Source organism: Aotus nancymaae, unplaced genomic scaffold (assembly GCF_030222135.1).
Source record: "Aotus nancymaae isolate 86718 unplaced genomic scaffold, 86718_ANA_hifiasm-v0.15.2.pri h1tg000067l, whole genome shotgun sequence".
Lineage (NCBI taxonomy): Eukaryota > Metazoa > Chordata > Mammalia > Primates > Aotidae > Aotus > Aotus nancymaae.
Window position 1 is genome coordinate 15,096,467 of NW_026988482.1, and position 72,089 is coordinate 15,168,555.

At 45.9% G+C, this 72,089-nt stretch overlaps 1 long non-coding RNA gene across 2 annotated transcripts; it reads right to left on the reverse strand.

Moving 5' to 3' along the window:
• Nucleotides 1-11,849: 11,849 nt before the first annotated feature.
• On the reverse strand, nt 11,850-59,523 carry LOC105714861 (uncharacterized). Of its 2 annotated transcripts, none has more exons than XR_001106911.2 (3): nt 59,425-59,523; nt 13,849-13,981; nt 11,850-12,501 (listed from the first exon to the last, which is right to left on the reverse strand). It is a non-coding gene; the product is annotated as an uncharacterized LOC105714861 (long non-coding RNA). The 2 variants fall into 2 exon arrangements; XR_001106910.3 differs by lacking the exon at nt 59,425-59,523 and adding an exon at nt 15,317-15,371.
• Between the last annotated feature and the right edge of the window lie 12,566 nt (nt 59,524-72,089).

The following is a 72,089-nucleotide window of genomic DNA, read 5'->3' on the forward strand; positions in this document are numbered from 1 at the left end:
TCTCACTCTGTCACCCAGGCTGAAGTGCAGTGGCATGATCTTGGCTTACTACAACCTCCACCTTCTGTGTTCAAGCAGTCCTGTCTCCTCAGTCTCCCAAGTAGCTGGGATTATGGGTGCATGCCACCATGCCTGGCTAATTTTTGTATTTTTAGTAGAGACAGGGTTTCATCATTTTGGCCATGCCTGGTCTCAAACTCCTGAGCACAAGTGATCCACCTGCCTTGGCCTCCCAAAGTGTTGGGATTACAACATGAGCCACCACGCCCAGCCATCACTTCCTCTTGAGGGTGAATTGTCCCAGTCACACTGTAAGAAGAGCTATAGCATGGGAGGTATAGCATGTAACCATCATTGGCAAATATAATCTGCAACAGGTTTCCAGCAGAAAACAGAAGTCACATCTGAATTAGGATATTTCAAGGAGGGATTAATAAAAGCACTAGTTATGAAGATATAAGCAGGGTAGAGAGAAACAAGAGATACAGTATCTGATATGGTTTGGATTTCTGTCTCTGCCCAAATCTCATGTCAAATTGTAATCCCCAGTGTTGGAGGTGGCACCTGGTAGGAGGTGCTTGGATCATGGGGGCACATTTTCCTCTTGCTGCCCTCATGATAGTGAATGAGTTCTCATGACATCTGGTTGTTTGAAAGCACATCCCTGCCCCATTCCTCCTGATCCAGCCATGTAGGATGTACCTGCTTCCCCTTGGTTTTCTGCCATGATTGTAAGTTTCCTGAGGCCTCCCGAGCCATGCTTCCTATACAGTCTGTGGAACTGTGAGTCAAACTTCTTTTTTTTTAATACAAATATAAACGATCCAGTCTCAGTTCTTTATAGCAATGCAGGAATGGACTGATACAGTATCCCAAGGCTGCTGATAACATAGAAATTGTTACCTCCATTTGGAAGGAACAAGAGGTTACAGGAACTCTGAGGGAGAGAAGCATTCAGGGACAGCTAGCTTGAGAGGAGCACTTAGAGGGGACTACCCAGCAAGGAGGCAGCCAGGGAATAAAGGCCCTGAACTCACCCCCAACCCCAGCCCCCTGCCAGGGCTCCTCACTGGCTAAACCCAACAGGAGGCCCAAAGCCTAAAGCCCACACTGATGAGACTCTGGGGAAGACAGCAGAGTAGAGAGTAGAAAGGACATCTAGAGAAGTAGACAGAAGATACACAGCATAAGAAATATCTACAATCTAATGCCAACAGATGATAGAGTGTATCTGTGCAAGAGGGAGATTTTAAGCTAGTCCCGGAAGAATATATCACGACATGGGAGAGAAATTCACATCAGCAGTAGTCCTCTGTATATCTGGAGCCCACTCTTTACCTTGGGGCTTACGAGTAGACTCCACAGTAGAATCCTTGGCTGTAGGAAAGGAAGCCGTCCACATGAGCAATGCAGACAGAGACTATAGTCTTTGGGCACTGACAGGAGTTGTTCCTGATGGGTGGTCCATGGTGATGGTCCAATAGGAAAGGTGGTTGCTGTGGCTCCTGGACACCAGCGATGGAGCAATGGAATGGAGACTTGCTGGGAGGGATCCTGGGGAGCTTGTGGGCACCACTCCGGCTGCTAGTGCCAGCCAGTGCCCAGGAGAGCAAAGGCTGCATGATCCCTGGGGGCTGATTCTTCTTCTGTCTGAGTGGTCCCTCCAGGCCTGGCTCTCTCATCCTGAACCCCACAAGCCTCTCTCCCCCATCATATTCCCTCCAACTCTCCTTTCCCCCAGTCTGGATAATTCTTTATCTCATCTTGGGTAAGAAGGCCCAATTTCCAATCTATTCTTCCAAATCCATTATTTATTGTATGCAATGTAAACGCAAAGTCCAAGTTCTTGTAAGTCCACATCCTTGACTTCTGCAACTCAAAAGCCCAGACCTGGTATATTCATCCTCTGCATTCTGCATAGGTGTGCCTTCCTGGAGGTATATTGTGTGGAATTTGGCCCTAGCAGTTTTGGGGGTCGGAGTAGATCACAAAGCATGTGGTGGGGTCGGTGGAGGGGTGTCCCAGAGGAAAAGCATCATCTTATCTCCACTCAAACAATTATAAGAACACACAAGATCACTTAAGGAGTGACCAAGAAAGATTTCATCTGATGCTTTAAAAAATCAATAGGCTTTCCACAGAAAGATGAGAGAAGCATTCTGAACAGACAGAAGATAATGAGCATGAAAATCAAAGCATATTCAAGAGAAGGCGTAGTTTAATTTGCAAGGTGTATAGGAGTATTTGCATGTAGAGGAAAATAATTCTAGAAGAGGTCAGGTCATGAAGGACCTAGACAGAGAGGTTTTGTTACACATTTAAGAAGCCATAGAAGGCTGTGCACTGAAGGTTTCTGGGAGGGTATTCAGGTCTGAGCAGCACTTTAGAAACATGAATGCAGTGTACAGAACACAGAGACTATGGTTACAGTGAGGGGCATTTATTGAGGCCTAAACGAGGAGCCTCCTGCTGCTGCCTTCTCTCACTGTCTGTCCCGCAAGTCCGCATGTGTGTTTGGAGTCCCTCCCTGATTCCAGACCTATGTCTCCATCTCCCTGGAAGGTGTGTCCATTCTCAGGGCTCACAAGCTCTTAACCCAATGCACCCAAAGTGAAACTCTCCAAACCCTCTCCCCCGCTGCCCCATGCTCCCCATAGACATCTCATCTCATGGACTTTCCCTCGCCCACTTCCGCCTTCACAACCTCATGGCCTCCTTCATCTCTCCACGCTCATCATAGCCAGATCCTTTAGAGACTCCCTTGTATTTTTTCTTTTTCTACTAGACCCATCTCCTTTTAAAGTCCTCTCTGGAAACCCCCAAGGTCAAGGCATCAGCACATTTTCCTCTGACATTTGCCACACAGCCCAGTAATTGGTCAGCCTACTGCTAAACTCTCTCTGCTTCCCCCCATTCTCCATAGTTCAACCACAATCTTTTCTAAACACAAAATCTCATGATGCTATTTCTCCCTTTAAAGACTTTTCTGACCATTTCATGGTCTGTAGTATCAAGAAAAAACTCTTTCATTTGGCGTTTAATGCTTTCATAAGCTGACACCAGCCACTCACTCTTCCAGTTTTGTTCACTGCTACTCCCCGGTAACATTGTGGCAGAAATTGAGGGACTCTTGGCTCTCAGCATTCAGCTGCCATACCCTTCCTGGAAGCAGCCACTGATGGGATTAGGCCCCAGTTTGTTAAACTAGAGAGAAAGGGCCTTAAGACAGAAGGAAATCCTGGATGTGTGTGTCTGTTCAGGACAGAGGTAAGGGAACGGGAGAATGAGAATCTATCAGTTAATTCTTCAAAAATTCTATCTGGCACCCGGTCAAATAAAGAGACATATGCTACTTAAGAAATGTTTGAATTGTTATATGTTGAAAGACTGAAAAAGGGCCTTCAAAAGAAACAACAGATTTGGATAATGTCTTCCTCTCCAAGGGGCTGCCCTGGTGAGCGCTCAGGCTGGGGCTTTTACAGGTTCCTCTATGATGCAAAGTGGAGATTCCCAATTCTTCCTCTTGCGAGAGGCAAAGCTTCAAGGAGAGCATGGGAGGACAGCTGGGCTGACGAGCCTTAATAAACACCGGAACCCATGGGCCAGTGGAATTGGCGGATTATAACTAATTAAGCTGTTTTTTCTTCTCTGACCCTCTGGCTCTGTTAAAATAGATGATCGAAGTGAAATAAATTTTGGCTGACTTGATGGTGTCTTGTCAGCACTGGAATCAGGACACCTGGGTTCTAATTCCAGATGTGTCTCTAACTAGCTCCATGACCCAGGGCAGTCCCAGCCTTTCTCTCAGCCTCTGCTTCCCTATTTACCTAACAAGAGGACTGGACTCATTTGCACAGGCCCCTGAAGACTCAATTCTCTATTTCTTCAATTTCATACCAATACAAGTATTTCCCCTCTTTCTACTTATCTACCTCTGAATTTTACTTTTTGAATGACTTCAGTCCTCATCTTCTCTTTATTTTTTCTCCTCATTCTATCTGCTCAGCCAAGCAAGGTAGAGTACTTGCCCAGTCATTTTCCAGACTCTTGACTTGGGTTTACAGAGTGCGTTCTGCCCACTGAATGTGTTCAGGACTTCTGCCTCCTTGGCTAGGACCCCAGCAGCCAATAGACCTTGGCATCTGTGCTGCCTAGGATCCTTTCCAGGGCTGAAGGAAGATGAGGCCTTCAGACACTGATGCATGTGACGTCTTCCTGTTACCAAAACTGTAGCATCCTTCAACGATGTTACCTGTTTGGATGATCTATTTATGAAATTGATTTTTCAAAAGGGAAAATAAATTCAAACGCAGTGTAAGCGGCCCTAAAAAATGCAGCGATGAAACTAAGATCATGCCGGTCATTCTGACAGGAAGGAAAGCCTTTCGGTCTTTGCAGGCTTGGCACAGCCTCGACATTTTGGGGATGGGTGTTCTTGGATCCCTTGAAGTCAATACACCTCATAATAAGGGCTTTGAGCGATATATATGTATATATGAAACAAAGGTTAGGATTTTACTCCTCAAAGACAAACATCTGGATGAATGGCTGAGTTTTCCACTTAAGAAATGACGTCTTGGCTTCACCTTAGCTCAGATGGCGTGATGAACCACCCAACCCCAACTTCCCAGGGACCCTTGAACAAGTGGCTAGAGGTACTCGGCAGCCTCGTCTCCATCAACCTGTGAAGTTGCTTATGGTGTTAAAATGTTGCCAGAGATCAAGGATGGCCAGACAAACACCAGCTAAATCTAAAAAGAAGTCAGAAAACTAATACAAGCTTAAAATACCAAGTTCAGCACAGATATACTTACCTCTTAGGCTTACTTCATTTACCAACCTCACATGACACGGGGAAGAGTTCCTGAAGAAAGTTTTCCGACTGATTGTTTAAAATCTTTTCCTCTCAATAAAGTCTTTTCCAAGTACACAAGTGTTCAGTTTCATTCCATAGCCCAACCTTTTAATCACCTGCCTTTGGCAACTCTGATTTATTTATTTGACAGTATGTATTGAGCATCTGCTATAGGCCAGGCACTGGATTAAGATGGCAGGAAGCCAAACCAGACACAGTCCTGACCTGCGAGGGCTCATGGGTAAGTCAGGAAACACTATGCTGAAAAATGGCAAATGGTGAGATGTGTGCCAGGAAAAGACACGTGGAAAGGAAACTCACTCCTGGAGGAAATCGAGAAAGAGAATGGTTTGGTTTTCTTGGTAATCCATAGACAATCAGGGCCGGGAGAGACTTTACAGATTATCTGTCCCAACACCCTCATTTTATAAATGGAAAACAGAGAGGGGACGAGTCACACAGCTCTAAAGCTGGGGCCAATGCGTAATGAATTCTTTCTCTTTCACTGGCTGATAACTCCTACGTCTCTCAAATCGTTTCTGAAAGTAGGTAAAATAGAAATCATAAATATACGACTGATAGAAATCTATTTTGTTTTCCAACTAAAAATCTGCAAGATATCCCTCACCAACATTTGTTTTAAAAGGTGATTATTCTTGGAAGATTACTGTCATCGGTTCACTTTCTGTGCCTTGCCTGGATATTTTAAGTTGTTCCTTATTCCAGCATTCCTATCACTAGTCTCAGCTATCACAGTCCTTTGTAGAAAACATCATCATGATTTTTTGTTGTTTCTCTACATTCATACAGCACGTTGGAATTTAAGAAGCATTTTCAGATCCATTACTTCCTCTGGGGGAGTCACGTTGTCGGCTTGATAACTTTAGAGGGACATGACAAGTAGAAGGAGGCTTGGAAAGGAGCTAAGCACGTGGTGACAGTGCTGGGGAATAAGACCTACAAAGCCAGGCGACAGAAGTAGGATGCCTGAGACTGCTCTTATGGGGCTGATCATCAGAGCAATGCTAGGCAATGGATTTCAAGTCCATGAAGTCTAGTCAGCTGGAAGGAAGCAAGTCAATAAGTGCGTACTGAATAACACCTGTGTGCAGGGCACCATGTTAAGTGGATTCAAAGATGAATGACCAATGTACCCTCTTCAAAGAATGTTTCGAATTTCTGTTCAATCTCCTTAAGCCACAGGGAGTGGAAGGCATGAGTGAGCAGAAGCCACTGGGCAGAGAGAAGTGGGTGTACCAAGCTCCTGCTGTGTGGCCTCAGCTTCTCCAGGAGGTTTGGACTTAACCCCTGCTAGTGACTCAAGCTAAGGCCCTTCATGGAAGAATGGGCTGCCTCCCCAGGTCTTGCTGGAAGGTGACATGAGTGCGTTTCGGCGGAGGTGGAGGGTGATCTGTGACGGAAATCGTAGACCCTGGTTCTGTTCCTCGAACACTTCAGGTTGAACACTTGGGCAGAACTTCATTATAAAGCCATTAAGTGGATTCTCATGAGTGAGTTCCTGTTGGCCTTATAGACAATAGGGTTTTAATCATGTTTATCTAGGCTAAGAGAGGCCAAAATCGGGGCCCCATGTCTGAGTGCTGCTAGAGACGTAGAGGAGCAGCTAAGGATAGCCCGGAGGATGATCACAGGACTGGAACAAGGAGCACCCAAAACCAGGTGACAGGCCATCAGGAGGGGTGACAGAAACAAGCTGCAAACCACCTGGAAATACATGAAGGGTACGAAGAAAGTTCCACAGAACTCTCAAATCAAAATGTAGAGGAAATGCAGGGAGGGGAGAGGATGTGGGAGCTGGAGGTCTACAGCATCGTTACAAAGCAACCGGGAAGATAAAGACTTCGGAAAGGAGAGACACATGGGAACTAGTCTTATACAGGCATCTCTCACTAGTCGTGGGGACTTCAGACCTACTAGAGTGTTTCATCCTTCTGGACAGCAGCATCCTTCTCCTTGCTAATTTAAAATAGCCCCTGGCTCTCTCACCAGATTGACCACAACCTCCCAAGCAGACCCCTTGGCATCCCTGTGCTGGCCCCACCTACCCTCTCATCCTTCTTTCCCACTGCTCCCACTTCATCCTGAAGATTCCCTCCTCCATAGCCTCTTTCTGGATCTCTCCCACAGATGTCTTATCCTTCAAGGCTCACCTAACATGCCACCTCCTCCAGGAAGCCTTTCCTGATCCATGCCACCAGATGGTTGCATGCTCCCTCCGGGAACCGTACAGCACATCATCCCTCTTTATGACACTTGCATTTCCTCCTGCATTCTAATAAATTGTGTGTTTGTCTGAGCTCTCGCCCCCATCCCTCCTTAGAAAATTTCAAGGGAAGAGACCTGATCCTTTCACTTATGTATTCACAGTGCCAGGGCAAGAACCAGTGTGCCACAGACACTCAATAAATGTGAAATTGCATTTCGGCCCATGTATGCCTTGGACAAAGTTTCTGTGTTCCTTTAGAGGTTATGACCTGTGCTGTACAGTGGGGCAGCTCGGACTTGAACACTTGCCTCTCTCACTAGCCAGGTGATCTAGGGTGACTCAATTCATCTCTGTGCCTTGGTTTTCTATTCTGTAAAATGAGCACAACAGGACCTACCTCCAAAAGACATCATGGTAGTCTTCACATGTTGTCTGGACATACTGTGAATGCTCAATAAATGTAAGCCAGTATTAGCAACGCGCAGTACCAGGGACATAATTTCCTCTCAGTTGTCAAGAGTGCAGTGATTCATATGCTCCATTTCTACCTGGCAGTCTTTATCTTCTGTAAAGCACATCTTTGCACAAAGCAGCTCTGTATCATTTCAATGGTGTTAGCTATCTGGCAGCATGTATCACAGGAATGTTAGTAAGCCATTTGTTAACTAGGAACCAAATGTACCAATCAAAGAGATTTTCCTCAAAGTGATTTGCCAGTTCATCCACCCATCAAGGCTGTGCCATGATGAGCTGTGTGAGTCCTCCAAGGCCTGAAAAAACGAAAATGAACAAAACAAAACCCTATTCTCATGTTGATCACCGTCTCCTAGGGCAAATATAGCAAAGACCTAGATAAAGCTATATAAAGAGGCTGTGAGAGTCCAAAGAGGCGGGTGCCCGCCCCTGTGCACAGTGAGGAAAGACTGGGGAAGTGGGAACAGGACCAGCCCTCACGGAAGAGGGGGCATTCCAGCTGGGCTCTGCCAGGTGAGTAGGAAGAGGTTGTCAGAAAGAGGAGGTAGAAGCTTCTCCAAGAACAGGAAGCAGCGTGTGCAAAGAGATGGAGTCCTTGAGTCCGCATTTGGCAAATGCTGAGGTTGGTGGCCCTAAACGGCACTGAACATCAGTCTACTTCTTCTAACACTGATGTGGATTTTATTTAAAAGAAAAACACTTCCACTAAATTAGTTATGAATCCCAGAAGAGATTATCTCATTGCTAATATAAATGCTCTGTTCTTATTTCTTCCCAAATGATTTGATGGTTATTTTTCTGAAGCATATTTCTGATGTCTCTTGAAAACAAGCGCCTTCAGAAAGTCTGTTTCAGCCCAGAAGAAAAAAATCTCAAAAGTAGCCCGGGATCACAACTACGTAGCCCATCCAAGGATCAAATTCTTCGTATTCTCTAAACTATCCCCAGCACATGGAGTGATTTCAGCTCTTCAAAGCCAGCAGAGAGATAAGTTCATTGAAACTCAAGATGAGCTGGCACAGAACTCATTGTATCTAGTTCCATTTGTTCCTTCAGTTATTCTCTGAGGACAGTGGATGGTGAATGCAGCCAGAGGTCTCTTTCAGAAGAGCACAAATGGAGGAGGAAATTTTGTTCATAGCTTTGCTGGGACAATGTTTGGCCAAATGCAGTGTGACCTGAGGCCAGAAATTGCCACTTTTTGTCTCCAGAGCAGACGGGCAGAGAGGTGTAATGGATTTAGCAAGATAAAGACTTGGACCCAGAGAAAAAGAAACACACACACACACACATATGCACACACGCACTCTTCATGGAAAAATCAGACTTCGCTTCCACCTCTCGAGGTGGGAATTGTAATCTCACTGAAATTATGGAGACAATGCTAAGGTCGTATTACACAAAGCCGTGTCTATCAGTGACGGGTGGTCTCTTGGGAATGAACTATTTAAACAGCCATTGCGTGTACAGAATTCATGATCTGAGCAGATTTTTCCTGAAAGAGGCAACTTGGCTTGTTGGGATCCGAACTGTTGCTTATTTGATTATTTTCCTTTTGGTCTCCGACCCTGGGGTCTCAGTGTCAGCTGCAGACTGAAAGCTGCAGGCTGCAGGGAGAGATGGGACAGGAGTGGCCCTGGGGGCCTCTGAGCCCTGACTCCACGTGTCCCACTGGCCAGCCCTCCCTGGGCCAGGTTAGGCAAGCCAATCCATTCTCTGTGGTTGCTTGAAATTTGTGGAAAAGAAAGAGGACGAGGCTGTGTCATCACTGCGTGCTTGAATAAATCACTTCGCATTTCTAGACCTTAGGTTTCTCACTTATTAAGGGAGTAGGAGTGGGAGACCAAGCAAACCCTCAGGTTCTGAAAATTTTCTGATTTAATTGATCTGGAAAAGGGATCGTTTCCACCATTTTGGTTTAGGAATATTTTATAGGGCCCAGGGTGCATGGGTTCCTTGAATTCCTCGGGAGGGACCAGAGTGACTTGGTGGTTGTGGTCGCAGTTAACCTGAGCAGCAAAGACTGCTGGGTAGAGACTATGGCCTGCTTTTCAGAACCAAAGGCTTCACATATTTGAAACGTATCTTATGGAGGCATGTTACAGAGGAAAGAGCACAAGACTTAGAATAATTGTCCTAGATTTGAGTCTAGCCACTGAACTAACTCACTGAGATTGTGACCAGGACACACCCCCATTTGGGGGCCTCAGTTTACTTGTGGGTGAAGCGAATATGGTGGTAGACAGACTCCCAGGAGGCTCCATGGGCCATGCTTCCTGGTGTACATGCTCTTGTGGGATCCCTTCCCTCCAGTGTGAGCAGAGCCTGTGACTTGATTCTAACCAACAGAATATGGCAATGGTGGTGGATGTCAGTGTCATGATATTAATATATTACAGCAGACTTGAACACCCATCTTACTAGCCGGCTCTCACTGTCAGCTGTCTCCCTTGCTGGCTTTGATGGAGTAAGCTGCCATAGAGAGAGGTCCCGGAGAGGAACTGAGGGTAGCCTCTGGCTGAGGGCCCACAAGAAGCTGAGGCCCTCAGGCCAACAACCCTCAAGGAACTAAATTCTGTCAACAACAACCTGAGTTTGGAAGCAGATCCTTCCCTGGTCAAGCTTCAGATGAAATCCCAGCCCTGACTGACCCATGGATTAAAGCATTGTAAGAGAATCTAAAACAGAGGAATCAATTAAACTGTGCCTGGACTCCTGACCCACAGGAACTGTGAAATAATAAATGTGTTGTTTTAAAGTACTAAGTTTGTGGTAATTTGTTATGCAGCAATAGATAAGTAACACAACAAAGCATTTAGAACCTTCCGTACCTGACATCCTATGAGCACGACAATACTCTCCTTATGATATGAGCATTACACATGCAACAAAAACCACACTCACACAAACAGGTCCACATTCACACACACATTGTAAGCTGCTGTTACTGTGCTGGGTTAAGAATTAATCCATCTTGCTACAATTCCTAGGGTACTTGTTCTGTTTTTAGATTCTTATTTAATCAGAACTCATTTCGAGGCTTCTTACTGCTGATCATAAACACCAGGCTCACACACACAGGTCCACACTCACACACACAGGTCCACACTCACACACAGGTCCACACTCACACACAAGTCCACACACACACAGGTCCACACTCACACACACAGGTCCACACTCACACACACGTCCACACACACAGTTCACATTCACACACACAGGTCCACACTCACACACAGGTTCACACTCATACACACAGGTCCACACTCACACACAGGTTCACACTCACACACACAGGTCCACACACACAGGTCCACACTCACACACAGGTCCACACTCACACACACAGTTCACACTCACACACAGGTCCACACTCACACACAGGCCCACACTCACACACAAGGTCCACATTCACACACACAGGTCCACACTCACACACAGGTCCACACTCACACACAAGGTCCACACTCACACACACAGGTCCACACACACACACAGATCCACACTCACACACACAGGTCCACACACACACACAGGTCTGTACTCACACACACGGGTCCACACTCACACACACAGATCCACATTCACACAATCCACACTCACACAGATCCACACTCAAGATCCACACTCACACACACAGGTCCACACTCATACAGGTCCACACACACACCGGTCCACATTTACACATACAGGTCCACACTCACACACACAGGTCCACACACACAGATCCACATTCACACAATCCACACTTACACAGATCCACACTCCCACAGGTCCACACTCATGATCCACACACACACACAGGTCCATACACACACACAGATCCACATTCACACAATCCACACTTACACAGATCCACACTCACATAGGTCCACACTCACGATCCACACTCACACACATAGGTCCACACTCACATACACAGGTCCACACTCACACACACAGATCCACATTCACACAATCCACACTCACGCAGATCCACACTCACACACATAGGTCCACACTCACACACACAGGTCCACACTCACACACACAGATCCACATTCACACAGATCCACACTCACGATCCACACTCACACACATAGGTCCACAGTCACACTCACAGGTCCACACTCATACACATAGATCCACATTCACACAATCCACACTCACACAGATCCACACTCACGATCCACACTCACACACATAGGTCCACACTCACACTCACAGGTCCACACTCATACACATAGATCCACATTCACACATTCACACGATCCACACTCACACATACAGGTCTACACTCACACATACAGATCCTGCATCTGGCTGATTTTAATTAAGGCTGAACCTGAAATAAAATGGCTCCAGCAGGGAAGAGGATGCCTCTGAGAGATTCTGAGGACAGGAGGCAAGAGACTTTGGTTTATTTGGTATTATTGGTCCTGACAGGCAGGGTCAAGTAGAAGAATGTGAATGAATGAAGCCTGCAGAAGAATTGGTCTAGCAGGGGAGCCCCATTTCTGGGCCAAAACATATGGCCACCTATAACCAGCAGCTAAAGGTATTGGACTTTACATACAGAGTTGCCCAGACCAAGCATAAGGGCCTCAGTGAGCTGCATGCTAACATTTTGTTACTTCCCAAGTCTGCTTTTCTGGAATCCTGACGTCCCCTATAAAGAAAATCCGCACTGTGGACTGTCTCATTTTAGACATGAAAGGAATGGACCTGAAGTCTGGCTACTGTCTGAGGTGGTGGCTGTCCGAAGGTTCCAGAGTGATGCCAAGGAAACATGGCTCAGCCGTGTCTCCAAGAGGAGAAGGAAGTCCATGCTTCTGCCCACGAGCCTTCTGGGCTCCTGGTGAGCTGTCATTTCCTGTTCCAGGAGAGTTTGATGGGTGTTGATGCAGCAGCCAACTCAGGAGCCAGAGGAGGAGGTGAAGACACCGAGAAGATCAGAGCAGGGCTGGGAGCGAGGAGGGCAGTTTAATGCTTTTGAATGATGAATTTCTGCCCTTAGAGACCTAGTACGTAGTGTTACTTTCCGGGGGGATAACCCGTCCCCACAACACCTGCTTTGTCGTTAAAGGATGATCCACTTCTGCCAAAGAAGAACATGAAGGACAGGCACGTAAGACACATTAAATGACAAAATATAACCTGAGAAACACAGACAAGCGGGCAAACTCAGTTCATTGAGCCAGGGGGATTTGGATAAACCTCTCAGAGAGGGGAATCTCTGGTGACCCCCTGAAAGCCCCAGCAAAAGGCTGAATTGGGGAAGGGTTAACTCAACTTCCACCTCCGGGGTTCAAGAGATTCTCCTGCCTCAGCCTCCCGAGTAGCTGGGATTACAGGTGTCTGCCACCACGCCCAGCCAATTTTTGTATTTTTAGTAGAGATGGGGGTTTCACCATCTTGGCCCGGTTGGTCTCGGACTCCTGACCTCGTGACCCCACCCACCTCGGCCTCCCGAAGTGCTGGGTTAATGGGCATTTCTTGACGAAGTGATTTAAGCTCTGAAAGTCTGTTGCTCACGGCCTCAGCAGAAGGCCCCTGGAGTCCCAGGTTTGGGACAGGGCAAAGTGTCCCTCAGGCGGTCTCCTGGCCTCGGCCCCTGAGCAGCGATGGCAGCCTCCGGGGCAGCGCTGGAACCCACGGCTGGGCGGGGAAAGCCCGACACGCGGCCCGGCCGGGGGCTCGGGGGCTCGGGGGCCCGGGGGCTTGGGGGCCCGGGGGCTCGGGCGTCTCTGCCCCACGCCGCCCACAGCGGCCGCGCCGGCCCTGGGCGCAGACGAGGGACACCGCGGAGCCCCCTGGCCCGGCCCTGCCTTTGTGGCGCGGCGGGCGCGCCCGCTTTGTCCCCCTGGCCCGCACGCCCCGCCGCGCGCCGCCTTCTGCAAGGATCACCCCCGCCGCGGCGCCATACCTGGCCCTTTGTCACCAGCTGCCAAAGAATTCAGAAAATCAAATTTATTTCCCGATTACAGCCGGAGCGCCCCTTTGTGCACAGGGGTCTCTTTAACTGTTGAAATTCCAGCAGACATTGTGCAGCCCTTTATGGCGCAAAATAAAAGCCGCCCCGCTTCTTGCCCCGGCCCCCGCCGCCCCTCCCGGCTCCCCTGACTTCCAAGCCCCTGTGGGAACCTGGGAGGGACCTTCTCTCAATAAAAACGCTTACGAGCCCGAAGACATTGGGGCTCGAGTGTCTTGCCAGCTAAAGGGGATAAATCAATGGGCATCTTGAGTTCGGGAGGGTGTATTTCCCTTTTTCTCTGGGAATGAATAGATGAATGGTAACTCCGTTTCTTACCAGCCCAGCGCTGTCCGCAACTCGCCTGGACAAGTCCAATTTCATTCTTTTCAGCAGGACTAGCTCCTGCGCGCTGCAGAAGACTTGGGCTGATCTGAAAGCGTCTCTCCGGTTGTAAGTAGGTCTTCCGCACCTGGAGATGAAAAAAAAAGATGTTACTATTATTTTCCTCGATTACATTGACATTGCCTGAAAAGGAATACAAAACATTGCCTTGCAAAGATTTTTTAACCTTTCTTTTCTTTTCTTTTTCTTTTTTTTTTTTTTGTGATTCTGCAGGGAAATAAATGTATGTCTTTTATATTTTTGAGAAAACTAAAAAGAGAAAAAAGGCAATCTAGAGTGGACACAGCTGACAGCATGTATTCCCACACTTTTTGAACACTCATAAAGCAACGAATAAGAGAGACAAATAGGCACAAATCTACTAACCCATCAATTATCAGCCCAATAATAAATGCTCCCATGAAAACAGTTACAAAGGCCGTCATAATTTTTACTCTCATGATAAAATATTTAGCAGCATAACTTGAATTACATAGTCATGGTAGAAAACTGTATTGGAAGAATTAGGTCCATTAATTGTAAATCATACACTCTATAAGGCTTTTGCAAGCTCTTAAGAAGAATAACATATATTTTTATTATAGAATAATAATTATTCTTAACAATATATATATTTAGCACTTAGGAAGCATTTTTTTTCACCATCTTCTTTTTTTATCGTAAGAGTTTAAGGTACCACTCAGTCATTCTGTGACTAAAGCAAGTGATTATAAATCAACGCCACATTTGCTAACAAATGGTATTCCTCTCTTTATACACATCTGTGTGTCTCCTCACACACAGGCATACATGCACACACATACGCGCACACACACAAAAGTGCTTGGCCCACTCAGCCTCCCCATAATTTCACAAAAGAGTGACTCTAATGTTTTCTGCCTCGTGGGGAGCCGGTGGGCACGGCAGTGAACTGGATACCTACACCAGAGAAGGCCTGAGAGGCGTAATCAAATAAGGGAACCACTTGAACTGAACTCCCAGCAGGAGCGGGAGGGAGGCCTTGAGAGGTTACACGTAGTTTTTATGCAGCCTCGCAGGAGAGCACCAACTTCCTGCTGCTAGAAATTTGTCTGCAAATTTTTTCCTCATTCAGACAGAGAGCTGGGGTCCAGGAAACACCGGGTTGATATGATAACTTGATTAAGTCTGGGGACAGATGACACGGGAGCACCAAGTGGACTCAAAGGAACCTGTGCTCTTCTCTTTAACCTCTCCTTGGGAGCCACGAATTCTATCTATTAATGTATCAGCCTCCTGGCATCCCATAAAGACGTTGTCTGCCTAAATGTATGTCAGTCATTTGCAGGGGCCTTTGTGGAATTCCCAGCACATTTTCATTTCTCTTCTCTATTTGAAAAAATAAAATTTAAACTGATGGGCTTGACAAAGGTTCACAGTCCACCTCCTCCCAAATCGCTTTGAAGGTGTAAGTTAAGTTCATCAGCAAAAACATTCAAAAAATCCTGAAATGAGCCTTGGGCAGCTGGGGCATATCCAGGAGAGAGAAACTACAAGGAAGAAGTGTTTGGAAACCACATCCGGTAAAGCATGGATGGAAAAACCAGGGATTTACCTGGAGAAGAGAAAACACAGAGAGGATTTGGGAGCTGAAGAAGTGCCAATGGGAAGAAGGATGAGAGTTTGCTGTGGGTCTCAGGACAGAGCCCAGGGAGAGACAGGCGTTCACCAAGTGCCAGCAAAGTGCCTGGATGAAAAATGGGCCACGTGCTGGAGCCGCCCCTGCGGATGTGAGGAAATCAGCAGTGTGGCCACAGCTGCACGAATCACAGCTGCCTCTCCTGACATCTGATCCAGCAGACAGGCTGTCATTGACAGGCTGGGAACCTCAGCTCCAAATACTGTGGGTTTTTTAAATTTGAAGGTTAATTAACAAACAATAAGTTTTGTATCCACCACCCCAGTCAAGATATACAGCATTTCTACTACCCCTGAAAGGTCCCTAGTGCCCCTTTCCAGCCCATCACATCCCACTCCACCTCCTAGGCAATCAGTGTTCTTTTTTTTAAGAGACAGATTCTCACTCTGTTGCCCAAGCTGAAGTGCAATATCAGGGTCATAGTTCACTGCAACCTGGAATTCCTGGGTTCCAAGTGATGCTCCTGCCTCAGCCTCCCCAGTAGCTAGGACTATAGGTGTGCACCACCACACCACCTAGTTTTTCAGTATTTTTTTTTTAGAGATGGGGTCTCTAACTACTGGCCTTAAGCAATCCTCCCACCTCAGCCTTCCAAAGTGCTGGGATTCCAGGCATGAGCCACTGTACCTAGTTGGCAATTGCTGTTCTGATTTCTATCACTCTCAATTAGTTTTGCCTGTTTTTAGAACTACATTTGCTTGGGATAATACAGTATGTACTCTTCTGTGTCTGGTTCCTTTTATTTAGATAATGCTATTGAGATTCATCCATTGCTCATTTTTATTGCTGAGTGTATTATCTAGGAGAGCAACACACAGTTTGCCCACCCATTCTTCTGCTGATGTGTATTTATGTTGTTTCCAGTTTGAAGGTATTGTGAATATAGCTGCTATGAACAGTCTGATAATATTTTCCATTTCTGAGTCATAGGATTAGGATATATTCCAAATGCTGTTTTAAACAAGACTGCAAAGCAAGAAAAGACTGAGGTCATGAAAGGTGTCATCTTCAGTCAAAACCGGGAAGAGTTTCTGGGACTTGACAGTTTCTAGCTATTGTCCTCACCTTCCCCAGACAGCACAAGTTGCATCCTTGTTCCTCTCACCGGTGGGCAGAAGGCACATACTGAGACTGATCTAGGGCATCCTGGAAGTCTTCATGAGCAAGAATATCCCATCTCAGCAAAATGGGTATTGGTATCCTTCCAGCTTACTCAAAATATGTGTATTCCCATCTACTGAGCTCCCACTGTGTGCTGGGCCTTGTGGGTGCACAAGAAGCCATAGGGCGAGAGAGACAAATTTGATGAGGGCTCCATCTTTAAAGTGCTTGCAGCCAGGGATAGTGGCTAATGCCTGTAATCTCAGCACTTCTAGAGGCCTATGCAGGTGGATTACCTGAGGTCAGGAGTTCGAGACAAGCCTGGCCAACATGGTAAAACCCCATCTCTACTAAAAATACAAAAATTAGCCCAGCGTGGTGGTGTACACCTGTGATCCCAGCTACTCGGGAGGCTGAGACAGAAGAATCACTTGAACCCAGGAGGCAGAGGTTGCAGTGAGCAAGATTGTGCCATTGCAATCCAGCCTGGGCATGAGTGCAAGACTCTGTCTCAAAAATAATATAAATAAATAAATAAATAAAGTGCTTGCAAGTCTAGAAGGAGAAATTTAATAAGTAGTAAAGTATGAAACTGCAAGTCAATCTTCAACAAACACTTGGGAGTCACCTGCTGCGCTGGCTCTGGGCTGATGCTGACGTGGTGGGGAGATGGGTAGACGAACACAGAGAGAAAGTGAAGCCCACCCCTCTGAATCACGGGAAAAGAGGGAAAGAGCCTCCCACTCCGGGATAATGAGTCCCTTTATGAAAGAGGATATCCAGCCAAGGGAGAGGTTGGATTTAGATTTGGAACAGGCATCCCAAACCCCAGATCTGCTGCATCACCTTAGGACACAGAACTGTATCTGCCAGGTGTCCCCATGTGTCCTTATCACCTGACTTCAGGTGGCATTAAGGCTTCCAAGTCAAATCAAAGCCATCAGAACACAGAATGTTGGTGCTGGGAGGCCCTTTAGAGTTCATGGTTCACTCCATCCCAAGTACAGATGCGGAAACAGAGTCTGAAGCTAAGGGAAGTTACTGCCTCAAAGTCACAGGGTGAACATGTTTGTCTCTCACTACAATTAATATTCTACTGTGTCAGTCTGTCATTTATTATAAGTTCTTATTACATAATAGAGACCTTTATTTATTCATGATGTTAGCATCGAAGGGATAAGATTAGCACATTCCCTGTAGTCTAAGCAGGTTAATCAGACTTTACCTGTGAGCAGCTGTTACATTTGGAGAGACACATCTTTAATCCAGAAGTTATCTAAACTTTATGATAAAAACAGTAGATCATGTTATGATAGGGCCTTATGTGATTATGACTCACTCATCTTGTATACCAAGTTGTTTATTTTTCTAATTGTTAGGCAATGGCACCATCTTGGCTCACTGAAACCTCCATCTCCTGGGTTCAAGCAATTTCTCTCACCTCAGCCTCCCGAGTATCTGGGACTACAAGTGTGAGCCACCACACCTAGATAATTTTTTTTTTAATTTCTTTTTCTTTTCTTTTCTTTTCTTTTTTTTTTTAGTAGAGACAGGGTTTTACCATATTGGCCAGGTTGGTCCTGAACTCCTGACCTCAAGTGATCTGCCCACCTCGGCCTCCCAAAGTGTTGGGATTACAGGTGTGAGCCACCGCCCCGACCTACCATTTCTCTATTCACAGGTTTGACAAGTGTTTAATCATAGAAAACTGTTTAAACAACTTTATATTTATTCTGCTTTTTTTCTATGGAATAAAAAACTTCATTACTTTGGACAAACCCCTATGCCCTATAAAAACACTGATGTATATTATATTACTGCAAAGTGGGAGAAAGTTGTGAATATATTGAATTTCCATGCTACCAACCAAATGGTTGTTGACAAATTTGTTTAAAAGAAAAAAATGATTTTGAATTTATGCAAATTTGGCAGGAATGCTTTCAAAACTAATTTACAAATTAGAGGGAATAAAAACAGCAATGTTCATGATTCCTGCTTTGTAGTTTTTTAATAGTAATAAAAATTCTAAAACACTCTATACATACACAACATTTTACGTTTTCCAAAACACCTTCATATGCATTCTTTTACAGGAACTCTGGATAAACGGCATCGTATATGCCACCTCCCTTTTGCAGGTTGAGAAGACAGAGGCTTGTCCATGATCACATAGCTAGTGGTCCCCACCCACCACCCCTTCCCCAAAGAGCAGTGTGGCACCATGTGATAGTCCCACACAGAAACCAAGAACACTGGAGGAAGGCATTAATATAGTAGCTCTTTTGGGGTTGATTGTAAGATCTGTGATCACAGAACTTTTTTTAGACATAGGATATTCATTTCTATAGGTCTTCTGCCAGAAACGGTTAGATACATAATTTGTGGGTTTTATTTGCTATTTCCTGTTTTATTTGCTATTTAGTGTCATTCTAGGTGAAGAAAAATTAAAACTTTAAATTATTAGCATGAGTTTTACAATTCATCTTTAACTTGTATAGTGCCGTTTGAAATGCAAATATAAGAACATTTATTTATTCTATGCAGAATCACCAAAATTGCAGAATTTTTATTTTGTAGCCTATATGTGTGTATGTGTGTTTGTGTATGTGTGTATATACATTCTTTTCAGAACAGTGAAAGTGCTGTACAAAACTGACCCTGCTGTTTTTATTTCTCTTGGTAATACACACACATTTCTCAACCCTCTGTACCTTTGGCTTACGTTGAGGCTAACTGAAAGGACAAGGAGCTATGTATCGTCCTAGCTCTCTCTTTCCTTCTCTTGTCATGTTCTTATTTATTTATTTATTTATTTATAGACAAAGTTTTACTCTTGTTGCCCAGGCTGGAGTACAGTGGCGTGATCTCGGCTCACTGCAACCTCCGCTTCCCAGCTTCAAGCGATTCTCCTGCCTTAGCCTCTCAAGTAGCTGGGATTACAGGCATGTGTCACCACGCATGGCTTATTTTGTATTTTTAGTAGAGATGGGGTTTCTCCATGTTAGTCAGGCTGGTCTTGAACTCCTGATCTCAGGTGATCTGCCTGCCTTGGCCTCCCAAAGTGCTGGGATTACAGATGTGAGCCACCATGCCTGGTCTCTCTTGTCATTTTCAATGGATCTGTTTTGCTAACATAGGGACATAAGGTGAGTAAGAAAGAATATGATGCGATTCTTTGATCAATTGTGCTTCTTAGACTGCCACTGTCTTTTTTATTATTATTATTTTTCATTCTTTTGTTCTGGTTTGCAAGGAGTGCCTGGCTTCTCAGGGCCATCAGTGCCCACTTACTCAGGTGTGGGCAGAGCATGCTTATCTCCTTGAGTCTCGAGGAACTCTTGGGCATCTAGGGCCCACTGGACTCCTGTACTTCTGGGCATGGATCAAGCTCTGTAAGAATGGCATAGCGAGGAACTGCAGCTTTGTGACTCTCCTCTGCACCACTGTTTCATTGGGCTTTACTCACAAAACGAAGTTCAAAGACGAAATGATCAAGAATGTCAAGACAGTGACAGAAGAGTATTAAGCCAAGCACGTGACATTTCTCAGCACAGAGTCTTCAATAACAGAACTTCATGGACACATGTCAAAGTCGGCGTTGAGTATTCCTAATCTAGAGGCTTCCAGAGTACAGATGTGGCCAGGCGCGGTGGCTCACGTCTGTAATCCCAACACTTTGGGAGGCCGAGGCAGGCAGATCACCTGAGGTCAGGAGTTCAAGACCAGCCTGGCCAACATGGTGAAACCCCATCTCTACTAAAAATATAAAAATTAGCTGGGTATGGTGGTGGGTGCCTGTAATCCCAGCTACTTGGGAGGCTGAAGCAGAGAGAATTGCTTAAAACCCTAGAGGTGAAGGTTGCAGTGAGCTGAGATGGCACCACTGTATTCCAGCCTAGGTGATAGAGTGAGACACTCCTTCTCAAAAAAAAAAAAAAAAAGAGTACAGATGTATCTCTCAGACTTGAACTGTGGCTGAACTTCTAGATAAATTCCAGGGTGGATCACCTTCCTCACAACATCCCTAAAATTGATGGGACTCAGTGAAGCGTAATCCCAGAGGGAAGATGGAACTCCCAGTACTGCCCCACCTGAGAGCCATGTCCCTGTAGCTGGGTGACTTGAGGATGAGGAAGGAATGGGGGAGAGTAGAAATCAGCCAGGCACAGCCAGAGCACAGTGGAAGAAGTCTTGTCAAGAAAATGCTATTATGACCAGAAATTAAAGGGGGAATCCAAAATGTTATTATAACCTAGCGATGTTCTTCTTTACCCACAAAATAATGCTTTAAAGAAACTCATTGCTGAAAATATCTCTTTCAAATACACATTGACACAATCCATTTAATACAACCCCTGGAATAACTGCTGTGTAATAGAAAGAGTCAAGAAAATCTAACTTCCAATTACAGTTCTGATTCCTTCTTGATGCATCTATCCATCCATCCATCATCCATCCATCCATCCATCATCCATCCATCCATTGTCCATCCATCCATCATCAATCCATCATCCATCCATCATCCATCCATCCATCATCCATCCATCCATCCATCCTTCCATCATCCATCCATCCATCCATTATCCGTCCATCCATCCATCATCTATCCATCCATCCATCATCCATTCATCCATTCATCCATCCATTATCCATCCATCCATCATCCATCCATTCATCCATCATCCATCCACCATCTATCCATCCATCATCCATCCATCCATCATCCATCCATCCATTGTCCATCCATCCATTATCCATCCATCCATCCATCATCTATCCATCCATCCATCATCCATTCATCCATTCATCCATCCATTATCCATCCATCCATCCATCATCCATCCATTCATCCATCATCCATCCACCATCTATCCATCCATCATCCATCCATCCATCCATTGTCCATCCATCCATTATCCATCCATCCATCCATCCATCATCCACTCATCCATCCATCATCCATCCATTCATCCATCCATCCATCCATCCATCCATCCATCCATCAGATGACTCTGGGCAGGTCACCTAACTTCTCTGAGCCTCAATTCTCTCATCTGTAAAATGGGAATAACGATTCCTAACCCAGAGGTAGGGTCCTTGTGAGAATGAAACTACAGAATGCATGTAAAAGTGAGTTGTAAGCTGTAAATCACTGTGCACATGTGAAGGCATGCATATTGCATTGGCACGTTGGTATGCTGTGTACAAACATTATATATCACACACGGACGCCATCAGGAAATTCCACTCTGGGGCAGAGTGATTTACAAAGCCTGTTCAGAAGTGGAGTCAATTAAGGTCAGCTTTCTATGTTGCTAAACAACAGGGGATTCTGGGTTCAGTAACGTTGAAAGGCAGGCCCAACACACCCCTTGAAACTGGGCTTTTGAGAGGGTTCAAAGGAAGGCGAAACAAAAGCCCCTCTTTGTGATGTTTTCACTCTTCCTTCATTGTCCCCTTTCACCCTCCAAGGGCCTTCATGTAAAGAAAGGGGCTGCTAATGTGGCGAGTGGGAGTTTGAAATTGTCCTGGGCCAACAATGTTGGCACATTCTGCAGGGCCTCATTACAGAATCATCTGAAATGCTTGAGAAGTGTTTCCCACTCATTAGCATAAATAGCAGAAAAACTCTTTCACAAACAAAGCAGGTTCCATCTGCCCCAGTATGTCCTCACCTTGACTTCAAATGGCCAGTCCCTCCCCCAGCACAATACAGGGGCGCCGGCCTCCGAGGCCCCAAACACCCCACTTCAGAACAGCATTCAGCGAAATATCAACACGGTAACCTGCATGTTTATTCATTGGCCAGCCCCCTCCTTTTAATGGAGTCCCTTCCCCATTGTGGCCACTTGATTCTTTCACAGACCTAAAAGGGACAGGGAGGGAGAGGCTTCCTTTCGAAGCTGCTGGGACCCTTAGCGACCCACACCTTGTGAGAGGGTCCACTAGGCTAATTGGGTTTGTTCTGCCTTTTTGGCCCAGGCGTATTTTGTCAGGTATTCTGCTGTGAGATTAAAGAGTCATTAATCACCCAGGCCTGACGCTGACAAGGTGGCTTTTACAATGAAGTCCACTTCTCTGGTGCTGGCTGGAGCCGAGGCCGGATCTGTTTTGCATTACATTGCAGAAGAATGTGATGTGGGCTTCTTCCCAGTCAGCCTCACAGGATATCAACCTCCAGGCCCCAAGTCTTAAGGAGACTGGTGCCAGCGACAGAGATAGCATCTACTTTGAAGGCAAATGATGCTCACAGTAGCTGGGTGGAGTCTGTTGGGTTCCAGAAGGGAGACTCACAGAATAAGGGTAGAGCCCGACAGGGTCAGACCTTAGTCCCCAGACTTTTTACCGAAGAAAGCCCAGAGGCTTAGAAAGGAGGGATACTTACCCGAGAACACACAGCAAGCTACTGTGACAGCCAAGATTAAAACAGGGCATCTCACCACTGTCTGGCCACTACCACATCTGAATCCCAATTTAAGCTTTTTATAACCCTTTTCAACATAATAACTGTTGCAGTTGGCAAATCAGAGGTCCTGCACTCGCCAGAGAAGAAGGGAAGTCAATCCCATTTGTCAAGCGCTACAAAAGGCTATGCACTGTGCTATTTTGCATACAATTGATTCCATTTAAGTGCTATTTTCGTAGGATGACTTGTGAAAGTGCTTAGCCACCATTAGTTCTCACCCAACGCAACAGTTTCCTCATAAGTAGGCATGATCATCCCTAGTTTTATGGGCAAAGAAGCCCAGACGCAGCAAGGTTAAATAACTCATTCACAGCGGATATTCTTTCCTATATCAGACTGCCATTTGAAAAGATGAGTTCTCTAAATCTAAGTGTTCTCATGAACTTTTATTATTACTGATGTAAATCATAAATTTAAAGCTTAGGTCCTGGGCCAGGCATGGCATGCCTGTAATCCCAGCACTTTGGAAGGTCGAGGAAGGTGGATCACCTGAGGTCAGGAGTTGGAAACCAGCCTGGCCAACATGGCAAAACCCCGTCTCTCTCTCTCTAAAAAAAAAAATGCTTAGGTCAGTTATCAAAACATCAGATTATCAGAATGCGTTGTTTCCTTTTCATCTCAATATCTCAGTTTGTGATAATGCCATCTATCTCTGCTGATGTTTTCTTGCAGTCCTTTCTTCTTTTATTCTTTCATTAATTTAGCAAACATTTATTGAGCAACTACGTCACCACATGGGGATGCCCAGATTATAAAAACATAGCCAGATGCCCTTTTCTTGTGACATTGCTGGAAAATGAGCTCCTCACAAATGAGAGAGTAAACCAAGAAGGAGGAAGACGGCCAGGCGCGGTGGCTCACGCCTGTAATCCCTGCACTTTGGGAGGCTGGGTCAGGTGGAGCACCTGAAGTCAGGAGTTTGAGACCAGACTGACCAACATGGAGAAACCCCGTCTCTATTAAAAAAATATAAAATTAGCCAGGTGTGGTGGTGCACACCTATAGTCCCAGCTACTTGGGAGGCTGAGGCAGAAAAATCACTTGAACCCAGGAGCGGGAGGTTGCAGTGAGCTGAGATTGCGCCACTGCACTCCAGCCTGGGCAACAAAAGGGAAACTCTGTAAAAAAAAAAAAAAAAAAAAAAGAAGAAGAAGAAGGAGGAGGAGGAGGAGGAGGAGGAAGACAAGGGCTGTGGGAGACAGGAGCTCCAACATAGAAGGATGGTGAAGGCAATCCCCGGACACTGCAGGAGACTCCAGAGGAAAGCTGCGTTCCCAGTGGGTAGGGAGGGCAGCTGGCCCACACTGCTGCAAGGCACTCCCCCGGGACAGGCTTCAGCAGAAAGAGAAATTCGATAGGAGACCTGATCATCTAAATCACCATGGAGGAGACTGAGAACTTTGGCAGGGTTTTTTTTTTTGAGACAGAGTTTAGCTCGTTACCCAGGCTGGAGTGCAATGACGTGATCTCAGCTCACCACAACCTTCGCTTCCTGGGAGAACTTTGGCAGAGTTTGAACCTTAACTATTACTTTATACAATGAAAACAAAACAAAGGGACTCATACCTGTAATCCCAGCACTTTCAAAGGCCGAGATGGGTGGATCATTTGAGGCCAGGAGTTTGAAATCAGCCTGGCCAACATGGTGAAACCCCATCTCTACTAAAAATACAAAAATTAGCCAGGGATGGTGGTGGGTACCTGTAATCCCAGCTACTAGGGAGGCTGAGGCAGGAGAATTGCTTGAACCTGGGAGGCAGAGTTTGCAGTGAGCCAAGATGGAGCCACTGCACTCCATCCTGGGTGACAGAGCAAGACTTCATCTCAAACAAACAAACAAAAATCAATAATAATAAAAAACAAAACAAATGGATAAACAAGACAGTTACTAACTCCAGGAAAGGAAAGGCAATCACACTGACCCGCAAGGCTCAGTGATAAATCGAATTTATATTTTCATATGTAAACAAAGAATGATGAATAAGCGACATGAACGTATAATAATACTGGGAGGATACGGAGTGAAAGAGTGTGTATATGAGGGGAGGCCACTGCACAAGAAGAAAAAGCTAGACTCATCTTTCACGGTGGGAATTCAAGATTTAATGCTTAAAACTAAAAATTCTAAACACGGAAACACAAGTATATTAGGGACAACATTTATGGAACTATTTGACTCTCCAAATTATGTGGATGTGTAACTATGATAAATACAGAAACTCAAAAAGTTATTGATGAATTTAATTGCTAAAGTAAGACATTGTGTTTGTTGTCTAGGGGTTAACAATGTCCCTGGGAGGCTGTCAGGCCAAACTGAAGCTTACCTGGGATGCTCTGGCGCTTCTGTGGGTTGCTGAGAGGTGGAGCAAGAGGTAAGGAAGTTCACAGGTGAGGGGAGGGGCGATGTCTTCAGTGGATGAGCTGTGAAAGGGAGGGGGCATGAGGAATTGGCCTTATAAACATTGACAGTCTGGAAGCCAGAAAAGGCGGTAGAACATTGGGGAGATAATCCTGGTCCTGTCTAGTGAGAGAGACAGGACTCAAAAGTGAGCCTGAATCAGTCCCAGTTTGAACCCCAGCTGCCGTACTTACTAACCACATGATTTAACAACTCTGAGCCTCACTTTCCACATCTATAGAAGAGAAAAGTCATATCTCTCACACAGGATTGTTTTTATACTTGATTCAGACACACTTATAAAGCCTCTGCTACTAAACACTTAATGCGTCTCAGGCACTGGATAAAACCAGCCCTCAAACACACCATCGGTGGCAGCAACACAGTCGATAGTATTTCTTGTGTCTTAAAAGTATAAATACGTGCGGAGATCATCTATTCAAGTCTACAGAATGACTCAACATCAGAAAGAAATGAGAACAAAAGTGCACGTAAGGAAAATGGCTTTAATGGACGATTTGACTGTGTCTTCAAAACCTACACGCAGATGCAAGAAATTTCATTCAGGGATTAAGTGCATAGTAGGATTGATAAGCTGGATACAAGCATTGAGTGTTCTGTAGATCTGAACCTCAGAAACCTACAGGCAACTGGCTTTGTTTAATTTTCCCAGGTCCTCATCCCTGAATATCTGTCTCTCTTTCTGTCTCTGTCTGCCTCAGAGCCAGAGACAATCCTCTTTTCCCCTTTTTCCCAGTGTTGCTTCTTCCCTCTCCCTGCTCCTCTTCAATAAAACCCTCACTAAACTCCAGTCCTTGCCTCTCCTGTCATTGGTCGATGCACAAATATTAGTCTACACTACTGAGTGTGGTGGCTTATGCCTGTAATCCCAGCACTTTTGTGGGCTGAGGCAGGCGGATCATCTGAGGTGAGGAGTTTGAGACCAGCCTGGCCAACACGGTGAAAACCCGTCTCTACTAAAATACAAAAATTTGCTGGGCGTGGTGGCACATGCCTGCAGTCCCAGCTACTCCGGAGGTTGAGGCAGGAGACTTGTTTGAACCCAGGAGGCAGAGGTTGCAGTGAGCTGAGATAGCACCATTGCACTTCAACCTGAGCAACAAAGCGAGACTCCGTCTCAAAAAATAAATAAATAAATAAATAAATAAATAGTCCACACCAATATTTGTCCCAAAGACTTAAGAATTTTTAAAAAAGATTTAATGTTTCCATAACAAACAAAAATTGGACTCAGCCTTAGGAAAAATATAATCAGAGGCTGCCTTCCCAGACTTTCAGGGAGTGGGAATGGGTGGGAAGGGAGTTTTACGAAAATCATTATAAATGATATTTACTTGTAGTATTTTGGAGGAGAAGCAGGTGGTAGAGGAAAGGAAAAAAATTTATCTGAGCAAGAGAGGCATAATTTAGAAGCTGCCGTGTAGTAAGCGGGAATCTCTGAGGAGGATAGTTCATTTTTTGCAGGTTTGACAAGAAGCTGATGGAGAGAAGTCGTGACTGGACTTGCACCTGTGTTTCAAGGAGGATGAAAAATGCTGCCTGCCTCACCCAGCCCCGTTGCCAGTGGGTGGAAGGTGGGAAGGGCTCTGCGGCACCGGGGGGGACCACCCTGTGCAAAGTCTTTATACATGATCTCTAAGCTGGAAGGTAATAATTAATAGTACATCTTATACCATCGCTAACATGATGCATCCGTGATTCATAGATAATATTTTCTGGGCACTTGCCATGTGCCAGACACTGTATTAAGTATTTTGCAGGCAATCCTTATTAAATTGTCACAACAATTCCACGAAAGAATCTCTATGATGTTCTGATTTACAGATGAGAAAAATGAAGCTGAAAGAGGTGGCCACTAGCCCAGGTAAAGCTGGGACTCAGAAAAATGCAGGTTTTTCCCGACTGTGGAGTCTCACTTCTATGGCGAATTTTTTTTTTTTTTGAGACGGAGTCTCACTCCGTTGCTCAGGCTGGAGTACAGTGGCTCGATCTTGGCTCACTGCAACCTCCACCTCCCGAGTTCAAGTGATTCTCCTGCCTCAGCCTCCCGAGTAGCTGGGATTACAGGTGCCCGTCACCACGTTCTGCTTATTTTTGTATTTTTAGTAGAGATGGGGTTTCATCATGTTGGCCAGGCTGGTCTCGAACTCCTGACCTCAGGTGATCCACCTGCCTCGGCTTCCCACAGTGCTGGGATTACAGGCATGAGCCACCACGCCCAGCTATAATTTTTAACAAGTAGTGATTTGTGTGTGTGTTTCCTGAATTTTCACAAGCTCTCCACAGAGTTAGACAGCAGAGTGACACAGTCCTGCCTCAGGGGTTTCTGTAGGACAGTAAGCAAAATGCTACCTGGAAATTAAATCTCTTGCTGCATTTTGTGAATGCCAAAATGTGGAGATGATGCCGGGTACCCTAGATGGACCTTTTAAAGTAGTCCAGGAAGGAAGAGTGATGAGAAATTTATTACAGCCTAGGAGGGGCGCTCTGGAGTTTTGTTCGTGGAGATGCCCGGCTCCCTGATGTCTTAGGAAGGCCACCTGTAGGAGGGCTCAGGGGTTCTCAGCCTCCCCCAGGACCCGTTGTGGGGAGCAGAGGAGAGGACCTCAGTCATGACAGGAATTTAATTCCTCTACCTAGAAGAGGATGGGAGCATAAAGAAGGATTTAAGGTCACTTTAAACAAAAGAAAGTGGTATTTCTCCACAAATAAATTTATGTACTGAGATGTACACCCGCTACAAAGCAGGTAAGTAGGCGGTCTCCCAGCCTCTCACTTCTATGCGCTCAGCCTACTGGTAGGAGCTTGGCTGAGTGAGGTCAGGGGATTGGCGTAAAAAGTTGATAACGCCCAGTGTCACCTTCATCTGCTACACAGAAGAAAATGATTCTTCACACTATCAAAAATTTCTCCCCCACCCCACCCCTGGCCCAGGAATAATCTGCTGAGCTCCCCTCACTCCAGGAGGATCCACCACGTCATGTTCAAGGAGCCTTAAAATCCGTCACTGTGTGGGGGAAAAGCATCTGTTCAGCTGCAACTGCCAGAGCCCAGCCAGAAAGTCTCTCTCCAAAGCTACTTCATTTCCTTCCCCCAAAGCTTGAACATTTGTAAAAATAAAAAAATAACTTTTTTAAAAAAATAGGCTTATCAGGCCAGGCACGGTGGCTCACACCTGTCATCCCAGCACTCCGGGAGGCCGAGGCAGGTGGATCACCTGAGGTCAGGAGTTCGAGACCAGCCTGGCCAACATGATGAAACCCCATCTCTACTAAAAATACAGTAAATTAGTTGGGTGTGGTGGCGCATGTCTGTAGTCCCAGCTACTTGTGAGGCTGAGGCAGAAGAATCACTTGGACTCGAGAGGCAGAGGTTGTAGTGAGCTGAGATCGCACCACTGCACTCCAACCTGGGCAACAAGAGCAAAATTCCATCTCAAAAAAAAGACTTATCTCAAAAGAAAAGACTTATCTGACCCTGCAATCCCCATAAGACACCCCTTTATACACTCTCATTGCACCTTCCACTTCCACTTCCCATCACCATTTGAACTGACCTCTTTATTTGCATAATTATTTGCTATTTGTCTCCTATGTTAGAAGCTCCATGAAGAGAGGGACTAAGCCTTGTTCCCTGCTGCATGCCTAGCACGTAGCACAATTTCAGGAACACAGTGCTCAAGTTATACTTCCTGAGTGATTGAATGAACCATGGTTGAATGAGCACGGAACAGAGTTGGCAAAACCTCCACGATCACGCAGCCCAGTGGCCTGAGGAGCCCACGCTTAGTGAGGCTCAACAACAGCCTGAGATTCCAGAGAGAGTTGGTGGTCAAGCCCATGCTAAAGCCAAGGACTCCAGACAGATCGCTGAGTGACTTTCTTCTTCTGACTCTGTCATTTGCAGTCTCCAGATTCATCCCACACAGACCAAGACCAAATTCCCACCTGTTCATACAACCACCTTGTCCTTCCCTGATGCTCTCAAGCTCACCCGTTTCAGTATTGTCACAAGTCCCTCTTATCTAAGTTTTTGGTGCCTTCTGTCCCCTAGTCTCAGTCTTTCCAATGCCCAAGAAAAGATTATGGCTTTCTCTCTTATTGTAAAGAGTTTCATCTTTTAATATGAGAGTCGAAGGCTTTAAGATTCATCCTCATTCAACAGATGTTCATTGAGTACTCACAGGTATGGACACTGTTCTAGTGCAGAGGGTAAAACAATAAAGATAAACTAGCAAATAAATTAATTTCAGATAATGACAAGTGCTAGGAAGAAAATAAAATATGGTAAGGAGTTAGCAACTGGGGTGCTATTTTTGATTGGGAGTTAGAGAAGACTTCTCTGAAAAGGCCTCATGTAAGCCAAGACTGAATTGGAAAGAAATGCCAGTCTGCAGAGTTCTTGGGGACAGTATTCTAGCAGATGGCCCGGAAGAACTGGCCAGTCTCCAGAGCAGAGTGCAGGAAGCTTGTATGGTCAGTGAGGTGGGCAAATAGCACATCACAGAGGGTTTTGAAGGCTGTAAGGATAACGGGATTTTATTCTTTTTTTTTTTTTTTGAGACGAAGTTTCTCTCTGTTGCCTAGGATAGAACGCAATGGTGTGATCTTGGCTCACTGCAACCTCCACCTCCCAGGTTCAAGCAATCCTCTTGGCTCAGCCTCCTGAGTAGCTGGGATTACAGGTGCCTGCTACCATGCCTGGTTAATTTTTGTATTTTTAGTAGAGATAGGGTTTCACCATGTTACCCAGGATGGTCTCAATCTCTAGACCTCGTGATCCACCCACCTCAGCCTCTCAAAGTGTTGGGATTACAGGCATGAGCCACTGCGCCTGGCCAACAGGATTTTATTCTATGGGTATCAGGGAGCTGCCATTGGAGAATTTTAAGTAGGGGAGTGATGTGATCTTTTCACATTTCAAAATGACCACTCTGGCTGCCATGTAGAGAATGGCTTATGAGTGGGGAAGAGGGAGCAGGGAGACAAATCACGAGGCTGCTGCCTTGGTCCAGTCCGGAGAAGAGTGTTCGGGACCAGGCAGGGAGCAGGAAAGCAGAGAGGGGTGCCTGGCCGTGGGATGTGTTCTAGGGGTGGAGCTAACGAGTCTTGCTGACAGACTGGATGCGCGCTGTGAAGGACAGAGAGGAATCAGATAGGGCATTTTTTGGTTTTTTCTTTTGTTTTGGTTTGGTTTTTTGAGATGGAGTTTCTCTCTTCTTGCCCAGACTGGAGTGCAATGGCTCAATCTCGGCTCACTGCAACCTCCGCCTCCCGGGTTCAAGTGATTCTCCTACCTCAGCTTCCCAAGTAACTGGGATTACAGGCACGTGCCACCAAGCCTGGCTAATTTTGTATTTTTAGCAGAAATGAGGTTTCTCCATGTTGGTCAGGCTGGTCTTGAGCTCCCAGCCTCAGGTGATCCACCCGCCTCAGCCTCCCAAAGTGCTGGGATTACAGGAGTGAGCCACCACGCCTGGCCAACATCCTTATTTTTAAAGCTGCTTAGACTTGGGTCTTCTCTTTATTTGGTATACTTAGGTTTCCCACAGGCTCGTGTTTTCCCCTTCAAGCACAAAAATACTCCTTTATGCAAACCACCCTCACTTATCCATTCGTCCTGCTGTGTGCTAGGCACTCAGTGAAACATGGTGAAGAAACAGACCCGTCTTCATGGGTCAGACAGACTGGTGTGGAAACAAGCATCACCCAGGTGGCGAATAAACATGTGATTACCAATTGTGATGTGTGCACCTGGAAGGGAAAGCGTGGTGTGCAGTGAGAGAACCTGACAGAAAGACAGCGTTCCCATCTGATCATCTAAGAAGGCATCTATGAGGAGGGCACATTTAGACTACAACCTGAGGCCGGGCATGGTGGCTCACACCTGTAATTCCAGCGCTTTGGGAGGCTGAGGTGAGTGGATCATCTGAGGTCAGGAGTTCGAGACCAGCCTGGCCAAAATGGTGAAACCTCATCTCTACTAAAAATACAAAAATTAGCCAGGCGTGGTGGCATGCGCCTGTAGTCCCAGTTACTCAGGAGGCTGAGACAGGAGAATTGCTGGAACCCAGGGTGGTGAAGGTTGCAGTGAGCCAAGATCTTGCCACGTCACTCCAGCCTGGGTGAAAGGGTGAAACTCTGTCTCAAAAACAAATAAATGAATAAATAAATAAACAAAAATAAACTACAACCTGAGAGACAAGAAGGAGCCAAATGGACAGGAGAATGGAAAGTAGCATTTCAACAAGAGGGACAACCAAAAATGCGACGTTTGCTTCCATCTCCTCTTTTTTTTTTTGAGACAGTCTCACTCTGTCGCCCAGGCTGGATGGAGCACAATGGTGCGATCTCGGCTCACTGCAATCTCCACTTCCCGTGCTCAAGTGGTTCTCCTGCCTCAGCCTCTTAGCTACTTAGATACCCAAGTAGCTAAGATTACAGGCACACGCCACCAGCCTGGCTAATTTTTTTGTATTTTTAGTAGAGACTAAAAATACAAAAATTCACCATGTTGGTCAGGCCAGTCTTGAACTCCTGACCTTAAATAATCTGCCTGCCTTGGCCTCCCAAAGTTCTGGGATTGCAAGAGTTATCTCCTTCTTAAACAGAGGCTCCTGAGCATCACATATCCGTTTCCAGACAACCTAGTGCAGTCACTCCGGATCTTAGTTAGCTGAGGACCCAGGCCATGGAACGGGGTGTTTGCCGCTTTCACTGAGTTCCCAAGGTTGCTATATCCCGAGTGTCTCTCTGCACCAGCACTGACCACCCAGACCCACTATGCGTGAGTCATTAACAGAGCTTTAGAGCAATTCTGCCCCCGCCCTCAAGCAGACAAAACCAAGAACAAGGGACCCTTTCCCTCAGTTTGTCCAGGCATGTCTTTTTATTGATTAATGTATTTACTTGATTGTTTCTAAGGCACCTTCAGATTCTCCTTTTTTGGGGAACGAGAATTAATGCTGGAAAACAGCACTCAGGGTTTCCCTTGCACGTCTTCTACTGCCCTCCTTGGTGGCTCATCTGTGGTCAGGAGAACTGTGTTTGAAAGTTCATGCCTGTAATCCCAGCACTTTGGGAGGACAAGGCAGGCAGATCACCTGAGACCAGGAGTTCGAGACCAGCCTAGCCAACATGGTGAAATCCCATCTACTAAAAATACAAAAATTAGCCAGGCGTGGTGGCAGGTGCCTGTAATCCCAGCCACTCCAGAGGCTGAGGCAGGAGAGTAGCTTGGACTGGGAGCCCGAGGTTGCAGTGAACCAAGATCTTGCCACTACCACTCTAACCTGGGTGACAGAGGGAGATTCTGTCCAAAAAAATTAATCACAGAAAGATTTCATCTTGTCTTGGCAAGACATGTTGATATGGTATAGCAGAGATGTTCACAGACAGAACTGGATTTGAATCACATTTCTTCCTGACCAATTCTTTGACTTTGGGCATGTTACTTAATCGCTCTGAGCCTCAGTTTCCCCAGCTGTAAAATAAGGATGATAATATCTACCTTCCAGGAATGAAGAGTGATTAATTGTGAACCGCACCTAGTCTGATTGTATAGTGGATACTCAGGAAATGTTGGCTCTCCTCCTTTCAAGGCCTGGCTCTTCAGCTGGGTGATTACATCTAGCCAGTGAACCTCAGAGAACATTTCAGTTAGGTCCACAAGCAGTGCTCCGGCTGCTGGAAATCTGTCATTAAGTCAGTGATGGTTCAGGCTGCTCAGATGTGTCAGAAGAAGCTGCACTCAGCTCACCTTACCTCCTACCTGCCCCATCGAGGCAAGTCAGAGAAGTCAAGGAAAGCTACAGTAACAAAAAGCCTTGACCACGTGTACAATATTGAGCAGTTCCCAAAGTGCTCTCACCCTCCCCAACATAGAAGCTGACATTATTACTGTTCCCATTACAAAGGGGATGAGGAAATTGAGTTTTATAGGAGAAGTGATATACTCAATGGCTCAGAAGTAAGTTTCAGAACCAAGCCTCAATGTCAATTGTTGTTTTTTATTTCCTTTTTTGAGACAGGGTCTCACTTTGTCACCCAGCCTGGACCATGAAGATCTGAGCTCAATACAGCCTTGACTTGTGAGGCTCAAGTGATCCTCCCGACTCAGCCTCCTGAGTAGCTGGGACTACAGGCACGTGCTGCCACGCCCAGCTAGTTTTGTTTATTTTTTATACAGATGAGGTCTCACTATGTTGCCCAGGCTGGTTTCAAACTCCTGGACTCAAAAGATCCTCCCACTTTGGCCTACCAAAGTGCTGGGCTTGCAGGAGTATGCCACGACACCCCGCCTCTCAGTGCCAATCTGTAAACTCAGTGTTCCCGCCACATCACAGTATCCTGAGCAATTTCGTCTTAGAAAAGTTCACCACCAGCAACCATCCTGACATCTTGGGACTGACTTCTTGTCCAAAGGAACAGCTTGGCTCTGACCCTTTAAAAGCCTTTCTCATGGTTTCAAAATGTGCGGTAGCAGGCAACAGAGAAACTGTGGCTGATTCCTTATCAGCAGCAGAAACTTTACAGAATAGCCCTCCCTGCCTCATACCCTCCCCTGCCCAATTCTGCCATCTTTTCTAGACGGATGGTAACTGCTCACTGGCTGGTCTCAGGACAGTCTCACTTTACTTTGGGGATGTGACTTGCATTTCTTGTCTCTGGCAATGAGTAGTCACAGGTAACAGGCTACCTTTTTGGTAAATAACAGAGATGGGATCTCACTATGTTGTCCAGGCTGGTCTCAAACTCCTGGCCTCAAGTGATCTTCCTGCCTCAGCCTCCCAGAGTGCTGGGATTTACAGGCATGAGCCGCTGTGCCCAGCCATCAGGCCACTTTGGAACCCTCTCATTCAAACTTGCAAACTTTTCTCTAAGTTAAGTGTGGAAAGAATCTGTCTGGCTTTGATCTGGGTTTGGTTTGGGGGATGGCTTGAGGGTAGTGGGCACTGGGTGATATGGCTCACCCAGTTATCCAAGCCTGTCAAAAGGTAAACTGAGGCCCACTCTTCCCTATCTTCAGGAAAGGACCAGTCAGAAAAAAATGGAAAATAGGACTCTCTCTTCAAAAGGTCAGGAAGGACCTCAAGCAAAGCTCCAATGTTTACATAATTTCTCCTCGGCAAAAACAGAGTGTCCGTTAGAGCTGGCACTCCTAATTCAACAACCTCATTTCACACAATAGGAGACTGGAAAATAAAGAGGAAAAGGCCACACGGGTTAGCAGAGGTCGGGCTGGCACCCAGGCACTGGGACTCCCGGTTCCTTTTTCTCACTGAACCATGCAGTTCACTCATGAGTCCCAGGCGCGTTCTGTTTAGATGACCCGGGTGAGTCCCACCCTAGCCGCCACTTCCAGAAGGGTTGCACTGTCACGGTCTGTGTCACAAACTTGAATGATAGAAACCTGTCTACGTGGTTCCGATGCAGGCAGCGCTGCTTCCACAAGGGCTCTCCAAAGAGGCCTCAGCTGGGAGTGACCACGCGAAACCTGCCCTGCGATTCCCGCAATAACCTTTTGAGTCTTCCCAGCCCGTGGGATCCCTGGGACGGGTGAAGGAAGCAGGACAGCAGCGTGTCGTTTTCAGTAACTCTACTTGGCCCATCATCTCCCCTCCACCACTATTTTCTCCCTCCTCCTCTCCATCCCTCTTCTAGTTCCTCCTCTATTGCCATCACCACCCCCTCCACTCCCTCCTCCATCTCCTCCACACCTCCACCACCAGCACGGTTCAATCCCTGCCTCCACTTCCTCCTTCTCCACCTCCCTCAGCCGCTCCCAGCCTCCTCTACTTCCTCCCTCACTGCCTCTGCCACCTCCACCACCTCCTTCATGTCTTCCACACCAGTACTACTAATGCCCCTCCCCTCCAGCACCCCACCGCCCCTACCTCCACCTCCCCTGCTGGAACTCCCACACCAGCCCCACTGCCCCAGCCCCGCTTCCTCCTCCGGCAACACCTCCAGCTGCTCCTCTCCCCACTCCTCCTCCTCCGCTGCCCGCACTGCCATACCACCTCCAGCAGCAGCCTCGCCACCACTTATTTTATAGCATTAAGACAGGTCTTCCAGGCTGGGCGTGCTGCCTCACACTTATAATCACAGAACTTTGGGAGGCCAAGGTGGGCGGATCACGAGGTCAGGAGTTCGAGACCAGCCTGGCCAACATGGTGAAATCCTGTCTTTACCAAAAATACAAAAATTAGCTGGGCGTGGTGGCGGGCGCCTGTAATCCCAGCTACTCAGGAGGCTGAGGCAGGAGAATCGTTTGAACCCACGAGGCAGAGGTCGCAGTGAGCCAAGATTGTGCCATTGCACTCCAGCCTGGGCGGAGACTCTGTCTCAAAAAAAAAAAAAAAAAGATAGGTCTTCTAACCAAATATGCCTCTAAGACCTTGATGCTTCCAAAACAAAACAGGTGATCAGTATTTTAATCTAGAGCCAGAGTCACTGAGATTTAGTACACATTTGAAATGAACCAGGATCGACTCCTATTTTCACTCATTTTGAAATCGTTTATCTAAACACACACACACATGCACATACACATGGACACGTGTGTGCGAGCACACACACGCACACACACACACACGGGCAGGTTCCGCACACGGGCTCCTGATCGCTCTCTCTCTCTCTCTCACCAGAAGACCATAGGTACTCTGAAATGAAGCAAACAATGGTGGCCTTGTACAGGAGCCTGATATTAATAGACTATTCCTTTTGATTTCAGCCTGGAAACATTGGCAGCAAACCAACGTTAGAAAGGAGGGACTGCGCAGCAGAAGTTTTAAAGAGAGAGGGAGAAAAAAATCTGACCCAGCTTTGATCAGAAGGGTCTGAAGATGAATTGTGGTCATTTCACAGGTCTCTGGATGGAGGTTAATGTCATTTTGAGACAAGGAAACTGGGGGACGGGGCGGGGGGCGCGGAAAGGAAGCTGAGAAGAGATGAACTTTCCAATGAAACAGGGCCACCTCACCAAGAGGATCAAAGCTGCTCGCCATGCAGAGGCGAATGAAGGATTATTCACTTTCTATTTTTTCACGCCTGCAGCACACATGGGGATCTAATTGGTCGGGATGCGAAATACAGACAGGCAGCCCCCGCAGCAGGACAGAGCCTTCAAGGGAAGCTGGTGTTTGCCTGCTGCAGCTGCAAACCATTAAAGACAGTCTCCACACCCTGCCCCTTTAACTGCCCCTCTGTGCGCTTCCCTAACTCATGGCCTCCTCCAAGCCTTTCTGATCTCAGAGGTGAGGAGCTTGGTGGCTGCCAGGCAGCCCGCAGGGATTCAGGGAATGCAGGAGAATGAGCCTCGGATAGGGCGACGCTCAGCCTGGGCAGGGAGGGGCCTCTGGGCTGCGGGGAGGCCAGGACTCTGGCCCCCAGGGTGGCATTGCCTCCATTCTAACCCACACCACCGGGGAGATGCCGGACAAAAGGGAGTAACACAAAGTGAGGGCCTGAAAACCCACACCACTGCGCATTGTGACCTTACGCACATTACTCAACCTCCGACCCTTCATTTCCTTGCCTTTGAAACCGGGCGTGTGCCTAGCCCACAACACAGCTGGGAGGATCCAATGACTTCGGGACTGTTGACTAATGAGGGGAGTGCCTATTGGTTATTGTCGTGGACCACATCCCTCCTTAAACCTCCTCTGACAACTTCTTGATCTATGTTAGGTCCAGTTTCTTCCAATTCCCCTTTCAGTCTTCTGACCCTCCCTCAACAGAGAAACCTTCCCTGCTTGTGGAGGTCCGCAGGATTATAGAGTCCTCACTTGCCCCACTGAAGCCCACTAGTCGCTCATCTCAGGCTCCCATCTTTCTCTCTTAGCTGTCATTCTTGGGCACATCCTCCTGGCTGGCATTGCCACCTCCCATCCCCCAATGCCTCCTCCTCCACGGCCAGTTATCCACAGAGATGAAACTATAAAACGCAAGCCCACCCATTCATAGAGCCCAGCCTCTGCTGAGAACTCTGCAGCAGTGCCCTGTCGCTTTCAGGATAAATCCTGAGCCCCTCAGCTCTGCTCCCCTGTCCCCAAACCCCTAATGTCCTGTTCGCAGCTGTCCCCTTAGCCAGGAATGCCATCAGCCTTCTTCCTGTCTGCAGCATTCTGCAAGATATAGTTGAGGTTTTACCCCTTCTGGTGTCTTGCCTAATGCCAGACAATGCCTCGGCTAAGCCTCATACATGTGTTTCCAAACTGTCCTGCCTCGACCACATGGAACTGAGATCATGGGCTTGCCCAGATCTCCCCTCCACGTGAAGGTGAGCTTTTGGGAGACAGGAATGCGTTCTAACTCATCTTTGTATTCTCAGCACATAGCACGTTTAGCATAGTGCCTGGAATATAGTGTGTATTCAATAACTGTATTGTGAACTAATTCATGGCTATCAATTGTTATTTGTCTCTCTGCCTAAACTGTCCAATTAAGTTGAAAGCAATTTGGGGCATGGGGAATGTGTCTGACTCATTTTGTATTCTGCACAATGCCCAGCACATAGCTGGTTCTGCTCGGCACCATTGGCAATAATGACCCCGATGTGTTCTGTGCTGTTTTCTCGGCATCTAAGACGGAGCTCTGCACATGGGGAGGGCTCAATAAATCGATTTTGAATGGATACATAGTGTATCTTTGTAGGAAAAACACCTGTTCTGGTCAGAATATGCAATGGTTTGAATGGTTATGACCCCCTTTCCCCAATTCATATGTTGAAATCTTAACTCCCAAATTGATGGTGTTAGGAGGTGGAGCCTCTGCTGGTCACTTAGGTCATGAGGGGTGGAGCCCTCATGAACGGAATTCCTGCTTCTATAAAAGAAGCCTGAGAAAGCTCCCTCACCCCTTCTACCATGTGAGGTTAGGGTAAAAAGAAGCCTGTCTATGAGGAAATGGATCCTCTCCAGACACATATTCTGCTAGTGCCTGGATGTTGGACTTCACAGCCTCCAGAACTGTGCTACATTTCCGTTGTTTATAAGCCACCCAGTCTATGGTATTTTGTTACAGCAGCCCCAGCAGACTAAGACAGAAGGCCTGTGTTCTAGTCAGAGGTGACAAGCCCAAAATTAACAAGGCCAAAAGACAACTTCTGATTTTCTCCAAAACTACGCTTCTCATCCCAAAGCCCCAGCAAAAAGTCTCCATCTTGATAAATGTAGCACCAATATTCATCTGGTTGCTTAGACTAAAATCTAGAAGTAATATCTGATTCGTCATAAATCTCACATCCCACATTCAATTCACTGACAAATTCTACAAGTTCTGCTTCCAAAATATGCCCAGCCTCTGACCATCATCACTTTTAGAGCCACCACCCTACTTCAAGCTACCATGATCTTGACCTTGTAATGGGTCTCCCTGTCCACACATAATGTGCTCTTTTCATTTTACCACCTTGATCTTTCTCATATTCCTCCAGAGCCATTCCACTTTACTTAGGATAAAGTGCAAACTTCTTTTCTTTCTTTCTTTTTTTTTTGAGACAGTCTCACTCTTGTCACCCAGGCTGGAGTGTAGTGGCACAATCTTGGCTCACTGCAACCTCCACCTCCCCTGTTCAAGCGATTCTCCTGCCTCAGCCTCCTTAGTAGCTGAGATTACAGGCACATGCCACCATACCCAGCTAATTTTGTTTTTAGTAGAGATGGTGTTTCGCCATGTTGACCAGGCTTGTAGCAAACTCCTGACCTCAAGTGATCCGCCCACCTTGGCCTCCCAAAGTGCTGGGAGTACAGGCACGAGCCACCGTGCCTGGCTGAAGTGCAAACTTCCAATCGTGGTCTACAAACCTCATGCAATCAGGCCCTGCCAGCTTCCTCCTGTACCAATCCTCTCCTTGCTATTTTCTTCCAAACACACTTGTCTTTTTGCTGTTTCTAAAATACTCAGGTTTGTTCTCATCTCAGAATTTGTTACTCCCTCTACATAGAAAGCTCTTCCCCACATATTCATATTTCTTAGTTCAAATGTCACTATTTCAGTGAAGCCTTCACCAGTCCTAGGTGTGATGATTAATTGTGTATGTCAATTTGACTGGGCCATGGGGTGCCCAGATATTTAGTCAAATATTTTCTGGGTGTGTCTGAGAGGGTTTTTGGATGAGATTACAATTTGAATTGATAGACTGAGTAAAACAGATTGCTCTTCCTAATGTGAGTGAGTGGCTTTCATCCAGTCAGTTGAAGGCCTGCGTAGAACAAAAAGGTTGACCGTCCCTTAGGAAAGACAGAATTTTCTTCTGCCTGACTTCCTTGAGCTGAGACACCAGTCTTTCTCTACTTTCAGACTCCAGCAGAAACATCTGCTCCTCTAGACTCGTAAGCCTGCCGGCTTTTGGACTCCAACTTACACCATTGGCTCTCCTAGTTCTCAGGGCTTCAGACTCAGATTGGAACTACACCAGCTGCCTCCAGCTTGCTGGCTTTGTGGGACTTCTCAGCCTCTTTAATTGTATGAGCCAATTCTTTACAATACATCTTTCTCTCTCTATCTATACATGCACTATTAGTTCTGTTTCTCTGGAGAACTCTAACTAATATACCAGGTAAAACTGTATCCCTCCACCCGCCTCATGCAATTCTTCCTGATCTATTTCTTGACTGTTTGTGCCTGTCTCCTCTCAACCAGAATGGAGGCTCCTTTTTCATCACGGTGTTTCTAGATGCATGCGTGACACATAGAGGCTCGTCAGTAAATACTGGCTGACTGACTCCTTTCCCTCATTAGCCATGTGACCCTGCACAATTCTTATGACCTCTGAGTCAATTTCTTCACCATTACAGCAGGGATGACATCTTTTCTTTTTTTTTTTTTTTTTGAGACGGATCTTGCTCTGTCACCAGGCTGGAGTGCAGTGGCGCAATCTCGGCTCACTGCAACCTCCACCTCCTGGGTTCAAGCAATTCTTCTACCTCAGCCTCCTGAGTAGCTGGGACCACAGGCGTGTGCCACCACGCCCGGCTAATTTTTGTATTTTTAGTAGAGACAGGGTTTCACCATGTTGGCCAGGATTGTCTCGATCTCTTGACCTCATGATCCACCCACCTAGACCTCCCAAAGTGCTGGGATTACAGGCATGAGCCACCGCGCCCAGCCATGGGATGACATCTTGTCTACATAACACCAGGGCTGTTTGAGAGGCCCCCCCAGGCACACAGCTGTGAAAGTGCTCCTTACAAATGTAAGTTTTCCCTGTACTAGGGTTGTGCCTCATTCATCTTCGCAGCCTGTCCCCTCTTTTCCTCCCCTCCACCCTTCCCCTGCCCCCTACAGATGCTCAGTAGATGTTTATTTTCACCAGTGAGTTAAATCATTTTATGGTTATCTCTGTTTTAGTCAATTACATCAGTTATGATGACACAAAAAATATCCACTCATCGCTGAACACCTTAATGCCTTAGAAACTTTGGTCAGAAAAGAATGAAAGGCTAAATTGGGGGATCCGTAGCAAGAATTTGATCATATCTAGTCAAACAAGATGAATGGGAACCTTTAAAAAGCTTTACAGTATACAATGAAATGGGCTCTCTCATTTGCTAATAAGCATGCAAATTGGTGCAACCACTTTGGAAAGCAATTTGACTATATCAGAATGTTCATAGCATTTAAGTCGGCAAAGTCTCTTCTAGAAAACAATCCTAGATGTTTCCATGTGACACAGATTCAGGTCTAAATATAAAAACGAAAACTATCAAACTTTTAGCAGAAAGCAAAGGTGTAGCTCTTTGTGACCATGGTTTAGACGATAGATTTTTAGATAGGAGACCAAAAGCTCAAGCAACTAAAGAAAAAAAAATAGATAAATTGGACCTCATCGAAATGTAAAACTTTTTTTTTTTTTTTTTTTTTTGAGACAGAGTCTTGCTCTGTCGCCAGGCACCACGCTGGAGTACAGTGGCGCAATCTCAGCTCACTGCGACCTCCGCCTCCCGGGTTCAAGCAATTCTCCTGCCTCAGCCTCCCAAGTAGCTGGGGCTACAGGCGCGCAGCACCACACCCGGCTAATTTTTGTATTTTTTAGTAGAGACGGGGTTTCACCATGTTGGCCAGGATGGTCTCGATCTCCTGACCTCGTGATCCGCCTGCCTCAGCCTCCCAAAATGCTGGGATTACAGGCGTGAGCCATCGCACCCGGCCAAAATGTAAAATTATTGTGCAGCAAAAGACACCATGAAGAAAGTAAGAAGATAACCCACAGAATGGGAGAAAATGTTTGCATTTACTCCGTATTTCTGATAAGAGATTTTTATCCAGAATATAAAGAGAACTCTTGTAACATAAAATAAAAAGAAAAATAACACAATTTTAAACTGTGTAAAGAATTTGAATATACATTTCTTCAAAGAAGATAAATACACAAACATCCAATAAGCACAGGAGACGTTATTAAACATACTAGTTACCAGGAACATGAAAATAAAAACCGCAATGAGATACCACTTCATACCCACTATGATGGATATTTAAGAAATTGAGAAGGAAAATAACAAGTGTTGTGAAAATATTAGAAACCTTGTACAGTGGGCAGGCGCGGTGGCTCACACCTGTAATCCCAGCACTTTAGTAGGCCGAGGCAGGCGGATCACAAGGTCAGGAGTTGGAGATCAGTCTGGCCAACATAGTGAAACCCCGTCTCTATTAAAAATACAAAAAATTAGCTGGGCGTGGTGGTGAGCACCTGTTATCCCAGCTACTCAGGAGGCTGAGGCATGAGAAATACTTGAACCCAGGAGGCAGAGGTTGCAGTGAGCCGAGATCACGCCACTGCAGTCCAACCTGGGCAACAGTGCCAGACTTCGTCCAAAAAAAAAAAAAAAAAAAGCATTTATTTAATGCCAGCACTTTGGGAGGCCGACACAAGTAGATCACAAGATCAAGAGATTGAGACCATCCTGGCCAATGTGGTGAAACCCCATCTCTACTAAAAATACAAAAATAAGCTGGGCATGGTGTTGTACACCTGTAATCCCAGCTACTAGGGAGGCTGAGGCAGGAGAATTGCTTGAACCCAAGAGGCGGAGGTTGCAGTGAGCTGAGATCACGCCACTGCAGTCCAGCTTGGCAACAGAGTGAGACTCCATCTCAAAAAAAAAAAAAAAAGAAGTGCTCATTGTAGCATTATTTATACTAGTAAAAAATAAAAGCATCAACATACCCTTTTATGAAAAGAATATTAATTAACTAATAGTTAATTTATTTGATAGAATTCCACAGCCATTCAACTATATCTATAAAATTTCATCATACCATGTAGAGTGATTATAAAATAATATTAAATAAGATATAGTCACAACTATTTTTTAAAGGATATCTCTCTGGGATTTATTTTTTAATCTGGAAGAAAGCATACCAAACATTCAACAAATGTTGGCTACAGGTAGTGAGACACGAAGAATTTCTTCTTTTTTTCTACTTTTCTATATTTTCCAAACTTCTTCCAACATGTATTATTTTTATTATTATTATTTTTTGAGACAGAGTCTCGCTCTGGTGCCCAGGCTGGACTGCAGTGGCATGATCTTGGCTCACTGCAACCTCTGACTCCCAAGTTCAAGTGAATCTCCTGCCTCAGCCTCCCAAGAGCTGGGATTACAGCCATGCACCAGCACACCCAGTTACTCTTTTTTTTTGTATTTTCATAGAGATGGGGTTTCACCATGTTGGCCAGGCTGGTCTCAAACTCCTGACCTCACGTGATTTGCCTGCCTCAGCCTCCCGAAGTGTATTTTTTTTATTTTATTTTGTTATTTAAAGAAATCTTCTTAAATTGTTTACTTGCTGTGGATAAAGTGTCAGATTTTCAGTGTCTGGTGTAATGAAGATGAGTTCACCTCCCTCTGTTTGGAGCCTGCTTCCCTCTGGCGCAGCCACCTGGAGGGCGGCGTCCAGAGTGAGATCAGGCCCAAGGCCCTAGAGGGTGGCCCAGCTGCAACATGGATGAGTCCCAGAGACTGGCCCCCGCCGGAGCATCACCTTACAGGTAGGGAGACTCTTCTTTTCCTGTTTTAAATTGAAGTAGGTTTTTAAAATCCTCATTGTCATTTCAAAGGTGGCATGAGGCAGCTGGGTCCCCAGGCCTGTGTCTTTCCTTTGTCTGCCTCGTGGACTATTTATTTCCCTTCTGTCTCCAGTGGCCACCCTTCGGGCTGGGACACCAGCAATGTTGTTACAGGTGTTGGCTCTCTCTGGCCTCGTTTGCTCTGGAAAGGATTCTGGTCGGATCAAATGTCCCTGTGGAAACTCAAGCTGAATTGTCTTCATTTTCTATCATTTTATTTTAACATCCCAGCAGTCCCAGCCTGTCAGGTCTCCACCAGCATTCAGCCATTCATCAATTTAAAGCATAACCATAAAATGCTGGAAAGTGTCCAACGCCACAGAAGAAATCAGTTCTTTTCTTCTCATTTTTCTTTGAAGGCAGGAAAGAATCTGCTCATCCGGATGCAAAAGATGGTGACTTTTGAGTCAGTCAGGAACCTGCTTTTGGATAGTAATACTCAACATTTCATCCACAGGCCAAAACATTACCCAGGTGCTACTACCAAACCAGTGTTACAGGTAAGCTTTTTGATTTCACAGTAATTGTAGGCCAGGTGTGGTGGCTCACACCTGTAATCCCAGTAATTCCTCAGAGGCAGAGGCGGGAGGATCACTTGAGCCTGGGAGTTCGAGACCAGCCTGGGAAATGTAGACCCCACTTCATTTTTAAAAATAAAAAATAAACAAAGGCCAGGCCTGGTGCGGTGGCTCATGCCTATAATCCTAGCACTTCGGGAGGCCAAGGTGGGTGGATTACAAGGTCAAGAGGTTGAGACCATCCTGGTCAACATGTGAAACCCCGTCTCTACTAAAAAATATAAAAACTAGCTGGGCATGGTGGCACATGCCCATAGTCCCAGCTACTCGGGAGGCTGAGGCAGGAGAATTGCTTGAACCCAGGAGGCAGAGGTTGCGGTGAGCCAAGATCGTGACATTGCACTCCAGCCTGGGTAACAAGAGTGAAATTCTGTCTCAACAAAAAAGGCCAGGCGCGATGGCTCATGCCTGTAATCCAGCACTTTCGGAGGCCGAGGTGGTTGGATCACCTCAGATCAGGAGTTTGAAACCTGCCTGGCCAACATGGCAAAACCCTGTCTCTACTAAAAATACAAAAACAAATAGGTGGGAGTGGTGGCATGCACCTGTAGTGCCAGCTGCTCGGGAGGCTGACGCAGGAGAATCGCTTGGACCTGGGAGGCGGAGGTTGCAGTGAGCCAAGACCAGGCCACTGCACTCCAGCCTGAGCAACAGAGCGAGACTCCATCTCTAAAAAACAAAGAAAAGAAAAAGAAGAAAAGGAAAAAACAACCGTTGTACATGTTTATTTATTTATCACATTTCTCATTTAATAATAAAATTTATTACTTGACAGAAGGACTTTTCTTATATTAACTCATATAATTCTCTCAATAACCCATTATATTACAGCCCATCTTACAGATGAGAAAATTGAGGCACTGAGAGAAGATTGTAAATGTAACCTTGTAAATGGAAGGTTCTAAAAAATTAGCTAGATTTAAGGATTCAATGAGCATTAAAACTCTATTAAATAATTTTCCAGGAAGACCTAGTTTCACTCTCTGGAGTGGAGGGATTTTGTTCTAAGTTGGTCTCAGCTGCTCGTGGGGATTCACTGGAGAACTTCATCGATTAGCAGAAAACAGAAAAGAACGCAGAATGACATGCTCATTCCTTCCTCACCAGCCTATACCCAGCCATAGCAGGAAGATGAGACGATACAGCAGGGAGTACCCCACTAAAGCCAGTGGAGGTGCCAGGACCACCTGCGGAAAAGCCATTATTTGATAGAATGCCAGGGCCACCTATAAAATGCAGAGAGGAAAAATGCTGAGTCACAGCATACAACCCCCATTGTAACCCAAGTGAAAGGCGCCCTGAGGCACCACTCCCTGGCAGACTGACATGTGAACGGGGCCCCATGGAGGTGTGCACTGTGGACTCCTGCCCCTTGGTGATCTCGGGGAAGTGCTCTGAGACCCTGCCGAGGTAGCTGGAAACAAGTGCCTGGTACACAACTCAGACGTTTCTGCCCCCAGCTTTAGTTTATGGACTGTCTTCATGGTGATCCGTGTCTCCTCTGCAAGGGAAGTGAAAGATTGGCCAGCAGAAGCTTCCATTCTGCTGTGCGGGCTCTCCTAAAGAAATTGAGGAGCAAAATCCTTCCTTAGAACAAAACCATCTGCATCTGCTATTTCCCATTTCCATCTCCCAAATGTTTCTCCTTGCATTGCTGTTCTTTTAAAAAAGTAAACATAAAAAGCTAAGGCAGTTTCGCAGCCTTCTCTAAGCCAGCCCTGCACAATGCTTTCTCACCCTTCCTTCTCTGCATCTGAATGGCCAAGAAGACTTTTAGGGGCTTTACTTTCCACGGCTCTTGTGACTAATGACTAAATTAATATATGGACCTTTTCGTACTCTATTTGCCCCCACAACCTGCCCTGAAGCAGGAATTGCTTCTGGATCATTTTTTCATAAGGGGTCCCACATTTTTAATTTGTCCTAGGCCCTAGGCAAATTGGGTCACTGGTCCTGCTCACAGCTTCTGGTGCCACTCTCCACGCCCCACCCCACACTCCTCGTGCTCCGTGATTTGGGAGCAGAGAGGTTTGGCTCCCAACAGAACTTTGAGATTTAATTCCTGAAGTCTTTACATAATTTATTACTAGTTCCCTTTTTCTGAGGAAGAATCTTGGACAAGTGACATCCCTAGAAGGTACAAAGATCGTTACCTCAGTTCCCCAGGGCTAGTTAGGAACACCTCCAACTCTAAAATCTGTGGGAGGGGAACTGTTTTTTGTTTTGTTTTGTTTTTTAGGAGTGTGGATGGTGGTGGAGGGGAGTAGTTACTTTGTAAAGTGGTCAAACTAAACGGTACCTAACAGATTGCCTGTATAGGAAAGCATTACTGTGGTCCTCCAGCACTGAAAGAAAGGTAAGCAGCTGTCCTTTCCAGAAGGCCAAAGAGCTCTAAGAGGCAGATGGCTCATTTTGCCTGAATCTAGCTTGGAAAGTACTGCCTGATGAGAAGGCAGAATTCTTATGTCTATAGGGGACCTTGAGACAAGAAGTCTGGATGTGAGTGGCTGCCCTGGCAGGCAAACCCCCTCCAAGATAAAAGAGGAATTTGCAACTGATGCACTATTTTGAGACCACAAGAGGTCAATCAGGGTGAGAATGCAGTGCATCAAAGCGTGTTGATGATAGAAGCCCACAGAGGCCCTAAGTCAAGGACTCCCCCAGATAGGACTGTTCTCTCTGGCAAGCACAGTGGTGACATTCTAGACAAGTGATTTCATTTCTCTAGGCTTGGTTCCACATTTCTAAATGGTAATAATATCAGTACCAACCACATGGGGTTGTTGAGAAGAATAAATTAGTTTTTACATTAAAAACAATTGCAACAGTGGCTGGCATGTTGTAAACACTCCAGAAGTCATGGTTATGATTCATAGTACTATGAAGTGATGACTTCCTGACTAAATAGCAGGTAAAGGTAAAGACTGAGTTCTCCAGATGCCGTCTTGAGCCACTTCCTTTTTAGCCTTGCCCATCAGATAAACCCCCAGGCATTCCTAGTCCCAGCACACATTCTTTCCAGGTGGCATCCTAGATACTAGGAAGAAGAAAGACTAATATTTGGGGTGGGGGCTGGATGGAGGAAAAGGGCAGCACCTATGAAGTGTTCTTGCTTTAAAAAAAGAAAAGAAGAGGAAGAAGAAGCAACCAGAAGAGGACTTCCAGTTTCCAACTCAGCAAAGAAGCTTGGAAGCCCCATGCTACCCTAACAAAAGGTAAGAGGCTGGGCTGGGCACGTTGGCCCATGCCTGTAATCCCAGCACTTTGGGAGGCCAGGGCAGGCAGATCGCTTGAGCCCAAGAGTTTGAGACCAGCCCGGGCAACATGGCAAAACTCTGTCTCTACAAAAAATACAGAAATTACCCAGGCATGATGGCACATGCCAGGGGTCCCAGCTACTCCTGAGGCTGAGGTGGGATGATTGCTTAAGCCTTGGAAGTAGAGGTTGCAGTCAGCTGAGATCATGCCACTGCACTCCAGCCTGGGTAATAGAGCCAGACTCTGTCAGGAAGGAAGGAAGGCGGGAGGGAGGGAGGGAGGGAGGGAAGGAGAGAAGAAAGGCTGGCTGAACAAACTGAAAAAGCAACAGCTCTTCTTAGATCCATAAGAGAAGAGCGGTTACAGGGTAAACCACCACTCCCAAACTGAAGAGTCAGGCAGATGAATACAGAGAATCACAACAGACCAGAGCAGAAACAGTGGGAACCAGGGCCAGGGTAGGAAACCTACACTGTAAGTGACTAATTGCTGGAGGCTCAGTGTAGCCAACTCTAAGAGTTAAAAACTCTAAGGAGATTATAAGCTCCAGCCCTATAGGGTCCAGTGAGTCCCTCCCTGCTGGTGTGGAGACGAGAAATTGGAAATAAAGACACAATAGAAAGAGATAGAGAAAAGACAGTTTGGGCCCAGGGGTCCACTGCTACCCAAAGCGCAGAGACCAGCAGTGGCCCCGAGTGCCTGGACACTCTGACTTTACTGAGTACAAAGCAGGGGGAAGGGCAGGTAGGATGAGGTAATGGTGCTCAGTGATACAGTTGGGTAAATCACGGGTCTTGGAGATGGGGGCCCAAGACTTTCAAGAAGCCAAGGCAAGGGGAAAACCTAAAGCGTCAGCACTTTTTTAATACTTGTCAAGAAATAATAAGGTCACTAAGATTTACGTTACTATTACTAATTCTTATCTTCTAAGGAAAAGAGGAACCAGGTGCAGAAGCCGAACTTGAAAGTAGCCATGGAACATGACTGCTGAAGCACAGCACCACACAGAGACAGTTAAGTCCCCGGATGTCTGCGGGCCTCCCTGACAGCCATCAGGCCCACCACAAGAGCTTGGAAGAGCGGAGTTTTCTCCTAACTCCTCCAGGGGAGGAGACGTCTCGGCCATCTTGGACATCTCCTTCCCTCGCTGGCTAAACAGCGGGAGCTTTCACAGCGCTGACACTGTTGCACAGCCAGGGCGCCCTCCAGCAGCCCTTATGCGGGTGACAGAGGGCTTAGAGCATCTTGCCTTAGGGTCACCTCTTTCCCAGTGCCACTTCAATCCCATGCTTTTTGACCTGAGACTTATTAGTAAGATTAAAGATTATATAATTACATACATGTATATATTTGTGATTACATATAAGTAGCTATGTGATTATATATGATTATATATAGGAATAACTATGTAACTGTATTTCTAATTTGTTTCGAATTCTCTATTTATGTGAGAACGTGCTGAGGCTTCAGACCCTTGCCTTGGCTCTTGTGGGGTTTTCTCCCTACAGAAGACCTAGTTGTGGGGTTGGAGAGTCCTACACGTTTTTGAGTTTTACCCCCAAGAGCTTGACCTGGTGCTCACATTAAATATTGGAGAAAAATCCTCTCATGTGTCCAGTACAGGGAGGAGAAAAGGGCCATTTTGGAATACACCAAAACATTCTGTTCTTCTTAACAAGATCTGCCCTTAAGTGAAACTGTTTTACCAGTGCTTAAACTACTGGGGCTTTATCAGTGCCTAACTGACCTGGAGAAAGGGAAATACCCAGCTGAATCCCACTCAGATCTTCAGGAGAGGAGGGGGTGCCGAGAAGCAGGTGTATAGTTTACAGTCCAGAAGCACAGGCTTCCGAAGAGATGGAGACCAAATCATAGGACTGTGGAACAGTTCTCCTCTCCCGATACCTTACCACCACATCACTAAAGGCCCATTTACAACAGCTTCTTTTACCCAGGACACCATGCCTGGCTTTGAAGAAAAAGTTACAAGGCATACCAAAAGGCAAAACAACAAAGTCTAAACAGACAGAGCAAGCATTTGAACCAGATTCAGGTATGACAGGGATGTTGAAATGATCAGACCTAGAATGTAAAACAGCTATGACTAGTATGCTAAGGGCTCTAATAGATAAAGTAAGCAGCATGCAAGAAGAGATAGGCAATGTAAGCAGAGAGACGGAAATTCTAAAAACTAAAAAGAAATGCTAGAGATAAAAAACACTGTAACAGAAAAGAAGAATGCCTTCAATGAGCTTATTAGTAGACTGGACATGGCTAAGAAAATAATCTCTGAGCTTGGACACATTTCAATAGAAAACTTCAAAACTGAAAATAAAACAGAAAAAGACTGAAATAAATAGAACAGACTATCCGAGAATTGATGGACAACTACAAACAGTGTAAATGGGAATGAAGAAAGGAGAAGAATGAGAGAAAGGAAAAGAAGAAATATTTGAAAGAATAAGGACTGAGAATTTCCCTCAAATTAAGATCAGTTACAAAACCACAGATTCCGGAAGCTCAGAGAACACAAAGCAGGATAAATGCCCAAAAAATACACCCAGGCATATTATATTCAAACTATAGAAAATCAAAGATAAAGAAAAATAAATCTTGAAAGAAGGCAGAGGGAAGAAACATCTTATCTACAGAAGAGTAAAGGTAAGAATTCTATCCGACTTCTCTTCAGAAACAAAGCAACCAAGAAAAGAATGAACTAAAATACTTAAGGTGTTGAGAGAAAACAACCACCAACCTAGACTTCTGTGCCCTGAAAAATTATCCTTCAAACAAGGAGAAGTAAAGACCTTCTCAGAAAAACAAAATTTGAGAAAATTTTTTTTCCAATCCAACTACCTTGCAAGAAACTTCAAAAGAAGTTATTTAGAAAGAAGAAAAATTATACAAATCAAAAATTGGGATTAACATAAAGAAAGGAAGAGCATCAGAGAAGGAACAAGTGAAAGTAAAATAAAAACTTTTGTTTTTCTTATTCCCCTTTTATTTTTATTTTTGGAAATGGGGTCTCGCCTTGTTGTCCAGTCTGGAATGCAGTGGTGCGATCTCTGCTCACTGCAGCCTTCACCTCCCAGGTACAAGCAATTCTCCCATCTCAGCCTCCTGAGTAGGTGGAATTACAGTGGCATACCACTGCGCCTGGCTAATTTTTATATTTTTATTAGAGATGGAGTTTTGCCATGTTGGCCAGGCTGGTCTTGAACTCCTGACCTCAGGTGATTCACCTGCCTCGGCCTCCCAAAGTGCTGGAATTACAGGCATGAACCATTGCACCTGGACTTATTTCTTAGTCTTAATTGATCTGATAGATATCATCAGTCTGTTCAAGATAATGATAGCAGCAATGTATTTAATTGTATATGCTGATGTATAAGTGAAATGAATGACAACAATAATACCAGGGATGGAAGGGAGGAATTAAAATTATTTTATCTTAGGTTACTCATACTACCCATAAGTGATATAGCATTATTTGGGGTGTGTGTGTGTGTGTGTGTGTGTGTGTGTGTGTTGGATTTTTTTGTTTTGTTTGAAATGGGGTCATACTATGTCACTCAGGCTGTAGTGCAGTGACGCCATCATGGCTCACTTCTGGGTTCAAGTGATTCTCCCACCTCGGCCTCCTAAAGCACTGCGATGACAGACATAAGCCACTGCACCCAGCTGGTAGTGTTATTTGAAGTGGACTTGAATTAGTTGTAAATGTATATTGCAAACTCTAGGGCAACTTCCAAAAAAGTGAAAAAATAAAACTGATAGGCTTAGAAAGAAGAGGAAATGGAATAATAAAATGTTCAATTAAAACACAAAAGGAAGAAAAAGAGTAGAAGACCAAATAGGAAGAAAGAACCAGGACAACTAATAGAAAACAATAAATACGGTAATATTAATTCAACTACATGAGTAATCACTTGGAATATCAATGGCTTAAATGCACCCATTTAAAAAATAATTATTATTATCATTATTTTATTATTATTTTGAGACAGGGTCTCACTCTGTCACCCAGGCTGGAGTGTAGTGGGACAATCATGGCTCACTGCAGCCTCCACCTCCAAAGCTTAAGCAATTCTCCCACTTCTGCCTCCAGAATACCTGGGACTACAGGTGTGCACCACTATGCCTGGCTAATTTTTGATTTTTCATAGAGATGGGGTCTCACTGTGATCCCCAGGCTGGTCTTGGACTTCTGGATGCAAGCGTTCCTCCTGCCTTAGCCTCTCAAAGTGCTGAAATTATAGGTGTAAGCCATCATGCCTAACCTAAATGCACCCACTATAGGACAGAGATTGTCAAAGTGGGTTGAAAAACAAGACTTGATTACCTGTTGTCTACAAGAAACAAACTTTAAATATAAGGATCCATATAGATTTAAAGTAAATGTATAGAGAGAGATATAGCACAGTAACACTAATTGGGAAAGCAAGGATAGGTGTATTAGTTTTGGATGGAGTAGACTTTAGAGCAAGGAAAGTTATCAACGATAAAGAGAGGCATTATATAATAATAAAGAGATCCATTCTTCCAGAAGAAATAACAATCCTTAATTTATGCTCCTAATGGAGCATCAAAATACGTAAGGCAAAAAGCAATAGAACTGCGAGGAGAAGTAGATGAATCCACTATTTTGGCTGGAGATTTCAATATCCTTTTATCAAAGGTGGACATATCCAGGAGGCAGAATATAAGTCAGAATATAGTTGAAGTCAGTGACACAATCAACTGGATATAATGGACGTCTGTAGACTACCTCATCCAACAACAGCAGAATAGACATTCTTCTCAAGGCCACATGGAAAGATTACTTGAGGTCAGGAGTTTGCAACCAGCCTGGCCAGCATGGCAAAACCCCGTCTCTACTAAAAATATACAAATTATCCTGGCATGGTGGCATATGCTAGTAGCTGGCATAATCCCAGCTACTTAGGGGGCTTGATGCAGGAGAATCGCTTGAACCCAGGAGGCAGAGGTTGCAGTGAGCCAAGATCATGCCACTGCACTCCAGCCTGGGTGACAGACTGAGACTGTCTCAAAAAGAAAAATAAGAAGTTCACCAAGATAGCATTCTGGGACATAAAGCTCACCTTAACAAATTTAAGTGAATAGAAATCACACAATGTCTGCTATTACATAAGAGAATTAAACTAGAAATGAATAACAGAAAGATAGCTGGAAAATTCCCAAGTATTTGGAGATTAGACAATATACTTCTAAATAACACATGAATCAGAGAAGAAATATCGCACCATTGCATTGCATTCCAAACCTGGGCGACAAGAGTGAAACTTCGTCTCAAAAAAAAAAAGAAAAGAAAAAAGAAACCTGATTAAAAAATAGACAAAAACCTTAACAGACACCTCAGCAAAGAAGGAAGGAAGCAAGGAAGGGAGGGAGGGAGGGAGGAAGTAAGAAAGAGAGAAAAGAAAGAAAAGAAGCTAATCTTAAAAAGCTACATACTTTACAATTCCAACTATATGACATTCTAGAAAAGGCAAAACTATGGAGACAGCAAAAAGACCAGTGGTTTCTAGGAGTTAGTGGGGAGGGAGTTATGAACGGTGGAGCACAGAGGATTTTTAAGACAGGGAAACTACTCTGTATGATACTGCAATAGTGACACATGTCATGATACATTCCTCCAAACCCGTAAAATGGACAACCCCAAAAGTGAACCCTAATGTAAACTATGGACTCTGGGTGATAAGGATGTGTCAGTATAGAGTTATCAATTGAAACAAATGTATTTAATACCACTCTGGTGGGGGATATTGACATGGGGAAGTCTACGCATGAGTTGAGGCAGGAGGCATATAGGAAATTGCTGTACCTTCTGCTCAATTTTGCTGTGAACCTAAAACGGCTATAAAAATTAGTTTTTTTTTTTTAGCTTGAATCTGGGCAGCCCTCTAAATATAACTACCATTAAATTAAAAAAAAAAAAAAAGCCTAGAGGACAGAGGAATTGTAACCATATAAACAAACCATACAGGCGCATTCAGCAAAATCTGTACTGTGGTTAACTCCATAGGGCAAGCGACCCAGTTTCTTCAGAACAATAATAACAAATAAGCAAACAGAAATGCAAGGAAAAAACTGAAAGAGAAACCTGTAGATTAAAACAGTCTTAAGGGACCTATCCACCAATTACAATATGGGAACCTCTTTGGGATCTCAATTCAAATAAAGAAAACCAATTTTTCTTACTGCATAAGAAAATCTGGGAAATATGATAATGACTGAATAGTCAATGATATTGTGGAATTACTGAATTACTGTTAAAATATATATATATATATATATATATTTTTTTTTTTTTTTTTTTTTTTTTTTTTTTTGAGGTGGAGTTTCGCTCTTGTTACCCAGGCTGGAGTGCAATGGCGCGATCACGGCTCACCGCAACCTCCGCCTCCTGGGTTCAGTCAATTCTCCTGCCTCAGCCTCCTGAGTAGCTGGGATTACAGGCACGTGCCACCATGCCCAGCTAATTTTTTGTATTAGTAGAGACGGGGTTTCACCATGTTGACCAGGACGGTCTCGATCTCTTGACCTCGTGATCCACCTGCCTCGGCCTCCCAAAGTGCTGGGATTACAGGCGTGAGCCACTGCCCCTGGCCACTGTTAAAATATTTTAAGTGGCCCAATGATCTTATAGCTAAATGTTTCCTGGAGACTCTTGTCTTATCGAAATAGAAAATAAAGCCTGAGCGTGATGGCTCACTCCTGTAATCCCACCACTTTGGGAGGCCAAGGTAGGAGAATTGCTTGAGGCCAGGAGTTCAAGTCCAGCCAGGGCAACATAGCCAGATTTCATCTCTACAAAAACTTAAAAAGGTAGCCGGGCATGATGGCACATGCCCATAGTCCCAGCTAAGTGGGAGGCTGAGGTGGGAGGATCACTTGAGCCCAGGAGTTTGAAGCTGTAGTGAGCTATGATGGTGCCACTACACTCCAGCCAGGCACAGAGTGAGGCCAGCTCAAAAAATAAGTAAATAAATAGAAAATAAAATATATGTACATATGATGTCTGGGATTTGCTGTGGAATAATTCAGAGAGTGAAGGGGAGTGATGATGGCTATGAATTGGTAATTAATAAAGCTAGGTAATGGGAATGCCTGGAAATTTATTATAATATTCTTTCTACTCTCATACAGTTGAAGTATTCTACAGTGAAAGGACAAAAAAAAAAAAAAAAAAAAAAAAGAATGAAAAGAAAAGAAAACCCAAGGGTCTGTGGGTTTGAGAGAGCGCTCCCTGAGGAAGGGTTCTGTCCAGGTGTGACTGTTGCCATGGGAGGGTTTGGGGAAAGTTACTCAGCGCTCATTGTGTCTATTTTCTCATCTGTAAGATGGGGATTGTATAATAGTGCATTCCTCATAGTGCTGCTGTGAATATTGAATGACTAAATATATGTTAATCAGATATAACAGGGCCTTGCACGCCACGGTAAGTGCCACGTAACATTTGCTATTAAAGCATATTAAGCATCCTGAGTACCTCATTGCATCAGTGAAAACTAAATCTCTACAGAACCCCACAGCTCACAGACATCACCTTGGCTGAGCCTCATGATAGCCCTTGGAGATAAACCTTACTCTTACTGTCATTAGGCAGATAGAGAAACTGAGACACAGCCCATGGAGATGCAGCTAGTTAGTGGCCAAACCTGCACGACGGTTGGGTCTCCTGACTCCGTCCCAAGCCCTTTGGGAAGCACCAAAGCTGCCCTTTGGGGGATGAGTCAGAGGTTGAAATTAGGTCCTTAGCTTTATGTGATCAAAAACTTTATTTCAGGCTGGGCGCAGTGGCTCATGCCTGTAATCCCAGCACTTTGCGAGGCCGGGGGAGGGGGGTGGATCATGAGGTCAGGAGTTCAAGACCAGCCTGGCCAACATGGTGAAATCCGATCTCTACTAAAAATACAAAAATTAGCCAGACATGGTGGCAGGCACCTGTAATCCCAGCTACTGAGGAGGCAGAGGCAAGGAATTCCTTGAACCCGGGAGGGGAGGTTGCAGTGAGACGAGATTGCACCACTGCACTCCAGCCTGGGTGACAAAGCAAGACTCTGTCTCAAAAAAAAAAAAAACAACTTTATTTTGTCTCTTCACCTGTTGTGACCAGCACCTTCTCCCTGGGTAGGGGATGGTAACCAGACTCCAATGGAGCTAATGGGTGTCTCCTAGTTCCCGTCTGGGCAAGAAGATGGCACAGGGCATAGACAACCCTTCACCCTAGAGTTTGGCCCCAGTCAGGCCTCCCTCCTGTGGCCAAGGAGTTTGTCGCAGCTAAACACTGCGTGGGCCTGAGTGTGGGGCTGCTAAGGAACTGAAACAGACAGGAGCCACTCCAAGGCTGTATCTCAGGATGGAGGATGCAGGTCTCCTCCCATCTCCAGGGAGTCTAAATGCAAGTCTAGGATTTCAAAACTAGCCTACCACAAAGGGAGAGGTCCTTGGGCTGCAATAGCATTGTTCTTGTTTGTAATTTCCTTCCCTGGAAAAGGCTTAGGGGGCTCTGGGATAGTTGAATGTAAAATAAGAACAATGATGAAACCTGTGATTTGTTGAATGCTACCCATTGTGTGAAGCACAATGGACACTTCTTTTTTCTCATGCAGACATTCCTTATTCACAATATACTGTGGAGTAGGTATTTGTTTTTATTGAAACAACACAGAAGTTTAGAAAATAAGTCAAGAAAGTCTCCCTCCACCATCACCATCACCATCACCAGACCTGCCCTCCAGAAGTAGCCATTGTTTACAGTCCTTGTGTGTTCTTCCTGACATTTGTCTATATTTAATCAACATTACATATACACACCCACTCATGTGTGTGCATATGTATACCCATACACACAGTTTGTTTGTTTTTATAAAAATAGGATTATACCTGATTCAGCAACTTCCTTTCTTCACGTATCCATCTCTTCTCAATCCTACGCATATAAATATATGAGACTATAAGGAAATCTGAAATAAGCAAAGAAGATTAAAGGGTTTCTCCAAGAGAAAACTATTTATTGTTGAGAGCGTACTCTCCGGATTATCTGATTCTAGCCTTTGGGCTAATTTCTGATTCTAGCCTTTGGGCTAATTTACTGCTCTGTACGTTCAAGGGAACAGAGGACACACAGTGACCCTGAATTGTGGACCCGCAAATGACCTCCATCCACCCTCCCACACAGTGCAAAAGCCAGATCACTGCACCACTTGAACATCAACATTCCATAACTATAAACACATCTGGTCTTTGGATTCTTCTTTGAATCAGTTGTAACGTTGCTGGTTCACTCATTTATAATGATAACGTGCTCATTTTTATCTATTTCAGAATCATGAATTTTACCTTGTTTTAAAATCGTTTTTTTAACAACAGGCATTACTTTCTCTTTGCTTAGATGGTGAAATCCAGACTTTGAAAGATTGAGCAAATTGCCCACGGCAACACTATTGGTAAATAGCAGAGTTTGGATTCAATCCTGCTTGTGCGATTCAAAGGAACAGATACTGGGTATCTGCCAGGTACCAGACTAGACATTTAGGGTATGTTAATTTGTTTAACCCTCCCACCAACCTATGACATAAGTATTAGCCCCACCCTTATAGAAAAGGCAGCTGTGTCCAGAGCGGTGGAGGACTGTGCCCCAGGATGCAAAAAAAGCCTGGTGCAGAGCAGCCTCCGTGGCTGCCAAAGCTGAAGCTCCGAGCAGCTCTCTGGTGCTACCCTTTGTCCCTCCAGGCTCTCCTTTCCTTCATCTGTTTGTCAGTAAACCAAAGCCACCACTGTTTGTCATTTGGATGATTATCAGTAAGATAACATTGCCCAGAAATTTTGGTTTTGAAAGGAGCCCCAGGCAGTGTATGCATTTCCCAGGGGTGCCATTACAAAGTACCACAAACTGGGTGGTACTCTGTGGAGTACACTTGGGGAAACTCACGTAACTGGAGCATGACCTTGAAGCCAGGAAGGCCTAGACTGGCATCGTGACTCTGCTAGTGACTGAATATGTAACCTTGGGCAATGAATTTTCCTCTCTGAGTCTCGATTTCCTCATTTGTACACCAGGAATGAAAATATCTAATCAATTACTTAGGGTATGTTCACTGCTAAAACAAACAAACCCCCAAAAGTATAATGACTGGGAAACAATAGGGCATAAGTTTATTTCTCGCTCAGGACAGGGCTGGGAACATGCTGTCTGGGCAGTCCGTCTCCACACGGTCACTCAAAACTCCAAGGTGGCAGATGCTCTGCCGTTTTAAGTTTGTAACTTCGAAGGTCATGGTGGGGTTGCCCATGCCCCATCCAGGAAGAAGCGGTGGTACTTGGAGGCAGCTTTCTGGGAGGTCTCTAAGGGGCAGGCTCTGGAATGAAGTAACCCACTCCACTGCTCACTTTCCATTGGTCAGAACTTGATCCTAGGGCTGGACCTAATTACAAGGGAGTTGGAAAATTGCAGCTATTTCCTTAGCAGAAACTCAACGCTAAAGGAAGGAGAAGTCCGCCCTTGGGCAGTGGACAGCTAGCCTTCTTTACCATACATACTTCGCAGGTGTGTTCTGAGTATTAAATGAGGATTTTGGCACAGGCAGCGTCCTTAGGATCACACACAACTAAATAGATGGCAACAGTTTGAAAATGGAAAAAAGGATATGAATGGGAAGCACCTTGAGGGATGAAACAGGAGACAGGCTCTGTTGTGCAATACAAGTGTGGGCCCCCCCGCCCAGCCCCTTTCTCACCCAGGCATCCTGGTGGCCCCGGTCTGCTGTGTGGTAGGAAGAGGGGAGCGAAGTCCTCAGGGTGTCATTCAACCTCAGCAGCTTCTTCCCCTGCTCCCTTTCCAGCCAGATGGAGAAGCTGCAGCTCCAGAGTCTTGACAGCCTCACAGCTTCCAAGGCAGTGGCCCCGCGGGGTGCAAACCCCACCTTCCTGCAGTTGCAGAGCCAGCTGAGAGGTGGGCAGCGTGCCAGGCCCCCCTCCACAGCCCCTGGAGCACACACCAATTGCAGATGCTCGGGAGGCTCGGGGGAGGGAGCGGATTTTCACCAGAACACCACAGGCAGGGCCTCCCAGCAAAGGCCTCCAGATGCTGTGAAAACCTATAGCTCGTCCTCCTCCCGCCTTCCGCCTTCCCGGGTTCCTCAGCCACAAAACACAGGTGAGAACCATCTCAAGACCTCCCTATTTTGGGGCTCCCAGCTAACTCAGCGGTCTGCAAGGGACCAAAAGGGGTCAGTAGAGCAAGTCCCCTGCCTTCAAAGAATGCATGCATTCTTTTTTTTTCTTTTTTTTGAGACAGTGTCTTGCTCTGTCACCCAGGCTGGAGTGCAGTGGTGCTATCCTGGCTCACTGCAAACTCTGCCCCATACCCCGGGTGGAAGCGATTCTCCTGCCTCAGCCTCCTGAGTATCTGGGATTACAGGCAACCGCCACCACGCCTGGCTAATTTTTGTATTTTTAGTAGAGATGGGTTTCACCATGTTGGCCAGGCTGGTCTCAAACTCCTGACCTCATGATCTGCCCACCTAAGCCTCCCCAAGTGCTGGGATTACAGGCGTGAGCCACCACACCCGACCACATGCATTCTTTTTAAGTTCATATGAATTATTAAAACAACTGTACCAGCCGGGCGCAGTGGCTCATGCCTGTAATCCCAGCACTTTGGGAGGCCGAGGCGGGCAGATCACGAGGTCAAGAGATCGAGACCATCCTGGCCAACGTGGTGAAACCCCATCTCTACTAAAAATACAAAAAAAAAATAGCCGGGCATGGTGGCACATGCCTGTGGTGCCAGCTGCTCGGGAAGCTGAGGCAGAAGACTCACTTGAACCCAGGAGGCAGAGGTTGCAGTGAGCCGAGATAGCACCACTGCACTCCAGCCTGACAACAGAGCAAGACTCCGTCTCAAAAACAAAAACAAAAACAACTGTACCTCAAATCATACCCCCAACCCCTCAGCATGAAAAACCTCCAACAGACATCTCCCCAGCAGCCCCTCCCGCCTTTCTCTGCATGTAGATTGGTTTTTCAGAGCTGCCGTCAATGTGGACATACAGCCCTGCTTTCCACGCTCCTCACTCTCCTTTGTATACACTTTCCCATGCATCTGGGTCAGCCTGGAGCTGAGTATTTCACGGGGCAGCAAAATATACAGAAGGCTTATTTTGTTTTAGAATCTTAATACCCAGAACATCTGGGTAATACTCAAACAACTGGAGAGATTCTTGCTGATGCTGCAAGTCTCCAAATATGGTCCCCTTGCAGAGTGAAAATGTTGTATTTTACATCTGTACATATGCACATGGGTTTTCTCAAGCATGGTGGACTTCAGGGTGTGACAGTTGGTGATTTCTCCCCAGGAAGTGGGATGACCTGTAAGAGTTACTGTGGGCTACAGCTGCTGGTGCAGCCCAAATTATTTATTGGTTTTGATTCGTGCGCCGTTCCCTGTGTAAATTAAAATGTGACATTATTACACCCTCCGACAGCCCATTGGCGACCTTTAGCACTCTCCCCCCTCTGCAGCCATTATTCAGCATAATTTGACTGGTTTCAGGCAAGTCGAGAGGGTGGGAAGGGATGGGTGGGGGCAGGGGAAGGCAGAGTCCAAATTAGAAACAGATTGAAAGAGCATTTGCAGGGAATTAGGCAGTGGGCCAGGCGCGCTTGCTGGCAGCATGTGTAACCCCTCTTTAGGGACTGTCGGCTCCTCCTAGGTTTCCACAGCGGATGTTTCCCGGCCAGAGTGCAGCTGGGTTTCAGTTGTCAAACCCACAGCCAAGGCATCTGAGAAGGGGGTGGAGCAACCATGTGCATGCATGTATCGGCACCCAGCCACATACACACACTCGACCCTGAGGACACCCGCAGCACAGCTTCACACATCCACACCTACAAATGCACCACAAACTGCCCAAGCACCCCACACTCAGGATGTACACAGATTCAGGTGCACAGAGATGATCAGGACAGACACACTTACACAAGTGCACACACAGACCCCACTTGTGCCTGGCTGACACTTTCTAAAAGGGATTCCAGGGCAGATTTCCCAATCCATCCTCCCCCATCTCCACCTCGTCGGGCCGTGTCACTTGGGTTAGCCCCTCGACCTCGCCGAACCTCCGCATCCTTAACTGTAAGAGTGAATAATGGCAGCAGCGATGGTCAAAACGGGATAATGTAGGAACATGGGCTGCACTCTGCAGCTTTGTTCGGATGTGGGAAAGGGCAAGCAGAATGGTGGTGCTGATGGTGAGGAAGACGGTGTAGTAACCGTGAGGAAGACGGTGTAGTGATGTGAGGAAGACGGTGCGGTGATGGTGAGGAAGATGGTGTGGTGATGTGAGGAAGACGGTGCAGTGATGGTGAGGAAGATGGTGTGGTGATGTGAGGAAGACGGTGTGGTGATGTGAGGAAGACGGTGTGGTGATGTGAGGAAGACGGTGTAGTGATGTGAGGAAGACAGTGTGGTGATGTGAGGAAGACGGTGTAGTGATGTGAGGAAGACGGTGTGGTGATGTGAGGAAGACGGTGTGGTGATGTGAGGAAGACGGTGTAGTGATGTGAGGAAGACAGTGTGGTGATGTGAGGAAGACGGTGTAGTGATGTGAGGAAGACGGTGTGGTGATGTGAGGAAGACGGTGTGGTGACGGTGAGGAAGACGATGTAGTGACGGTGAGGAAGATGGTGTGGTGATGTGAGGAAGACGGTGTGGTGATGTGAGGAAGACGGTGTAGTGATGTCAGGAAGACGGTGTGGTGATGTGAGGAAGACGGTGTAGTGATGTGAGGAAGACGGTGTGGTGATGTGAGGAAGACGGTGTGGTGATGTGAGGAAGACGGTGTGGTGATGTGAGGAAGACGGTGTAGTGATGGTGAGGAAGACGGTGTAGTGATGTGAGGAAGACGGTGTGGTGATGTGAGGAAGACGGTGTAGTGATGGTGAGGAAGACGGTGTAGTGATGTGAGGAAGACGGTGTGGTGATGTGAGGAAGACGGTGTAGTGATGGTGAGGAAGACGGTGTAGTGATGTGAGGAAGACGGTGTGGTGATGTGAGGAAGACGGTGTAGTGATGTGAGGAAGACGGTGTGGTGATGTGAGGAAGACGGTGTGGTGATGTGAGGAAGACGGTGTGGTGATGTGAGGATGACGGTGTAGTGATGTGAGGAAGACGGTGTGGTGATGTGAGGATGACGGTGTAGTGATGTGAGGAAGACGGTGTGGTGATGTGAGGAAGACGGTGTAGTGATGTGAGGAAGACGGTGTAGTGATGTGAGGAAGACGGTGTGGTGATGTGAGGATGACGGTGTAGTGATGTGAGGAAGACGGTGTAGTGATGTGAGGAAGACGGTGTAGTGATGTGAGGAAGACGGTGTAGTGATGTGAGGAAGACGGTGTAGTGATGTGAGGAAGACGGTGTGGTGATGGTGAGGAAGACAGCAGACTTTGGAGCAGGGCCTTGTTGGAGGGGACATAAAGCACTTTGTGGTTGTGGTGCTTAGTTTGATGAAAAGGATGAGAGGCACATATGGGGAAAGCAAGGGACCATTTCCCCAGGGCCCGTGTGGTGAGGAGGAGAACCGCAGCCAGCACCAGCACGCCCAGCCCAAGGCGCCTTGCTGCACAGGAAGCCTGGGCCTGAGACCTGGTCATCCGGCCGCCCAGGAGGGCTCGCGCTGGACTGATGTGGCACTGATGCTGCCGCTCTGCTCTCCTAGCTCCGCCCCGCCACCACGCCTTGTTGCACTGCTATTCCTGCCACAGTCCTTCACATGAGCTCCTCCTTCACCTCACGCTTGGTGAGGAATAGCTCCTCCTCCCTCTCCTCCAAAGCTCTCCTTCTGCCATCCGAATTCCCAGAGCCCCACCCCTCCCTAAGTCCCTGCAGCCCTCAGATGGATCCGAAAGACCCCTTTCCTGGGAACCTGCTATGCACAAACAAGCCCTTGTTCTAGGTGCTGTGAGGAGGTGGACAGGGGGACCGGCGGACAGAGGCGAATTGGATGTCACCCCTGCCCCAGAAACATTCACAGGCCAGTGAAGGGATCAGCACGAAACACCATGGGGACTTGGTCAGAAGATGCCAGGAGAGGCCACAAGCACCAGGTAGACTCTGGGAGGTCCAGGGTCAGGAAGGCCTGTCATACTGTGCAGACTGGGACACTCTGCACCAAGCGACCTGTCATAGAGAAGAACGGAATGGGTGGCGCCAGCACACAAAACACACGGCCATGTGGAGCTGGCCCGCGGACAGCAGCGCACCTCAGAGTGATTAGTGCTAGAAGCCAGCTGGATCTGGGGTGGAGGGCTGAGGGAGAGACGTGGGGCAGAAAGCAGTGAGGCACAGAAGCAACAGTTTCTAGACCTTTGGTCAACAAATATTCAAGGAGAGCCTACTTTGTGTTAAGTGCTGGAAATGCAGCTATGCATAAAACACAGAGCCCGCTTCCTGGAATTTAGCATCAAGACAGAACAATTGACATGCAAACAGGCAATGCCAATCTCATGGGATGTGTGCTCCCCAGGAAATGGACTAGACAGGTGGCACTCGGGGCACTGAGGGACCATCTAATTCAGACAGGAGAAGAGGAGGCTTCTGGAGGAAGTGGACAAGAACCCAGGCTGTACAGGTAGGGAGCTTCGAGGAGCTCAGGAGAGCTTCCAGATAAAGGGCAAGTGGCAGTGAAGGAGAGAGATGAAGCTTAAGAGGTCAAAAAGGGTCGGGCCAGGCTCACGCCTGTAATTTCAGCACTTTGGGAGGCTGAGGCGGGCGGATCACAAGGTCAGAAGTTCGAGACCAGTCTGGCCAACATAGTGAAATCCCGTCTCTACTAAAAATACAAAAAATTAGCTGGGTGTGGTGGCATGTACCTGTAATCCCAGCTACTCAGGAGGCTGAGGTAGGAGAATCGCGTGAACCTGAGAGGCGGAAGTTGCAGTGAGCTGAGATCATGCCATTGCACTCCAGCCCTGGCGACAGTGTAAGACTCCGTCTCAAACAAAAAAAATGGTAAACAAGGGTCAGGTCATCCTGGCAGGTCTCCAATGGCTCACTCACTCTCACTCACATCTTCCATTCTGCAAACGGTATGAGCAACCATTGGACAGGTCCTGTGCTGGGTGCAGAGACTGAGACAGTGAGCAAAGCAGACACGTGTGCGCTGAACTAAGGTTGTAACTGGGAATGGAGAGAAACCAGGAGATTTGAGAGATCGCAAATCAACTTTATTTGGATGATGGTGGTGAGAGAGAGGAAATGATTTAAGATGATTCTCGGGTTTCTAGTTGGGTGCCTGGGTGGAGAAGGTGCCCTTCCCTGAGAGGGAAACACAGGAGTGGAAACAGGTTGAGGGATCAGGAGAAATCCTGACAATGATGGGTCCGCATTGGTCTTGCTTGTTTGCAGGGCTGGGACGGGGGCTGGGTGGAAGCCGGTGGCCATCCAGATGAGAGCAGATCCCCTGCTGGAGATACACGGAGCAGTGGCAAGAAGGTGGCAAGAGAGATTGGCTGCCCGAACCCCAGTTAAGAGAAGTAGGGTTTAGGACAGAGTTCTAGCCCGAGCTGGGGAACTAGAGTACTAAAGGCAAAAAGCCAGCTCATTCCAGGTGCTTCAGGTACCAGGATTGTGACAGCAAAACAATGCCAGCCCCTTCTTGCTGGTGGACTGGTCAGGCCCAGCTACAGGAACCCTTTGTCTGGATGCAGCTTGTACAGCTGAAAGCCACCAGCATCTACATGGTCCTGTACGTTAGGTCACCACCACCACCACCACTAGGTCCCACACAGCACTTGGCACAGGGCTGATCAGATAGTAAGTGCTCAATTAATACTCTCTTGGGAGCAGGTAGACTTTCAGACAAAAGCTGGAGACTCCAGTGATGAGAGCAGCATTAGACCCTTACTGGGCTCTCACTGAGTTGCCTTTGAATTGAATTGGAGCTGCTGGTCTCCTTTAATCACATTAGGAGAAAGCCCCATTTACTAAATACCTTCTTCCCATCCACCCTCCATAAAGATGGCAGTTTTTAGTGACAACCTTTAGTCTCCAGAGTTCAGGTCAGAAACTTAAGCTACACTCTTTGAAACCCCAGACATTTGACCTACAACTGGATTCCCTAAAATAATGCCATGTCAATCAAGTCCAGGCTGACTGCTTAAAATAAATACTGACAATCAGGCTGAAGTTTAAGTCCAGGAATAAATGAGAATGGATAGCCAACCAGAGATGGAAAGAAAGCATTTTCAGTGCTACAGCACACCCCCTTGGGAGGGACTTCATGTGAATAGGAAAATTTCAAAAGTTTATGCCAAAGAAAGGCTATTGAATCAATGAATAGGACAATGTAGAAGACAAACCTAGAGTGATTGGGTGATGTTTTTTCCTGCTGAAAAGCAGGTGGATTCTCATAACATGGGCAAGAGCTCACGAAACAAGACAGAGAGGTCAGTTGCAGGAGTGGCCAACTCAGAAGCACAGTCTCCTCCTCTGCACGTCTCGGCACATGACCCACACTGGCATCTGCAGAGCTGCCACTCCTGCAATTCATTATGGCACAGGGCACAGCGCCAGAGTTCCTCCTTCAACCCCAGGGCCATTCTTACCCAGCAAGGCTCAGCTCAGCTGGTTTCCTAAGGCTGGAGACAAGGTAGCCGAGAGAGAAGTGACTTGTCCCAGATCTCCCGTTTAATGGTGACAAAGCTGAGATAAGAACCCTGGTCTCTGAGTCCAGCTCTGATGCTGTTCCCCATTTGTGCCGTGAAGAGGAACTGAGAGCAAAGGCAAGCTCATGTATGTTTCTCTCTAAACAGAAAATTCTTTATTCCCTGTCATCAATCTCTATCACTCTCCAACAAGTAGATCTGTCTAGAGTCATGATTAGGATGCATTTTTTGTGTACAGAAAGAATATTAGAGAAATGACAATAGACAGAGGTGTGGATTCAGTGACATAAATACATTGCATTTGTGGTTAACCGCAAGTGAAATTTTGGCATAGTTCAATTTATTTTAAGATAAAAACTACTTTTGTAAGCCGGGAGCGGTGGCTGACGCTTGTAATCCCAGCACTTTGGGAGGCTGAGGTTGGCAAATCATTTGAGGTCAGGAGTTTGAGACCAGCTTGACTGACATGGTGAAACACCATCTCTAATAAAAATACAAAAAAAAAAAAAAAAAAAAAAAAAAAACAAGTTAGCTGGGTGTGGTGGTGCAAGCCTGTAGTCCCAGTTACTCGGGAGGCCAAGACAGGAGAATCACTTGAACTTGGGAGGCTGAGGTTGCAGTTAGCCGAGATCACACCATTGCACTCCAGCCTGGGCAACAGAACGAGATTCTGTCTCAAAAACAAAAACAAAAGCAAAAACAAAACAAAAAACTTTTGTAATACATACCCTATTAAGTGTATCACTGAATATTTGATTTTTTAAAATTACAAAAAAAGATGCTTTAGGTATCACATAATTGGAGTCAGAAACAGATATGCATTAAAATTTCAACTTAATATTTTCCATTTCGAAAACAATAAAGTAAATGGAGAAAGTATCTTTAAAAGAATCACAAAAATATCTCGTCTCTTTCCAGATGCTGGGTCTGGGACAGCACCACTGGAACCTGAGATCACTTGAGGTTGTCACAGCAATATAAAATATGAGAAAAGCAGGCCAGGCGCAGTGGCTCACGCCCATAATCCTAGCACTTTGGGAGGCTGAGGTGGGCGGATGACGAGGTCAGAAGATCGAGACCATCCTGGCCAACATGGTGAAACTCCGTCTCTACTAAAAATACAAAAATTACCTGGGCATGGTGGCAGATGCCTGTAATCCCAGTTATTTGGGAGACTGAGGCAGGAGAATTGCTGGAACCAGAGGCGGAGATTGCAGTGAGCTGAGATTGCAGCACTGCACTCCAGCCTGGGCGACAGAGTGAGACTCCATCTCAAAAATAAAATAAAATAAGGAAAGCAGACTAGGAAACAAACTCTGAATGTGGGAGATCCTAGAACTGAAGTAAGCAGCTAAGACTTGCATGCCATGCCCACTGGGATGTGGTGTTGGCAGCCTGAGAATAGAGCTCAGCCACCACACCACTGGGATGGGAGTGGACCTGGCGGACTTCCTGCCTTTTGGTCAGACAGACTGCCTTCCTGAATTACTAGGTCCAGGAAGTGTGGTGACGGGGTAGGGGTGGGTAGAGAGGTTGCACGTGTCACTTACCACCCCCATATGACCCTCTTCTGACTGTCACCTCCCTTCCTCGCTTACAGGCCAGTTACTTAATCTGCCACATGACAAGATGGTATCTGGGACCTCTAACGGCTCTGAAATCCCACAATTCTATAACTGGTCTTAGATATGAGACCAGTAAGAGATAGGAAAACCCCGGCCCCACCCCGCAGTTTGCTCCATGAGATAGACAGACAGTTCACACCAAGTCCTAGCAGTAAACGAAGAAACCATAGCTGGTTTATGTGGAGCACTGAGTTCGCACTCAGCAAGGTGATGTGTGTTTCTAGGCATCGTCACATTTCGTGCCCATGTGGGTGTTGCTAGCACCAGTCAGAAGACAGAGCTACAGGTAGAGTAAGTTGCCCGGGAGAAGCCTTAGTTTCCCTGAATCTGAGGCTGCTGGACAATGGACTATTTCTGGAGGTTTAAGGCTGAGAAAATCTAAGTCTGTATCCTTCTCTCACCCTCCTCCTTACACTGGTGTTCCTGGGAGAAACCCATACTCCCGACCTCACTTCTTCCCAGGAGCAAGATGATTTGTCTGACCAGTGAGTTTGAGGGAAACCCCGCACCTGTGGGGCTCAATCGCTCTGCCTGTTGGAGCAGGAGGTGGCCTTCTGTGCTGGGCTCCATCCTTGCAGGGTGTGGGGTGCAGCTGGTCATCTGCACCAGGCACCGGCAGATGAGAAAGACAGCCTATCTGTCCCAGGTGTGATGTATTAGCAAGCCTGCCTGGCCACACCTGAAGCCTCATTTTCCTCCAATTTGCCGAGAAAGGGGATACTTTCTCTCAGCTGGTTCTGGACTCCGAAAGAAGAAAGGATGTTGTTATTTATCGGGCTTCCTAGAGCCCCACCATGTGGATACCTGGTGCAGCCCTAGAGGGGAGATGTCAGGAAGTTTAGGGTTGGAGACATCTCAGAACTAGAAGAGACCTATAGCAGCCCAACAGAAATACAGTGAAGCCACATAAAGTGGCTTCATTGTAAATTCCCTAGTAACAACATTAAAAAATAGAAAGATGAAATGAAAGTTGCCAGAAATTTATTTTAAAAAAAAACAGAAAGAAGCAGGGAAATTAATTATAATAATACATTTTACTTAGTTCAATAGAGCAGATGATCATTTCAATATGTGCTCAAATCGCACGTGTAGCTAGTGACTTCTGTCGTGGACAGTACAGCCTTAGAGCCTCCCATGCCTGAGGGGGTCTGCCCCCTTTGACAATGTTCCAATGCAGAGACTTCCAGGTGTGAAGAAGTCTCAACCTTCTGAATCACTCCATTTACTCGGTGGGCATTTCTGGTCGCTAGAAACACCTCATCCTCCTTTGGCCCCTGTCCCCCACTCAGCTTGCTCTGTCTCTCTGAGAGACAGCCAGAACGGAACACTTTCCTCTAGCGAGGTCTCCAGTCTTTCTTTAAATCCCTGTCTCCCGTCTTTCCAGGCTGCCGCTTCCCTGAGTCACTGCCCAAACATTGGCATTCTTCAGAGGGATAAAGCTTTGGTGTTTTCTCAGTTGAAAATATTATATTTATAACTGTTGTGGACACCTGCTGTTTTTTGACTACCTAGCATCCAGTCTTCCTCATTTAGAAGAATCCCCAAATAGGTGAGAAGTATGGCCCCACCTCCTGTCACGGAGGCAGAAGGGCAGCAGATCTTCACTTTCCGCACCTCAAGGCTCTCAGCCAATCACCTGTTCATGCCTGAGATTGTGAATCCAATGGGAAAGTACGAGCACATGGAGATCCTCAGAGCGGATGCATGATAATGGCAGCAGAGTCAACAGTGCAGTGGAGAGGCAGCAAGCATCCCAGGGTGCTGGCCCCGTGAGTGAGAACCAGTGGTTCAGAAGCAAGGCACCAACTGGTATGAGAGGCACAGACAGACGGTGCCCTGGAACACTGGCTGTCACACGCCAGAGGAGGTTCCTCGGCAAGTCACCTTCCCTCCGTGGGCCTCTGTTGGAAAGAAGGCATAAAGGTCATTCCAGCTATGATGAGCTAGATTCCTGAGCTTTAATATGTTCTTTCTGATGATTGAGAGATACAGCTGAATGTAACATGGAAAGAGGCACAGAATATCCTACAGACATTTCACTACAGATCTTCAAAGCAGCTCTCCAAAACTAACTCCAAATCCACCTAGGGGTTCTCAACTTCATATGGTTTTCTAAAATTGAGACCAAGACTAAGACCTATGCCTCGCCCTGGTGCTGGCAGGACTACTGTTTCCATGGTTACCTTGAGGTGCAGCCCTGAGGCCCTGGTGTCTGTGATGGCAGAGTACAGCAGAGAACTTGGAGTCAGAGCAGTCTGGATCTTCATCCCAGCTGGGCCTCCTAATGTTAGAGGGCCCTGGGCAAAGGTTTCCATTTGTTGGGTCTCAGTTCTCCACATGGACAACAAGGCACTAAATGAATTTTAAGGTTTTTTCAGTTCTGATTCTCTGTGACTCTGAATCCAGTAGGAGCTATTATTTCCTTGATTCCTCCTTACTTTTTTCTTCCCTTCTTCTCTGGCTTCCATATTAAAACTTTGTATGTTTATGAATGGATAATCAAAATGTGGTACATCCATATCATGGAATATTATACAGCCATGAAAAGAAATGACGTAGCAATGCATGCCAGGACATGGATGAACCTTAAAAACACTAGGCTAAATGAAAGAAGCCAGTCTCCAAAGACCACATGTGATATGATTTCATTGATATGAAATGCTCAGAGTAGGTAATTTTATAGTGACAGAAAGTACATTAGTGGCTGCCTAAGGCTAGGAAGAAATGGGGAGTGACTGTCAATTAGTACAGGATTTCTTTGGGGAGTGATGAAAATGTTCAAAAATTGATTGCGGTGATAGCTGTACAACTCTGTGAATATATAAAAAACTCTTGAATTATACAATGGAATTGAATTATACAGTTGAAATTGGTGAATTGTATGGTATATGAATTGTATCTGAATAAAGCTATTAAAAAAGCAGGAAACAAGTTTAAGAGAAATCCAATATATTTTAAAACTCTGCTAATGCCATTGGAGGTTAGCCTTCAAAATTAAATCCACTCACAATCCAACTATTCTATGTTGTTTGGGTTTTTAATTTTCCCCCTGGTCAATTAACCGTTACTAAATCGATTTGTTTGAATGTAACTTCTTTAAAATTGTCCCTCTCAGAAGGTCTAATTAGCAATCTAATGGGATGAGAAAAAGAAAAACTGAGATCTGACAAGTTTCTATGTTCGATTCCAGAGAGTTCATTGAGGTCGTGTCTCTTTTCTCCAGACTTTTTCGTTAGATTCTAATGTAAATCCTGTCTGAAGAATTATTATAGAACAGTGAAGCTCATACTTTAATGTGCACACAGATAATGTGAAGATCTTGTTAAAATGCAGGTTCTAATTTAGGAGGTCTGGGGTCGGGCCTTGGGGTCTTGTACTTCTGACAAGCTCCCCATAGTTGCTGATGCTTCTGGCCCATGGACCACACTGCAAGCTGCCTGGCTCCAGAACATTTAATATGACTACTGAGCATTTGCAATGTGGCTAGTGTGAATTGGGATGTAATGTAGGTGAATGAATGAGGGAATATGTGATGTCAGCGTAAAACATACACTAGTTTTCGAAGATGTAGTACAAAAGAGAACATGAAATAATTTTTATATTAGTTGCACATTGGCATAATAATATTCTATGCTGGACGTGGTGGCTCAGGCCTGTAATCCCAATACTTTAGGTGGCTGAGGCAGGCAGATCACTTGAGACCAGGAGTTAGAGACCAATTGTCAAAATCCTGTCTCTACTAAAAGTACAAAAATTAACTGGGCGTGGTGGTGCACGCCTGTAATGTCAGCTACTCAGGTGGCTGAGGCATAAGAATCACTTGAACCCTGGAGGTGGAGAGTGCAGTGAGCTGAGATCGTGCCATTGCACTTCAGCCTGGGCAAAAGAGCAAGATGCTGCCTCAGTAATAATAAAAAACATATTCTGGACATGTTAGATGAAATAAAATGAATTATTTTTTAAATTACAAGTTTTATTTGTGAAAGAGACTGGTAGTACCCCTCTCTCAATTATTCATCTCCTCTTTTTCCTTAATAATAGATTTTTAGCTGGGCACATGGTAGCCACATGGAATAAGGACTACATTCCCCAGCTTCCCTTGCAGCTAGGTGAGACCATGTGATATAGTTTGGATATTTACCCTAGCCTGAATCTCATTGTAATCCCCACTGCTGGAAATGAGGCCTGGTGGAAGGTGTTTGGCTCGTGGGGGCAGATCCCTCATGGCTTGGTGCTGTCTCCATGATAGTGAGCTCTCACGAGATCTGGTCATTTAGAATCATGTGTCCCCCCGCCCCACCCCCGCCCAGCCACTCTCTCTCTTTTACTTCTGTTTTCTCCATGTGAAGTGCCTGCTTCAGTTTTGCCTTCTGCCATGATTGCAAGGTTCCTGAGGCCTTCCCAGAAGCAGGTGCTACTATACTTCTTGTATAGCCTGTAGCACCATAAGCCAGCTGGACCTCTTTTCTTGTGCAAGAATAGCCCAACACGCTATGTGACTAATCATGGCATGAAATGTAGGGAAAGAGTTGTGCAGCTTCCAAGAAAGAACCTTCCTTAAGAGATTACGTCAGTTTACCCTTTGCCTTCCTCATTCCTTCCTCCATCCTGCTGCCGAGAATGAAGAGATGCTGCCATCTTGGACCATGAGGTCAAGGCCATGCATTGGACCAATGGAACGCAAATATCATGAGGCAGGGATTTGGGGCTGTTCCCTACTCCTCAACTGCTATGATCCCAATGCCTAGTTGGTGCTACATAAGTATTTGCTAAATAAATGAATAAATGAACAAGTGTGGGTCTCTGATACTGGGGAGGCAATGTCAGCCCCAGACCACCCACCTAGACTTTTACATGAGAGAGAAACAAACTTCTACCTTGTTTAAACCAAGCCTAATCCTATCAATACAATTTTTTTAAGTCCTATAATTGTTTTAGGCCATATAAAGTTTACCTAAAATGCTAAGGTAAACCTCAGTAAATTGAATCACATTTTCAGCGCATTGTGATATTCTTTTTTTAATGTTGTGGATTATTTTACAAAGCCTAAATCCATCCTCTTGTATGTTTAATAAGTTGAGGTTTTAGTAATTCAGGTTTCTAAAACCAAAATACGCTTCCAACAGTACCTTCTTCCTAACAATGCAAAGCGCTGTAAAAATGTAACCCAGCAATGATTTTCTTAACAGCCCTAGGATGTAATATAAGTGAGTTAGTATCAAAGGCAGCATCTGATAAGACAGGGATGAGCTAATTTCCTTTCCTAAGTAAGGGAAAATTTTCCATTTCATTCTCTATCCATTAC